The following is a 72,089-nucleotide window of genomic DNA, read 5'->3' on the forward strand; positions in this document are numbered from 1 at the left end:
ACGCCGGCCTTGCGGCTAAAATCGATGTTCCACCTGCATTGCTGCTGGGAGATCAATGCAACGTGGCTGGTGAAACGACACACAACATCCGCACTGCTGCTGTTAATGATGCAAGCCCCCACGCAGCGTGCTATCTTGACTCCGTGCGACCGGATTTCAACGCTACTTCGTTCGCCAAGGTAAATCAACACAAAGCCTGCCCGGATCCGCGGTGCCCGTCCTGAATTAACGCATTGTTCTCTTGCGGGAGAGAGGAAATGACACATGCCGACCCGACCGGAGGAGAAACGATGCACGGTCTCGCTTGTGAGTGAGAAATCGACGTATCACTGGCCTTTTCCGACGCACAGTCGCCCATGCGGCTTTATTTTGACGCCACCAAAGTACTTTTGTTCGCTAACAGCGTTCTCACTGTTTTTCAAGGATTAAGACTCTTATTCGTTTTAAAATTCATATGTTGACTTGTGTATGTTGGATTTTTGTCGTTTTGGTACTGTTTTGTTTAGATAAATATTACCTATTTTTCTAAACCTGTGTTCTGTCATTTTGTAGTGGGTTCACAGGGTTACTGTGTGGGTTGGTACAAATACTCTACACCTTCCTTCTGAAGCTTTCTCATGTCATGTTACCAAGCGGGTGATCTGGGGCTATCTCAGGGTGATTCTCCTTTACCCTGACTAGAGTGAGGGTCCTTGCTTTGAAAGGGGGTAACCTGACTGCCAATGACCCCATTTCTAACAACTTTGAAAGGTAATCTTTGATAATGATTATATATGTTTGTACACATCTTCTAAGAATTGGCCCCAAGATATCTATTTCCATTCCCAGCCATGGCATTTTGGAACTACCAATGGGATATAGTCCTGGTCTAAAGGTGACCTGTTTGTTGTCAGAATGATCACAACTAATACACTTCCTCACCTTTCTTTCAATTGCTTGTCTAAACCAGGACACCAGTATATTTTTTTATCATGCTCCTAGTCTTAACAATACTGAACCATGTGTCTTAGCAAATATCTAGTAAGTTGGTTCAGAGCCTCTCGTATTTAACAATTTTGAAATTTCTCACTAGTTTGCGATTTTCAATAGTTGACTCATGTTTCAACTCCCAGTAGATTTGTATGTTTTTGTGTAATTTCTTGCCAACTTTCAACAATCATTTTACACACTTCTGCTAGTACTAAATGATTATCTTGAACATCCCTTTATTCCTTGCTTGTGATGCCTTCTACCTCACATTCATATTCACCACACAACATTTTCCAAGCTCATCATTAAGTGCATTCCCCGGGTTTAAAGGTCAAAAGTAAGTGAATGGGCAGTCCTTCGTCTGTAACTTCCACAGGTCTGGAAGTGTTCTGATGAGTGGCTCAGGAGGTCCAATGTTTATACCAAGTGGCAGCCTTTTTGTGGAGGACTCCCTTTCCTACCCCCACATCTGGTTCTTGAAAGCTCTTCCCCTTTCCTGTCAAGGCTACAAGCTATCTGGGAGTAAAAGGTAGGGCAGGTGTGATTGAGACCAGAAAATGACAACAAAATAACCCAGATCAAGTCAAATGGAGAGACAGTCCTTGTAGCAGTGAAAAACAACTTAAGCAGTTTTTCACTGCCAGGACATGTAAAACTTATACAAGTGTCCCTCTTTTTAAATACAATGCACCCTGCCCTATGATCCTTAAGAGTCTACTTTAGGAGTAAACTATAGGTATCAAAAAGGAAGGTTTAGGCCTAGCAATAGGGTTATTTTGGCAGGTCGACATGGTAGTTTGAAACCAAAGTACAGGCTGCTGTGGCAGACCTGAGACATGTTTCAAAAGGCTACTTTAGTGGGTGGCACAAAAGTTGCTGCAGCCATTAGTAGATTTTAATTTACAAACTTTGGGTACACATGTAGTACCATTTACTAGGTACTTACATGAAAATTAAATGTACCAAACAGGTATATTCCAACGGTACCATGTTTTATGGAGAAAACACAGGCATGTCAGCTCTGGTAAGCAGTGGTAAAGTGCACAAAGTCCTAAAGCCAACAAAAACAAATTCAGCATAACAGGCGGAGTGAAGGCAAGAAGTCTGGGGGAATGCCATGCCAAGGATGTCAGGTCTAACATACTTTCCCAAAGTGCCCATTACACATCAAGAGCATCTTCGTTTGCATATTGAACATTCCTGGTCATTTGTTAGGTGGTAGTGTTGCCACATCTGTAGCATTTCCCCCTAAATACATTTGTATTTGATTTCTTCTTGTAAGTCGTTTTATCATTATTGTTGGCCATATTTTTCTTCTAAGTAATGTACTCGTTTGTAAATTTCCTTTAGTAATCTTTGTTTTAACATCATTTCTTTCTTCCTTTCTTTTTCTTCTGTCAACGCAGCGTTTGCTCACTTTCCTGCAAGTTCAGTCCATTTTACTGTATCGATAAAATCTTAAAGAGGAGATTCTCCTTTCACCCAGAGATTGTCATGAATGTTTGAATGTGCTGCATGCATGACTCTCTAATCTGGTATGAGTTCATGGTGCAGGTTGCCAAAATGACACGTTAACACTAGTTATTTCAATGAAAAGATGTATTCTTCCAATTCAATCCCTCACATTTTTGCCCTGTTTTCTGTAGCAGAACTTGTATCTGTCAAGGCCTACACAGATAGTGAGAGTGAAATACGAAACTAAGGGGCAGAATTTGATGCGTCACTTTTGTTGTGCCCCTCTGCGCCCCCTAACGGTACCATGGGTGCAGCATATTTACAATACAGTGCACCATGGTGCACAATACCACAATAGCGTAAACATTATTGGCACTATTGTGGCGCTTTGCTGCGTCGAAAGTTTTGAGTCTAGTCCAGCAAATCACAGGGGGGCCCACAGGAGTTTATGGGTGCGCCATGTTAACACCTGCCCTGAGCAGGCGTTAAAAATGATGCCAAACATGGCACAGGGAAATCTAGTAAATTTCACCGCACCATTTTTTTGGGCCTCCCTGCGTTGGAACACCCCCCTGGCATACATTATGACTGGCACAGGCATAATGTGGCGCAAGGGATTACTAAGTGGCACAATGCACTTTGTAGATATGGTGCAGAGAAATTACCTCCTTAAAGTCACAAAAGCATAAACAATCATGCTAGTGTGGTGCACAGAGGCTTAAGGGGTTTGTAAATATGCCCCAAAATCCTCTAAAGCATTAAAAAATATATTTACTTTCCCTGGTTACCTTTGTTTATTTCCAATATGTTGACAAATACTTGAACCACCTACGCTCAGACAATTTAAAAGCCTCAAATGTACACATGTAATTTAAAAAATATTCCCGCCATTCCTCCCATTTCGTTGATGATTTGCCCAAGTAAGTGAGGAATGCTCTGGGAGGTGTGAGGTTCCATGTGTTACCCATGACCATACTGAGTTAGTAATACAGCACAAGCAGACAAGCATTCGCATGATGACGGATAAAGTCTTGTTGATTTCTTGTGAAGCACACTTATTTTCGTCATTATTCAAAGCAATATGCTGTTCTGCATAAGAATTTTGAAATTAGTGTTTAAAACGGAGTGTATATAAAGTAGAATGTTAATAATATTTGTTATATGCACATTTCCCTTGTGTTTTGCATCAAAACAGGTTTTCAACAGTAATCTTTCGAGAGCAACCATCCTAAAGTGGGAAAGAAGTGCCTACAAATAGCATCCCGTTATGTATGTTGTGTGATACTGTCCATGAACTTTGTGCGTTCCGTAGCAGATGATGGTAGAAGCATGACGTTGTAGAAGGTAAGTCCGGTTCAGTTCGAAGATGAGGCAAGATTACTTTTTCCCGCTAACGTCAAGGTTAGTTTGAATTACTTAGCGCGGTTGAAGACAACTGATGCACATACTCACAGTGTTGGATGTCAATGCATGTACTCACCGTTCAGATATCTAAGTTCTCAGTATTATGTTGGTTCCTTAGTAAATATGATATTATACAAAACATGTACGTCACTGCTGATTTCCTCAAAAGGAAACTCATGAAATACCTTCTTAATAGTTATAAATCATCAAACGCCTAGATGATGGGTGCGGGTATCACGGATACTCATCGCCAATTTTTTGAAGATGAGTATTTCAGGAATTGATGATGTGAAGTCATTTATTGGATAACACAACTCTGGTACATCAGCAGGTGGAGAGGCAATTGGCACCCACTGCTCCTAGTTCAAATGTCCCTCATAGAATCATCACACCATCATATTCCATATTACATCAGAAGGTTACCATTATTTTATATTGTCCTCTATGGTACAAGATTAGGGCTCGATTTTGAGTTTGGCGGACGGAAAACTTCATCTGTCAAACTCCTGAAAGGGTGGACGCAAAACCTTTCGGCCAGAGTTATTAAGAGTTTACTGCTAGGTCAGTGGGTGAAAACCTGGATTTCCACCCACTGACCTAGCGGGAAACAGGCTATAGCATTGTTTCCGGCTCGTAATCATAAGCACCCTCCCAATTGCACCATTGCAAAGTTCACTGTCTGCACAGAAGACAGTGAACATTGTGATGTTGCTGGCCACAGGGGCCCCTGCACTCATTCTCCACCAACCTTTTCATGATGGTGCTAATGCCATGAAAAGGCTGGCGGAGAATGAGGCTGTAATCCCCAGGGTAGCATTGCTTGCAGCGCAGCCCTGGCAGGTTATGACTGCCACCTACCTCCAGATCACTGGGCTCTCTAATGCTGGTGGAGCTGGTAGTTCCCTGGTGGCCCAAACGCCAGGTTTGTAATGACGCCACTGGTCCGACTGCCATCCGCGAGTCTGGCGGTCTAGTGACCGCCAGGCTCATAATGAGGCCCTAAGTGTTAATTGTACAATACCCAACACATGAGTAGGAATTCAGCTTTTGATGGATTGAGTTTTAAGTGGTGGTTAGGCATCCATTGTTGAATCCTGTCTAGGGTGCTGGAGAGTAAGAGGATGTGACTAGTGGGAAAATGTACAGGTAGATTTGTTTATTATCCGCAAATTGATCATAATTTATTCTTGCATTTCTCAGAATATCTCCAAGTTGTTCAAAACATAGATGAAACAAGTTCCAGGATAAAATTGAGTCCTATGAAACCCATAGTTTTTGGTGGATTTAGTTTAGAAATGGAGCTCCTATCTGCTAAATGTTAGCCCAATGGGAATCAACCCAGATTAAGAATGCACCATCAATACATATCCATTTTTTCAGGATGTTAAATCATGGAAATGGGGAGGGAGTAACCACAAAATTGACAGGAGTTTAGGAGAGAAGGCAATAATTCTTGCGTGCCAAAGGCACATTCTGCATTTGGAAGTTTGCACCTTTCACATTTTTGCTTGCAGATATATTTAGGCATGTGACTGATCTTGGGAATCTATGACAGTATTAGATTCCCAACAGCAATCTTGGAATCCTTTCTGAATTACAAAAATTACATAAACTTTCTCTAAATTTAGAATTAATATGAAGTCAGTACATTTCTGATTTTTGTTTAAGCCAAATTAGTGGACCGGGCCTCAACTGTTTCAGTAGCAATGCTGTTTTTTGTATTTACATATCATTTATACATGTTTAAACGAAGTATCTACAGATTAAAGCACACGATCTTATTGTTGAAATATATAGCAGTGGGCGCAGTGTACAGGAGATTCCAACCCTGCACCTTGCTAGCACCCACACGTCTGTCAGCATCATTGTACAGGAGGATGCGTCAATGTGGCTGTCCCAGTTCTTATGATAAATGGCTGGCGGTTCATTGTCCCATTCAGATGTGACAAAGGATCAGAATTGAGCGCTGACGCTACACCAGGGCGAATATTTACATTATCTTCCCTTAACAATACCTACAATAGGACGAGCCTTGCCCCATTAGTGAAAGGATGCTCAGTGCCATTATCTGCTCGAGTCTATTTTATGCAGAAGAAAAACATACTGTATTTGTCTTTCTTTAGTCTTTGTCTAAAATGCACGAGTTAACAGAGCATGCAGTAGCTAGGGAACAGCCGCAAGAGAACGATATCTTCTACTGAAAAGAAGGCTTGTTTGTTGTGAACTTTCTGTTTTCATATGCAATTCCGCGTTTAGAGCATATAAGAAATGTACAAACAGGAACTGCTACAAAAACTTACAAAACTATTAGAGTGTTCAATGTTTGGTAAATTCTACCACAGCAATAACCTCAGTGCAATAAGTGATGTGATCATTAAGGGCATATCTAGGAGAACACAAGCACGCCTGTGGTAAAACTGATATCAAGAAAGAGTGGAAGACAGGAGAGGAGTTTACAACTTACGAAAACAGTTTTTGTGCAGGTGCGCGCATCATACACCCAGGCCTGTGCACAGCTCGAATAATACGCGGCACACCACTGTACATTTGGGGCTGGACTGACCCAGACCACCAGTCTCCCTTTATAGCCATCTGGCCTCCCGGCCAGAGGAAGTCCATTCCCGGCATCTGGGTCACGGTCACAACCCAAAACGGGTGTAACACTAGACCGCAGTCTGCCATTACATCCCTATCCAACTGTATTCAAAAACTTAATTATGGAATCAACATACAAAGTCTTTTAGTCTCTGGCAAGACGGCGGATTGGGACGTAAGCAGTGTTCTTCTGCTTGGGTCCCAGACTGTTCATCCTCTCGAGAGCGTGGTGTATCCAATCTGCTTGTGGACTGGCTGAGCTGTGGGCTCGGGGGTGCCGGACTATCTGACGCAGGCCTTTGATAATGGTGAATCAGCTCTGGTTCTTCAGTTTGACGTTTCGGGATACTGTCTCACCTCCTTTTTGTGCTGTCACCATGGTGCCTGGTGACAATCCATACACCTGGCTCACATGGTGTGCGGAATTTCCCGCCGGGCTATCGGCCTTTGATGATTACTGGTTTGCCAATTTGCAGGTACCTGGTATTGCACGCCTCTTACTACATGCCCAGTCATTCATCTCTCGTCGTCTCGTATGGGCCTGCTCAGGATGAAATTGAGGTGGTTGCCATCCGGGATGGGTGGGTACAATGTCTCCCCTTGCCCTTTCAGCATAAGGGACCATGGTGCTTGTGTTGCATTAAAATGGGGCATTTCCTCTGTATTCTCTTAGGAAATGGTGCAGGTTGAGTTCTGGGTCGCTTCCTTCCCACGTGGTAATATGGAGGGTCTTGTTGAGCATGTGCATGAAGCGCTCAACATCACTGTTTGCTTGAGGCCACTGCACGCAATTCTGTGGTGTTTGATCCCCAGGTTGTTAAGAAATTCCTGGAATTCGGCCCCTTGAAACGGGGGCCCGTTGTCTGTCTTGATTTCAACGGGTAGCCCAAACATGTCAAAGGTTTTGTTGAGGACTGGGGCCACGTTACAGAAAGCGGTGGACGTGATGACTTCTACAATAGGGTATTTGGAATAACTGTCTATCAGTCCATCTGGGAAACTTCAAAAGTCAAGCTGACTCTGGACCACGGCTTGGTGCACGGCTCTTCGGTTATGATTGGTGCCGGTGTTTCTGGGGTGCTGGTTAGCTGGCAGGCTGGACATTGCTTCACCATGTAGTCCACTTCCACTTCTAAATGCGGGAACCACACCTTCTCCCTCATGCGCGCCCTCATTTTGGCAGTTCCTTGGTGTCCTCCGTGTGCAAGTGTGGTGGCTTGTTGTTGTAGACTTGCTGGGATGACCAGGCAATGCCCTCGCATCAGCGTGAGGCCATCTGGGTTCAGACTAAGTTCGTACCGGACTCTCCACAGTTTCATCAACCTGTCTCTCTATCTGCTTGCCCACCCATGGGTGTCCTTGAGAAAGTCTCTCCATGAGCCACCACCAGGGCCTGCTTTGCTCTAAGACAGTGTCCTCCGTGGTGGCCGTGGATATTTCTTTTAGGTTGATGGTCTTCTGGCAGCTGGTACTTGCGAGGGCTCACACATGGGCTTCCGTCTCCTCCGTATCTTCCGTGGGTCCTTCCGCTTGCTCGGCTGGGTGCTGAGAGAGGAAATCGGCTGGGTTCTTCGCTCTGGGCTGGTACACCACTTCCATGCCATAATGTTGAGGCTGGATGGCCCACCTCTCTATCCACAGGTGTGGGTGCGGGGCTGTCTCCTTGAATAAAGGTACTAACGGTTGATGGTCTGTGATTATTCTGAATGGACTTCCATAGAGGTACAAGTGGAAGTGTCAGCAAGCCCAATTGATTGCCAGGGCTTCCCTTTCTATTTGAGCATAGCTTTGTTTTGTGGGGGTCAGAGCTCTGCTGGTGTATGCAACGGGGGACCACTGACCAGGTTCAACCTCTTAGGTTAGGACGGCTCCCAGGACTACAGGGCTGGCGTCAACTGTTAGTTCAGTTCTCTATTGTGGGTCGAAGTAGGCCATGCTGGTTTCGCAAAGAGGTGCTTTTTTGAGTGTCTGGAAAGCTTTGTCTTTGCGGTCACCCCACACCCATGGATTGTCAGCTTTTGTTAGGGCTTGCAATGGCTCGGATAGAGTGGTGAGGTTGGGGATAAACCTGCCATAGAATGTGGTCATGCCCAGGAAGCTGTGTACCTCCGTCACTGTCTTTGGAGTGGGTGCTTGCTTGATGGCCTCGGACTTCCATGAGCCAACTTGGATTCCTTGTTGGTTGAATATGTATCATAAGAACTCTATTGATGTCTGAAAAAAGGAGCACTTCTCTTTGTGCAAGGTGAGGCTGTGGTCTTACAATCGCTTGAGGGTGGCTTTTAAGTGTTGATGGTGTTCTTCGGCTGTGGTTGAGTGTATTAAGAAGTCATTGCTGACATTCATTACTCCCTGTAACCCTGACAGTGTCTTGTGAATGGGATCTTGGTATACTTCTGCAGCTGACGAGATGCCAAAGTTCAGCCATTTGTAGTGGTGATGTACCTACTCTCCTCTGCCAGGTTTAGTTGGTGGTATCCCGCATTGAGATAGAGCTTTGAGAACCACTTGGAGCCATTCAGGTCGGTGATGATGTCGTTGATGGTGGTCTTTATGTGCCTCACCCTTCTGATGGCTCTGTTTGGGAGGTGTATGTCGATGCACAGACAGATTTTTCTGGGCTGTTTGGGTTTCTCTGTTATTACCATGGGTGATACCATGGGGTGGGTCCGGACTCTCTCTCAATCAGTCCTTGATTTTCGAGCTTGGTCAGCTCCTGTTCTACTAGCGGGCGGAGGTAGAATGGTATCTGTCAATGCCAAAGGGCAACAGGTGTAACAGCCTTGTCAGTGTGTATCCAGATTGGTGGCACTTTTAGGGACCTTAGGCTGGTGAACAGCTCAGGGAATTGTCCTAGCAGCTCATCCACTTGGAATGATCGTACACTTCTGGCAAAAGATGCCAGGCCTAGTTCCTTTGCAGAGTGGCTGCCAATGAGGGTGTCTGCTTTTTGACTGACCACGTTGAATACGGTTTGTATTTCTCTATCGTTGGATCTGACATTCACAATCATACGCTCCTTGAGCAGTAGTGGTGAGTTGCTTCCGTAGGTGAAAATTCGGGTGGTCCACGGTTTTAGTACGGGGCAGGGCCGAATGCGCATGTATTGTTGTAAGCCCATTACGTTCATGGACGCACCAGTGTCTATTAGGGCTTTCGCTGACCCAGCTATCTCAACTATGCACGTTGGTTGGGGCCTCTGGTGCCTCTTCAAGTCTTTCGTGAACAATATCAGGAACAGCTTTTCCTCTTCAGGAGATGAATCATCTGTGACACCCTGTGCGGTCCAATAGCACGCAGAGTGTGTTGTTGGGTCTTGTAGCGACAGTTGTTTAATGGTTTTCGGGGTGGCACTCCTTCTTCTTGTGCTATTCCCCCTTGCGCTGCTCTTGCAAACTGCTGCAAAATTATTTAATTTCCCACAGGAGGCGCATGTCTTTCCTTGGGCTGGAATCTTTTGAGTTGTGTTCATCTCTCTCAAAGTAGACGCAGAGGCTCCCTTGTTTGGTTGGGGTGGCTGCTTTGAACCTTCTACTGGGCTGTTGCGCTAGGATTGCATCAGTGTGTTCCACTTTTACTACTGGGGTTTTCTTGCGGGTTTGTGTTAGGGCTAAGTCCATTTCAGTCGCTTGGGCCACTGAGAGGTGGTGCGAGCGTGCCATGATTAGTATGTCATCCAGGCTGATGTTGGATTGCCTCAGGATCAGGCCCCTTAGTTTCTTGTTCCTTCACCCCTGGATAATTTGTGCCCAGATTTCTTTCGATTGATCATCCTCAGGGAAGGTGCTCGCTAGCTCCCTGAGGTGTGCGTAGAATTGGTTGATGGGCTCCTCTTCTCTCTGGCATGCTTGGCGGAGTTTGAAACATTTGAAGACTGGGTTCAGTTGTGCGTCAAAATGCGTGTTCAGCGCTTTAGCTGCTGCATCATAATCGACGACAGCTCCGGTGTTTGGGAGGTGTCTGAACAGTTTATATATCTCATCCCACCCGAAGTGCAGAAGGAGCGACCCCTTGACTGCTCCGTCGTGTTCCAGGATGGCCATGAAGTAGTTTTCCAGTCTGCAAACCCAAATTCTCCAATGAGGGGATGCCATTGCAGGGTCTACAAGCTCACTGAATGGTGGGAGAGCACCGACCATGGTGTGCTGTTGTAGAGGATGTGGTGGGGTGGGGGCTGGCATGTGGTTGTCAGCCATGGCACACGTTAGGCAGTCTTCAGTGCAATGGAACAATGGGTGTGGCGTGGCATTCGCCTTTATAAGGGTATGCAGCTTTGTCTGGGGCGCCGCTGAGCTGGTGGCATGCAAATGGGTAAGTGTCACAGTACCTGGTAATGATGTCACCTGGTGATAGGATTATGAGCCATGTGCACCCAGGCTCTTCCAGGGCTGGTGCTGCACACCGCAGTGTAGAAGATGAAAAGAAGGTACTCCGATCTGGGCAACCTAGGCTCGCAGTGGAATATGGATGGTGCAGGTGTCAAGCAGGCATAACGTTTCTGGTGCCTAGAACGAGCGTGTGGCTCGGTAGGCCACTGGAGTCTTTTTGGGTGTGGCCAATGGGTGAGGCTCTTGTGCGGCACCTCGCACATGCCATTACAGGCCTCCGACAACGAAGGCGGGAGTACCTCTAGGCAGGGGCTACACACTGCCAGCATACAAGGACAGCCTTGTGCCTCCTAGGCTGCCGCAGGAGGTGGGTTGACCCGCATTGTGTTCGGGTGGCGTCGGCATGATGCCGGGGGCAGGCAGCTGGAGCGTGTGACAGGCGCAGAGAGTCAGGCATCTGGCCATGCCAGAAGGGGTGGGGAGAAGGGCCCACCCTCGTCACCAGTGTCATGGCGTGCAAAGCATACAGCCAGGCCTGTGCACGGCTTGAATAATACACAGCACACCACTGCTCATCAGGGGGTGGACTGACCCAGACCACCAGTCTCCCTTTTTATTTATAGCCCTCTGGCCTTCTGGCCAGAGGAAGTCCATTCCCGGCATCCGGGTCACGGTCATGACCCCTCACGGACGTGACCCTAGACCGCGTGGGCTATTACAGTTTTGTCCTCATTTTAGTACTAGTCTATGATGTAAATACAAAATACCAAATCATCTGAGGCCAACTAGAACAGGCCTTCATGTCCTCACAGCACTGTAAAAGTGATGGAAATTGAGCATACGTCACAGGGTGACCACTGCTGCTATGCATATTGCTTCCAAGCCAAAAAAAAGCAACCGAAAAAAACAATTGTTTGCTTCTGATTATCAGGTGGCCAAGAGGTTAAATTACATCTGACACAAGCCAAGTGAGGTGGGGAGAAGAGGGCCATGAAGGTGTAACCCAGTGCTTAATTTGCAAATACAAATGTGCCAGTGCCCAAAGCTCTTCTTTGAAGCATGCAGCTGCTGCAGAGCTTAATTTGTGCTTGTTGTTTCCGGTGCTGAGCACTGGCACTTATTTTTGGGGGCCGAGGCTTGCTCTTCTGCCTCAAGCATTTGCTGCGAGCATAAGACACACATGGGAAAGACGGAGAAAGAGAAAAACGAAAAAGTGTCACAAGGGGAGAAAGCAGAAAGCTGCAAGAGTGAGCTGAAGGGGCAGGGCGTGGCTGTAAATGGATTGAAGAGGCCCGAGATGGCTTCAGGATTACTGCCTCAGTATTCCGAGTTCACACATTTAATTGCAGCAGCCGCATGTTTAAGTGGAGGGCTTTGGGCACCGGCACCGGCACCTTTTTATTTACAAATTAAGCTCTGAGCTGCTGCAATCAAATGTGCGAGCATTGAATACCGAGGCAGCGTAATCCTGACAGCATCTCAGGCCTCTTTAATCAATTTACAAACACTCCTGCCCCTTCACCTCACTCTTGCAGCTTTGTGACACTTTTTCGTTTTTACTCTTCCTCTGTCTTTCTAATCTGTGGCAGTAAATGCTTGAGGCGGAAAAATAAGTGCCAGCCCTCAAAAATAAGTGCCTGTGATCTGCACCAGAAACCAGTGGCTCAAATTAAGCACTGGTGTAACCATAGAGGAATAAATATGCACATCAAGAGGGCAGTACCCAAGCTCTCGGCAGGCAAATGTGACATGAACGGCATCATGTCTCAACTGCCTCTAAGGAGAGCTTTGAGGCCAATAAAAGCAAACAGCCACCGGGAGATGTCCATGTGCCAACAGTCCTTCATTTCTGTATGGTTTGTGCATGTCCAGCCTTCTCAGGAGTACCACTGACTTTGCTGAGATGAAGCTGGTGCCATTTAAGGTCAGAAGGGAGATGGCGTGAATACAATAAATAGATGTTCAATAAATGTGAGCTTGATTTTATATGATGTTCTAATATTTACTTGTGTGCCTGATTGGCGCAAAAACGCATTATACAGAGAGGAAGTGTCTATTTGATACATAAGTCTGAAGTTGCTGTGTATATATATATATATCACTCTTTCTCTCTCACACACCCTCTCTTTTTTCATTCACCTAAACATCACATTACAACATCAAATATATAGAACTGTAGGACACGTCTCCCCTTTTTCACCATCACCACATGTATCAACCTATTTTTCTGCACACATGTTGTGCTGAGACATGAGCCCATGTCACTAAGTGATTGTTGCATCCTCATAGTGACGCTGGTTACCCTTTATATACAAGCCTGCTTAACCCCACAGGAGATCGTTCAGTTCCTCAAGAGGAAAGCTACAATAATACCAAAATATACATACACCTGGAACACAATGGAGCCTTCCTTTGGTGTTTTAAATGTTCTACGCTTGCAAGGCATTGATAGAACATTTTTGTACCCATCAGAAAGGATGCAGCATAATGGTTATTTGTTGTACCCTGTACATCGCATTTAGGAGTAATATGCATAAACAGATGGAGAAATTCACTTCACCTGGAGGAAGTGTAATGACACAATGGATGTCAACATGGGATGATGTAATTGCTAAACTATCTTAATATGAAAACTCTTTCACTCATAAGGCAAATCCTTTCCCCTCTATTACCCCAAAGTAACCCCTACACACACCTAATCACCTGTGTCAAAAATCTACCCATAAACATATCCACTTAGCAACCACAGGTGACCCTATTAGTAGTGATCCTACGAAGATATCCAATCTCTGTTACTTGCACTGATGTCCAGGTGAATTGGGTAGTATTACTTGTTGATTTCTATCCACTTTCTGGTAGCGAGTGGGTCAAGGGAGTATGCAGAGCTTGAGGCTGGTGGACGAGTTCCCTCTGGGAGAGAGGGTCCTGTTTGATGGAGACTGCCAGACACTTTGGCCAGAGTTCAGAGGAGTTAAGTAGTCAGATGTGGTACTACTTAAGATTGTACATTAATTGATCTTACAATGGGAGAGATATGTCACTATCACATGATCTATTGCTACCAGCCTGACTACTGCTGGGTTCTCCCTGTTTTGGAACACTCTGGGAGGATTCCTGGAACCTGAAGCGTAGTGTTGGTAATGCATCTCCTCTTCATACCTAAGGTCAGCTGTTGGACATGTGCCTGCTTTTGTGACTGACAACAGAGTGTGTGCCTGCACTTTGGATGCCAGATGGCTTCTTAGTTCCCAATAAGCTTCAGCCAAACTACATTCTGGATGATGGTCATGTTGCAGGCTGTAAATTCTTTTGCTGGGTGGAAGGTAATTTCATGTGACATTTCTGAGGACGCCCAGTTTTCAAATGTGTTGTGCTTGTGATAACCCTGCTGTAGGTGTTATTGTTCCAAATTTGTGTATGGGTGCAGGACAGTCCTCTGGGTCCTCCTCCAGTATCTCACCAACTTCATCCTCTCCATTCTCCGTGTCTGTCTCCTGGAGAATTTACGGGAGCCCCTGCACACTTCATGCAAAAAAACACATCTAAGGGACATGCCCTGACAAGGCATAGAATAAAGAAGGAATCTCCACATTTTTCCTCTAGCCTGAGTGATACAGAGACAAGTCACATGAGATTTCAAACTGATCATGTCCCCATCACTAGGGTGGTGTGCAATGTGCATAGCAAAAAGCGATTCCTAGTCAAATCAAAAAATATATAATCATTAAATTTCTTAAGACAAAAATAATTAATTGCATTATTATCAAGTAGCTCAAAGTTTAGATAAATCAATTTAATTTCTTAGTAAATAATATCACAAATCAGTTTAGTCACTTAATGGAACAAGAGAAGTAGTTGTTCTGTCACACATTTTTGTCACAATAGTGCATAGTGCTCCAGTGATCACACAGCGCTACTAAAGGAGAAGAGACTATTGAAATGTAAGTAGCACTATAGAGAAAATCTATTTCTTTGGAAACAGCAATAGATGCTTCAAGGTAAGAAAGACAGCAATTTTCAGATGCGGGCTAGAATTGGTTACGTTTTACAGGTGTTCCAATCAGGGACGGCTTTAGGACAGTGCGAGCGGTGCGGCCGCACCGGGTGTTGACCTGGATTGGGGGGGCGCTGACCTCAGGGGTGCGCTGTGTTTAGCAATGCGATTTAAAAGCACCCGCTGAAAAGTTCCTTGTGCGTCCAGCCTTCAGGAAGCAATTAATGTCAAGATACCTCTTGTGATTAATGTTCCAGCTAGGAAGAGAGATGGAAGTTTTGTCTCGTGACAACTTTGACTCACCATAAAGTAACGTAGAGGGTTAATATGCCTGCTGCAAAGAATAAAACTATATTTTATGTGGATAGCTGAGTGGTTCAGTAAAGCAAATGAATGTATGTGAAAAGGGGGCTATGGAGAGATATGGGGCACATTTCTGTGGTGGGTGGTAGTGAGGGAATCAGGGGAGGTGGTCATGGGGTGGGGGGTGTCGAAACAGACAGTCGCACAGGGCGCCACCAGCGCTACAGCCGGCCCTAGTTCCAATAAGTAAATGCATGTCATTTCAATGAACTGCTGCGCAGGTCCAAAGAAACATATAAACCACTAAAATAAGTTCAAGCGTCTGCAAGTTGCAAAGACTTTCATAAACGTCATGATATTCACACGCTTCTTAACATTGAGTAAGGTTGAAACGGTAAAAAATCGGGAAATTCATCTTCAAAATTTGGTTTCATTGAAAAGCCGCCTGTCATCTCTGCAAAAATCCACTTCTAGTCGGATAAATATTTTTGTGGATGACTTTCATAAAAACTGTCATGCAGGAATTTTCCTCAGCGTGCAAAGTTTAGCGACAGAACTTCGCGTGAAAGTTCAACATCATGGAATGCCTAAAAAACATGCAAATTCTCAGTTAGAAACTGATTCAAGGAACATATCCCACTGGCTGTGGCTTTAATGTTTCTGTAACGCTATTCTGTTAGAATCAGTCTCCTGGAGAAAGAAAAAAAAAGTCACAAAAAGGTTCGCATGTGCGAAACTTTGTGAAATTCGAATACGTTTGCAAATTTTATCAGATTTTTCCAGCATGACAAAAATCAGCCGTTCCCTACTTACAGACAATCAACCATATTCTGCACAATGCTATGTGTTACTGTCAGTGGCATAGCGTGGGTTGTCAGCACCCGGGGCAAGGCAAGTAATTTGCGCCCCCTAACCCGTGGATTTTAGCACTCGCGAGTGCGCGCGCGCCCCCCCCCCAGATGTTGCGCCCGGTGCAGCCGGCCCCCCCTGCACCCCCGCGCTACGCCACTGGTTACTGTGGATCCCGGTGGTAGGGAGATCGGAGAGAGGCCTAGAAAGCATCCACTGGTTCGTATGCTCGTGTTATTGACATGTAGTAAGCGAGGAACATTTGTGCTTGTACCTTCATGTCCCTTCCGGCTGCAGTTTGGCTCCATAACTCACCTGAACGGCTGTAACTATTCGCTAGGCCACGGAATTTTGGTGGCAGAGGAGGACCAAATGATGAGGCAGCGTTGACTAAGGGCCTGATTTACATGTTAGCAGAAAGAGTTCTCCATCATAACGGTGACGGAGAACCTTTTCTGTCCAACCTAATGATTGTGTGCACTATTTCAATGCAGGTGGACCTTTGGTGTGCCATTACTCTGTCGTGGATACATCCCTTTGATGTCCTGATGAAGTAAGGATTGTTGGAGGTAGACCTCCATGTCCACCCATCCAATTTAGAAGGGCAGATGTACAGGTCAGTTTTCATTGCCGTCATCGCTAGGAAAACCCTGGCAGTAAGGGTCAGTGAAAACTGTAAAATGCCCCCCCTCCCCCATCACAGGCGATAACTCCCATGCGAAGGGGGACATTGTTTTTCATTTTATTTAAAAAAAATCCCACTTTGGGATTGTTTTTTGTAAATAACGAAAAAACTAAAGTTCATTTGATTTCTCTGTCATGTTTGATGTAGCCATAAGGCAAATTTATAATCCAATGTCAGGAACCGCCTTGACAGCAGTTGCTTTTATTAGTTGAAATGTACGCTGGCCCCAAAGATATTTCAATGTTTGACAGTCAGGACCTCCACCAGGGCAACAGAGTAATTTACTCTGTTGCCCTGGTGGAGGACAGCCCAACCGCCAAATATTAAATTGGGCCCTAAATTATGTGACAAGAAAAGGCAAATTGTGAGGCATAGCGTAGCACATTTAGGTCCATATTTAAGAAAACAGTGGTGCATCAGAGTTGATGCGCCACTTTTTCTGCAACTCCTTACCGGCACCAAACGACACCATGGTTGAGCTGTATTTATAATACGGTGCACAATGGCGGTAGTTAGTACAATAGCGTCAAAACGTTTGACGCTATTGTGGCACTTTGCTACACTAGTGTCAAAAATGTTATTGCTAGTGTAGCAAAGTGCAAGGAGGCTCATAGATTTCTATGGGAGCGTCATTTTAACCCCTGCTCTGAGAAGGCATTAAAAATTACGCCAAAAATGGCGCAGTGAAATCTGTTAAGTTTCACTGCGCCATTTTTGTGGGCCTCCTAGCGCCGGAACGCCCACCATGCCTGGAGCAGGTATAATGTTGTGTAAGGGTTTAAATAGTGGCGCAATGCACGCATTTCATCACTTTGTAAATATGACGCAGGGAAAAAGCCACTTTCGCGCCGCCTTAGCGTAAAAATAAATGACACTATGGCAGCGCTAAGGTGGTGCTAGGGGCTCTTAAATATGCCCCTTACTGTTACTATTACCTCATTATTTAGAAATGTTGTCACGTTTGTCTGGGCAATGGCGTTAAAGTGTTAGTACCACTTTGACACCCAAATACAGAAATAAGCAAGAGAATGGAGACCAGTCATCATCTGTGAACGACCTTCCACTGACTGTCAGCACATGTTGCTATGCTTTTAGTAACTTTTAATCCATGTGAGCTAGAAGCAATTTTTTTTGTTGAATCTGCAGATTATGGCCAAACATAGAGTATTTGGCAAATTAGGCAATCTCATTATTATGAGGAAAACGCAGCAGTCTGTGGCTTTGACTATGCAGAAGTTAGTGACCGATGATCGTAGTTTAGTGCTTGGATGACATATATTCTTTTCTACTTCTCCAATATTCTAGTCATCCATCTCCACTGTCCACCTTCTCCCATGATCTACAAATGCCAGCTCTGGTCTTAGATCTCCAGCCTGCTTTCCCCTCCTAGAGCCTGTCATCCAGTGCAAATCTCTTCGCTGCGGTTTGTATATCCTGCTCATATGGTCTGGTGTGTGCCGTGACCGTAATCACGTCAATAAAACATGAATACATTTAAACGCCTTGTTTTTATAAAGCTGTTCATGAACTTTATTAGACTGTTAATACTTGTCCAACACTTTGGGCAGAAAGGTTACAGGGATATTCATGAAGTGGGATTCTACTCCTATTAGTTTAATTCCGTATTTTGAGCAGACTTCCCTTTTGTCATTTTTTTCATTTTAGTTGTCTGTAGAGTGCTGGGCTCAACTGAGAGCTGTCAGAGGGTTCTTTGTAGTTGAAGATGGTTTTACAGAGAACATAACTGGAACAGCAGCAAGGTGTAAAGGTGTCATTCTTCCAGTGATGTGGAAAGGAATCAGGATGGACGGGCCACTGGGTGAAGGGTTTGTGGTGGTGGAGTCAGAGGGAACTCTGCTTGCATAAACCCAGCTATTCCCTGGCCTCTAAATGAAAACCAACATCAGGGAAAGAAAGGAAAGGACCCTTCAGTGAAAAGACACTTCATAGAAATATGCTCCTCCCGAAGGGCAACTGGGTCTGAGACAAAGCAAGAAGGAACATTCCCACAAACTCAGGAAAACTTTCAGTCTTTTCATTTCAGCTATTGTGATGTCTTCTTCGTGTCATTAGCAGAGCTGGCCACTTTTCAGGCACCCCACTTATTGGCAGGAGCTGCTAGGAAGTTAAGCAAGCTTTGAGATGGGCGAGTGACTGATAGACCACATGAAGAATGCTAAATAACCCTGCTGTCACGGACTGTCTGCCAGCCAGTGGGCATATTACAGAATGCGTGGCATTTAACTTGTTTGCGCCGGGCGCACCTTTCAAAGTTCCGTATTTCACTGTGCAGGTGGCAACCCCGCCTGCACTTTTAAGGGGGATAAGTGATCCCCTTGCAGGTGGGTGCAGTGAGTGACTGAACCTTCCTGCAACGGGTACCCCTTTCAGAGGGCTACCATCAGGGGGCACAATGACAGTGTGCCATGTTTTAAGTGGTGCACCTCCTGACAGCTTCTTTGCCTCTGTGCCTGTGTCTGTAATACGGCGCATGCGCAGAGGCAAAGGGATTCCCTTATTTGCATGGGAACACTTCCCCATTCAAATGAGGGAGCACCCTCTAGTGATAGTGCTGGCGCTATATGTGCACTGTGTAAAGTGTGCAAAAATGCCTGTTGAGCCCCCTGGGCACTTCTATTACACTGCCCCAGGTGTCCTGCAAATCGCAGGTTCAAATCCCTGCAGAAATAACTCAAACTGTTGTCCTTCTATGGTTGATCACATTAAGACCAATTAGATGCCTAATGACACCTCTTATTTCAGTGTGAATAGTGCATTTACTTTGCCACACGTGCAAAATAAGTAGTCACTATTAAAATGTACAAATGGACCCTTTAATAAACCACTGCTATCAAGGGAAAGGCCTGCAGCACAAATGTTCTCAGTTTCCTCTTATCAACCCCACTCATTTGGACTCAGATGTAACCATTCACTCTGCTAATGCTGCAATTTCCTTAAGTATAGACTACTTGACAAGACTTGTACACATAGATTACAGTCCAATTGTACAAATACAATGTATAATTACACGTGGCCTTTTCTGCCTTGATTTCCCCATCCATCCGGCATCTTAGCGGGGGATGACAGGTTTCCCCACCACCCACACTCCTCTAGGGAAAATTGAAAAGAATTTAAGAGCGCTGTTATTTTGCCATTTTGTGGCATAATGCGCGGAACAAGAGTGAGCGGTGAAGTGTTTGTCGACACCGAGCAAAACAGATCTTCAAATGTGTTGAAGGGCTGTTTAACACAGTAATTGACATTGGTAAATTTGAACACATGCGAAGACGCAGATCCACCTAAATGCCAGGGATGGCGGAAGTCATGTCATGCATCTTTTGACCCCGAATAACATCACGTGGTTGACCCCTTCATCTAGTATTAGCTCCCAGGCCGAAGGCAGTGTGTGGAATCTACTGAAGATAGTTGTGCTCCTAGAAGGCTGTTCCCTATATCTTTATGGCCCCTTCTTCACTGCGCCTGCGGCCCCCGACATCAAGAGTAGTCCTAGGGGTACCAAAGGCCTGGCAGGCGTTGCAGCTGGTAACCCTTGCAACCCATAACTGGCGTCCATAAAAAATGCTGTCATGGTCACTTCGGATAGGGCATAACCTTGCACGTGTCATCATCTATGCAGAACATGGCAGCCCATTGGTAGCAGGATAAAGCCAATGAGCTGCCTTCAGAAGAAACAGACCATTGTGTCTTTCTTTTCTTCATATTGCTCTGGGAAATATTTTTCAGCATTGGAGTTATTGTTTCTAATGATGTTTAGATATAGGTTTACCCCAAAGGGAATTGTAGATCATTTATTCAAGTAAACTAATGTATCTTTTTCTTCTAGGGAGAAGGAACAGCATCTACTCTTCTTTGGCTGTGCATTATTCATTCTGAGAAGTGCTCGTATCCACTGCCGAAAACTTATGAAGTTCATCTTTTCAAAGTTTAGCTGTTATTTCCCCTTCAAGGAAATAGATGCAATTGTAGTAGTGCATTTAAAGTTGTACTTCTTTATTTACCTATTTTGTGACTTACGAGCTTGTGATAATTGCCACTTCATAGCACTGTTATTATTTTTGAGCAGACCCTCTGACGACACAACGTCATTGCATGGAGGGAAACTGTGACTGAGAGGACACAAGGGAACTGTGACTGAGAGGACACAAGGGAACTGTGACTGAGAGAACACAAGGGAACTGTGACTGAGAGGACACAAGGGAACTGTGACTGAGAGGACACAAGGGAACTGTGACTGAGAGGACACAAGGGAACTGTGACTGAGAGGACACAAGGGAACTGTGACTGAGAGGACACAAGGAAACTGTGACTGAGAGGACACAAGGGAACTGTGACTGAGAGGACACAAGGGAACTGTGACTGAGAGGACACAAGGGAACTGTGACTGAGAGGACACAAGGGAACTGTGACTGAGAGGACACAAGGGAACTGTGACTGAGAGGACACAAGGGAACTGTGACTGAGAGGACACAAGGGAACTGTGACTGAGAGGACACAAGGATCTTATACAGGTTGAGGAATCTGCGGCAATCGAGTAGGCCTGGGTGGAACTCTGAATTTCACTCCATAGAATTCCTCTGAGTTCCCAAAAACTCAGTGAGATTCCACCGAACTCTGCATTCCACGCTGAAAAATCAGCACAAACGACACCACGCAGTTCACATGGGAGCCGCTATTTTGTTTTATCTGCTTTCTGTTCTGTGCATGGTGCTGGGACTGCTTTTTGAATCTCTTCCAGGCCTCCTCCTATCTCACCCATCCCCCCCATTTACCCCTTTTTTTAAATCACTGTGTCTTTCTTTTTGTATATTTTATGTTTTTGTCTTTTTTTACTTTTTCCATCAGTTAATCTTCTCTGCTTGGCTATTTTCTTTTTTTAACTTTTTTTTAATATACATCCCAGCGCCATGTTTGAACAAGCAGCAACATTGCGGTCATCAATGCTGCCAAGTGATGCAGCTCCCCCATTTTTTCAGAGAGGGAGGTTCTCACACTTTTTTTTGTGTAACACACCTCCTCTCCATCCTGGCAGCAGACGGCAGGCCTGGATCAGCTGCTGTGGGGGAGGGTGCGCCAGTGCATGCGATGTAGCTCTGGGGTGCAGCACATGACACAGTAGTCGAAGCACCACTAGGTGGACCTGCTAGACCATGAACAGGACCTGCTCGGCCTGCTGGGTGTCAAGGTTGTGGGGCTCGGTGAGTAATTATTTATTTTTGTTTTCTAAAAATGCTAATATTTTTTCAAATAGCGCGCTGCTTACACTCAGATGTAAGTTAAGTTCACATTACAAATAACATCTGGTCCAGCTTGAATTAGCCAGGTGCTCGGCACTACCTACTCATACTCATCGGTGTCATGCAGGCTCCTCTATCCTGTCACTAAGATAGTGGTAGTATATCAGTAAGTTAGCATTCTCTGTGCCTTCCTTTATGTAACTCATACAGTTTCAATCTCCACTGGCATAACAAAACTTTAGAGGGCCCCCTGGAAAGTACCTGGAGGGGGCACCACCCCCTGGACCTAGAAAGGGGCCTGCCGCCCTTGCACAATGTACTGTGCTGAGGGGGCCCCCTGAAGCTCAGGGGCCCTCCTGCACCGCTGGGGCTGCAGGGGCCTGTGTTACGCCACTGGCAGTCTCCAAGCAGTTTGTAGTATCTATGCATTGAAATGGGAGACTGAGTTAGCCCATCAAAGGGGGGTAAGAAGCAAACATCATTCATAGCTAATTATGTATTAGTAGTTCAAAATGTAGTTTAGGAAATTAGGAATAGGTTTTAGGTTTAGGAAATTAGGAATGAGTAAGCTCAATACTAGCACTATAGGTGATCTGATTTAGAAAAGTGCAATGCTATTGCATCTGTCTATCAAAATATTTTGGGAGATTAACTGTATCACTAATCTATTTTTTATCTTCTTCATTTCTTACATCAGCCCCCAAGGGCAAGAGGGCATCACAGGTTGGTGAAGCGGCTGCCACCACCAGTGCTGTGGTGGGTGGAATCACCACCAGTTCCGTGGCCGCAGTTGATGGTTCTGCTGGTCCCAGTAATTCCTGTTATTATTATTATTTTCTTAATCTTTACCTCTCTCCACTATTAGAATAATTTTGCCTGGTTTATTTTTTCTATTGTCTCTTTTTTCAACTCCTATACATTTAATGTTTGCTAAATTCTTTTTATCCCTGCATTATCCTTTTTACTATATTTCATTTGTCTATAAATGTCTTCTTCTTGCCTGTACTTTGTAGCTGTATTCTGCTTTGTTAGTAAGCATTCTATCTCCCCGTATATATCTTGTGCTACTGTAAGACTGAGAGAACAGATTTTCAGTACAGTGAAGATTGCAGGCCTAAGTAAGCTATTTTTCACCATGCATGTTTGTTGAGAAAGCTTTCTTGCTCATGCTCAAACTGTCACAATGAGAGAGTGCCCTTGGTCATGGATTCCCCAAAAGTTGTGTTATCAATTCATTTGTACAGTGTACCAGCAGTTTCCATGAAAGTGCAGCATGGCAGGAAAATATGAGATCCCAATACGTTTGCCAACCAAGATCATATGTCCTTCATTGGCCATTCCATCCCTTCATTGCACTCCAATGTTTCAGAGTCATCATAGCTCTTCCCCTTCATTACAGAAAGATTTTGTTTGGGTTGACTACCTTGCTTTTTTAACATCGTCAACCAACAAACCTCCTAAAGTGATAGTTTCGATAGAAGATACTAGTAACCGAACTCTAGTGAGCTCTTGCTGTTGTACTTGGTTCAAAAACAATATTAATAATTATTTAGGAGGTGAATCTGACATCTAAAATGTGTATTTTTTTAAGCCACACAGACCACCAGTGCTAGGGCCGGCAGCATCAGCAGCACCAGTGAAACGGAGGCAGCTGGAGGCGGAGCATCAGCGGTGGCAGGGACAGTTGGTGGTAAGTCATATTGCCTGCTTATTGACAATTTAAGGATACTGTATTTGTTAAGCAAGGCATGTATCCCACCCATCATCATTCATCGCCTCCCGGCCCACGGCATTTCACCACCCGTGACCTAATTGCAGCATGGTTCAATATAATCACAGCAGTGTTGGCTGTGCAATGTGCGTCTGCTTCAGTTAATGCAGCATAACAACATTTTCAATGCATTACAAACTGAAAACAAGGTGTGTTTCCAAGTGCCCTCTCAGCCACCTCCTACTAGTACTTCACTCCACTATTCTTTCCTGAGCTCTGCCCAGCCTACAAAAAAAATGAAAAAGCTATTCTTGGCATGTGCCACATTTTTCTGTCTAAGTGATTTATGCATATATATTTCATGGCTTCCATAATGGACTTATGCCGGTTCAAACGTTTCCTTTTTGACATTCATCAACTACTTTGACTGACTAAGCCAAAGCTTAGCACGTGATGATCAGTGACACCCCATTATTCTCTAGCAAAACATTTACCTATCCTAATCCCTCTAACGTACCCTGCAGTAGACTAACTTTCCTTACTGGCAAGAAAATATTTGTTTTAAATAAATTGTGGTGGAGGGTGAGGTCTGGGAGTAAAGTGGGACTAAGTGCCTGATTTGAAGTTTGGCAGAAGGGATACTCTGTGAAGAACTTGCCAAATAAAATCTATATCCAGTTCCTGTCCCTGTACTGCAGTGCATCATTTTATCACTCTCTTATTAAGGCAGACAGGCTATCCGCATTTTTTACGTGACATGTGTGACATAGTATTAATATTCTTCACCTGCCTCTTTGGAGTCAGTGTAGAATCAAAAGGCAGTCAGAGAAGAGCAGGGCCATTGTAATTAAAGTAAAATAAGAAAGTGTTCATTACAGCTGCCCCAGCTGCAGACTGCATCGAGTAGCAAAGTACCCGCCGCTAGCATGCTCTTTTAATGTAGCGCGACAAGAATACTGTAAATCGCGCAGCATAATGCCTTGCTCATTAATGAGCGGTAGTTTATTTTTATTTTTACACACAAAGTGTCTGTTTAGTTTGTTTATTAGGAACTCCTTTACAAGAAAAAAATCACTTAGGCCCAATTTTATACTTTCTTAGCGCTGCATTTGCGCCCTTTTGTGATGCAATAGCAGCGCAAACGTACAAAATACAATTGTAAAAAACGACGCAAATGCGGTGCAAAAAAAGTATAAATATGGGCCTTAGTTTTAATCTGGTGGTATCTGGCTTAATTTCTTGCAGCCAGTCAGAGCTTTTATGTGATGCATGTGTGGGCAAAACTTGGCCCTGTGACTAATCACTACAAAATTCCAATGGCCCTAGGGGACCAGCAATGTACTGCTACTGCACCACTATATAAACACGTATTTGCACTGAATGTTATTTACAATTTGTATTTTTTTATTTGCTTTTCCTTCTTGTTATAGCTACTCCCGTTGGCCCATCAGGAGATAACAGCCCAACTGCAGAGGCAACGCATGGAAGCCATCCAAACCGAATATCGCTGCCTAAAGGCTGTGGAGGAGGAGGAAGCGGAGCCATCTGCCACTGCCCTGGGCCTCAGTACCTCCAGCCAGCTGCCAGCATCTCCGTCCCGGCCACAACATTGTCAGTGCTGCTGACAGCTGGGATCCATCACTGCATCCCTCCTCCTCATCATTATACCCAGACCACTTTCACTGCTGAGTCCTAAGTGAGCTGGCAATAGTTTGCTGAGAGGTGCCATGCCTACACGCCTGGATTGAAGATGCCCTGTAATGCCCTTTTTTATTATTTGCTTTGGTTAGAGGGACTTTTGTTGTAGGTGGAGAGGGTGGGAATTGGGAAGTGCAGTTGGACTTTGGACTTCGGTTTCTATTCTCTTTGGACACTGGTTGAGGTCACTTATGTATTTGTTTTGGGGAGAGGGGTGGGACTGTTATGGATGGTGAGGGTGGGTTTTTATTTGGTAAAAATTATTAAAGGGAAATTGATTATGTCGGAAATCATGTTGTGGCTTACTTTGCACTGCTGTCTTTTTGATCATCAAGTTTTTTGAATCCACTTATCAACGTGTACACCAGTTTGTTGTTCCCTTTTCCTACTAACCTCTGTGACTATATTGACCACTGGGGGTATACCTATGCCTTTATTTCCTTGTGACATGTTACATACATAAAAACCTAATCTTCATTAGAAGTTTCTATTTACTGATGAAACAAAAACACCTCACTTCTTAGTTCTCTTAACTAAATAGATGAAGCAATGGCTGCTACCTCCCCCAATCTTCCAAAACCTTTGCAGGGTTACCCAAGGTGCCTTCTTAATGGTGATGGTAGTAGTAGCAGGCTAGCGCACTAACAGGGAATACAAGGCATCACAAGTGAGGTCCCACTCCCAGCTAGATGAACTTCAACTGTAGGATTAATCATAAGGATTGTCCATCACAGGCAGCTAGAAAACACTGAGTTAGCGGGTTATTTATATCATAAGTTATCAAAGACTGAGACCAGATCACCACCATGACACAAAAAAGACCTTTTAAAAAACTAGCAGTAGTAACTTCTGAGCAACAAGGAGCTATTCAATTGATTTCTGAAACAATTAAAACTAAAATTATGAAATTCTTGATTCAGGAGAAGTGGGCTCAGGAAAGGAGAAGTTTAAACATATAAGCAACACAAGGCCTAAGTGATGAGGTTACCAAATGGTATTTTTTATATTTCAATAATGCCTGGGTGGGTGAGTGGGGCTGGTGTGGTCTATTACTCAGGTAAGAGAGACCCCAGAGTGAGTTGGTATTGCTTTCACCACATCCACCCCATCAAGCATGTGATCCATTTTTGGTATAAATACATAAGTCACACCTCAATTTATCACACAGCCTGGAGGAAGAGTGTTAGGGGTTTGATGAATGGATGGGAAGAGGAAGTTGAGCAAAGGTGTGACAAAGACAAATACTACAAAAAACAATATTCATCACGGCGAAGAGCTGCATATCATCATCAAATCTGTTGTGGATGGAAATTAAGTAATGAAACAGTTCGGTTAAATGCATTGCAAACAGTTCTTCTGCCCCAGAGACCCAAGTTATATCAAAATTTTCTGCCATCTAGGTTTCAAAAATACGAATTGTGGAGGAGTGAAACAAGACACTTCTGAAAATTATCATTGTTAAAAGAACAACGTTACTGAATATAAGTGCTAGATTGGGCGCTGCATCTGCATTCTTCTCAGAATGTCTGCCTTTGGTACCTGGCTGAACCAGTCCAGTAAGGTAAGCAGGTGTGTTATGGACCTTTTGTCTTTCATGCAGGAGAAGAGAAGGCCTGGGGATTGTAAAACAGTAGTGATATTGTAGAGTCAAGGAGAAGGACAGGAGATAAACTTCAACCTGGCTCATCAATCTCACAACTGTCATAACATCTAGCCGAGTGCATCGATCATGTGATGATGTGACATCCACATGTCTGTCTCCAGTTATAGCCCACCCAACCACAACCACATAATAGAGGAGTCTGGCATGTGACCCAGCACACTACTCTGCATTTCCCAAATTAACACACCTCTCTCCAGTCTACAAGGCTGAGTAGGTCTCTTAGCGTCATCATCATTTTGGTTACCCTTTGAAATAGATAATTTCCTTCTTCTGACGGCTGAGATAGTCCTGTCCTGAGTCCTGACTCAAAGTAACAAATCAGTCCGACCCCGACACAAATTAGATTGAGAGAGATAGACCTGTAGTGCACTGCTGTTGATGAACAAGAATAGAATAAGAATTTGGGCATTTTGTGTAGATTTGTATTTGTTAACTAAACTGATTGGGCTGGAATCTGAAGACCAGAAAAAAAGGTGGGAAAAGAGTAGACCATGTAAATAAATTTAGCTAAGGGTGAAAGGGCCAATCACCTTAAGGCAAAATTATCCATCATCTCCCAATCAGTGCACATGATCAAAATCAAGTTTATAAATTAGTTGGACATCCTCCCTCACTGTCTACCACCACATGAATCATCAATCATCATCACTCACACCCACTCAATAATACATCAGTCATTGGTGCAAAAGTTACCTGTTGCAGTCCAATTACGTTGGTACACAATTGTTGTGTATCTTGTTTTTTTCCCATGAAAGCAACACATTGGCAGTCTTGTAAATTATATGACATTTACTGGAACGAAGGATAGGCATGGGATGGGGACACGCATTATTTCCAATGTCCTTAAAGGGAATGGGGAGGCTTCTTCACTGAATACTGATCCAACTCTAGTCTGGCCATACATATCAATAAATGGTTGGGTTGTATAAGTCAGACACAAAATATTGTTCCTCTAGCTATATCCATTTTGTTTTTTGGCAAAGCAGTTTAATGCAACAATCTGAAAGTTCTATGGTGGGCTACTTAGTCAGGAAAGTAGAGACGGTCCTCAAACTCAGTGGATTTATCCAGATACCCAGAGGTTGGCCAGCTAACGCACTTGAGTCTGACCAATCGCCTCATCCTCCTACTGTGGTGTTTCAGGAACAGTGTATTTGTGTGGTATGAAGTGTTGGTTCATTTTGGTCATGGTCAATCTCTCCATGTTTTGAGGAGAGAGAGACTGGTCCTTCCAACTGTGATAACTGTGCCAGCTGCACTGAACACACGTCAACAGACACACTGGCTACTGTACAGGCCAGATACTTTATTGACAGCCTGGTGAGCACCGACCATTGGTGCATCTTCCCATACCAATAGACCAACGAGTTGTGGTACACATAGACCTCTTTTAGGTCATCCAGATAGTCTTGGACCATCCTCTGAATGGTCATTGGTGCTGCCACTTGATTGGCCTCTGATGCCTTCGCCTCTACACTCAACTTAGCTCTTCCACTTAAAACCACACAATTGCCAAGGTTAGGTCTGATTCTTCTGTTGCTGGTGTTTTTGTTGGTGCTGTTGTTGGCTGCTGTGAGACAACAGTCCTGCTTTTTCTGGAGGTTGAAGGCCGCAGACCAGAACTTCCTCCCTGGGCTCTAACTCCCAGCCGGTCCTCTTCGGGGTCTCTCGACTGCTCAACAATCCACATCTTGTATAGTGAAACTTCCCCTTCTGAAAAAGGAATGAAAGTGGCCACTATTTTTTGTACACGGATCAAGTATTGTGGCATAGATGTACACTTCGGAGGACATGATCTCTCTTAGCAGCCTTGGAATAGTACCCAAGTCAAGGATTATGCTCTCAACCAACTCATACACGTCTCTGTTGCTATTCTCTTCGGTGACTCTTTTTGACACCTTTTTTAACTGGTCCTGTAGCAGATAGCTTGGCTCCTTTTACTGTCCTCCTTGCTGACTTCCCATGTGAAAACCTTAAAAGGAAGTAGCATATGTCAGGCATTTGACTAGGGTCCGTTTTTCTATTTCAGTGGTCATGCTTTTCCCAGTTGCATCCCCTCCTCTTTCAAGGACATAGTCGGTGATCTGTACTGCTCAAATAGATTCTGCAACACGTAGTAGGTCAAGTTCCAACGTGTTGGCATCACCTCTATGAGGGCTTTATCCGATACTCTATTAGTACGTGGAATGATCCTCAACTGCTTACAGGCTTTAAAAGAATGACTGAAATTAGTTCATATTCTTCTGCAGATGGTCACTATGTTGATGATTGTGTCTTCTTTTTTGCGAAAGTCCTGCACAATCAGGTTGAGGTAACACACTAGAACCCAGGACCATGAAATATCCACTATCTCCCTTGGCCTTGCCTTTTTACTGCCATTGTCATGGAAACAAATCCAAATCTGAGATCGCTGGGTCACAACCATTCAAACACCTTGCTGTTAAAGTCTTCCAAGATGTTTGCAGTTGTAGGGGATTTATCCATGACAAACATCACTACTGTTGCATGCTGCGGAACACCCTTAAAAGTTTGTTCAGTGCTGAGACCTGCAGATAGCTGTTGCCTAAACCCCCATAAAAAAGATACAGTGTGCAGTGATACACATGTAATCAGTTGCTTGACAACTGGTCCACATGTCTGTCACCAGGTGGATAGTATGAACAGCACTCTGTTGCAAAGCTTGTCCAACCAATTGCAGTACATCATGATTGAGCACTGGAACATAATCTCTGGCTAAATTGGTCAGGCTGGAAATCTTCCACCTCTGACAGATGACTGCCACAAATTCTAAAAATCTCACTTATCCCACACAAAAAAGGGGAGGAGGTCCAGCTCTAACGTTTTAGCCAGCTTCCCATTATACAAACTGTGTGGCTGCGTTCATAGGGCCCCTTCTGCCTAAACACGGCCATAATAGTATCTTATATTTTTATCTTTTATGGTACCACTGACACAGTTGGCTTCTGGAGAGGACCAAGAGGTGGATGACTCAATGTGCATCTTGGGGTAGTCATCACTGTATGCGGTGATGCCTCCATTTGAGTTTTGCACTATATTGAGGTTGCTGATGTGGATGATTTTGCTTGTGCACTGCTGGGGACAGAGTTGATTTGTGTAAAGTTGTCACCCTCTTCTTCCTTCAACAGATTCCCCTCTCTCATCACGACCACCTGCAGCAATTTATTAAGGTGCTGCTCCCACAAGAATGTGTGATGTTTAGTCATATGGGTCGTTTGGCCTCCAGCACCACAGTGTGAACCAGGCTTGCCTTAACGAACACTTGTGAGGCAAATGGAGCATATTGCATTGTTATCCACCTGCTTGCTGATTGTAAAGAAGTCCCAAACTGAGGAGGAGAACTTTTTTTAGTGTGCCACTAGTGCTGGTGCCACTGCCCGCCTCTCTGCAGTGCATATTTCAATTGAGGTAGTGGTGGATGCAGGTCTCAGCAAGGCCCTTACAAATATGGAAGCTTGCAGTGGTGGTGGAACTAGTGGCACATGCCTCTTAGAAGGTCGAATAGGAGGAGCAATGTCGGTGACCTCTGAGCCAGCTTTCACAACAATGACTGTCTCATCCTCCTCACCCCCTTCTATAATTTTAAGGCTTTCAGTAATTTTCCTTTTCCCTTGTCTCTCGTGGCAGGTCTCTGACTCAGCCGGCGTCCAATCCATTTCCAGGTCATGGTTCAAAAAGAGGTACATCTTGCTCTGCAGGACGCTCAACCTCCTGTTCTACTCCTACTTCAGGAAGAACAGTTGTTGGCTCCGGCTGCGGCTCCTGTGTTTGTCTACTTTACTCAGTTTCCTTAGACAACTGGCTACTGATTTGCGGCTGAGACATCTCCAATTCAGACTCACTGCTCATCGCCTGATTGCAGTGGCTGCCTTGCTCAGAGATGTGGGCTTGGGCTTAGGTTGGGGTGGTGCCGTTGTTGATGCAGGAGTGCTGCTCCTAGCTTCCTGCCCAGAAGATGGTGCTAGAGGCACATGAAGTTTCCTGAAAAAGGAGGAGGGGGGCAAGCCAGTGACGGCAATCTCCTTCTTCTGCTCCTCCTCACTGGCCACTTTCCTGGCAGCACCTTTCTTTGGGGCCATCTTCAAGCTCTCACAGTTTGCACTTAGCTGCACAAGCTAAAGCAGAGGTGTCACATGCTGGGGTCACAACTCTTTGTGCCAACCTTTTGTTTGGCACTACTGTGGGTGATGCCTCTTGCTCACCTAAAAGCAAGTAAACAAGAAAAGCATTTAGTGAAACATGGCACTTTTGCAGTTTGAATTATTCAAAGTACAGACAATATAATTTAGTGAGGTTATCCCACAGAATTAAATAACAACGATAGTGCATTGATTCCAATCCACACAATAATATAATATTTCAGTCAGGATAACAACTTACAGAACTGTTTTCTTTATGTTCATCTAAGGGGTGTGTGCGTGTGTCCTATGGCAGGCAGGGGGCGCAGGAAAAATTGAATATTCCTTAGAAAATAAATGCTGGTGTGTGCCTATGGTAGGCGGGTGGTGCAGAGAAAATGGAATAATCCTTAAAAATGAATGCTGGTTTGCATCTATGGCAGGCAGGGGGTTTGGGGAAAACGGAATAATCCTTAAAAAAATAATGTTGGTGTGTGCTGATGGCAGGCAAGAGGTGCAGGGAAAATAGAATAATCCTCAAAATGAATGCTGGTGTGTACTTTTGGCAGGCAGGTGGTGCGGGGAAAATTGAATAATCCTTAAAACATGAATGCTGGTGTGCACCTGTATAAGCAGGGACTGCAGAGAAAATGGAATAATCCTTAAAAATGAATGCTGGGGTACATCTATGGCCCAAGAGAAGAAGATCTATGACAGGTAGGGGTGGAGGGAAAATGTAAAAAAAAAATAGTGTATCACTACGGACTATGAGAAATCCATTGGGAGGCAAAGCATTGAGGTACAGGAAACAATGTAAAAATGTGCACAGTAATAAAAACAATGTTCATGCATATGCTACAGTGATCCTCCAGTGCATTAAATGCATATCAGGGAAAAAAACTAATTAAAATGAAAACGGTACAGACCCTGGAAGACCCTAGAAGAGTGGAACAAAAGGGTTAATAGTACACTGAGTGGCAAGCTTAAAAAGGTCGCTGGCCACATGGTCAGACAAAGCAACAGTAAGCAAGAAGATATGGAGAACAAAGAACACATGCAGGCCTATGGCAAAAGCACACTTACTGCGTACACAAATTGGCCACCGGCCACATAGTCAAACAACAACAGCAGGCAAGGAGGCATGGAGAGCAAAGAGTACATTCAGGCCTATGGCAAAAGCACACTGACTGGCTACACAAACTCTGCACTGGCCACATAGTCAAACAACAACAGCAAGCAAGGAGGCATGGACAACAAAGAACACATGAAGACCTATGGATGGACACTGACTACACAAACTGGCCGCTGGCCACATGGCATGGAGAACAAACACACTCACACACACACACACACACACACACTAGCAGACAAAGGGGGGCATGGTAAACAATAAAGAAAACACTGTCATTATTTCAGCAATGTCAAAAACGGGCAACAACCAGGCATGATATATTACTCCACTAAAATACACTTTTTGCGAAAAACAAATGTGGAATATATAAATATATATAAATATATATAATACAATGTCAGGCCTGGGCTAAGCAATCAAAGATACAATATGTATCCCAGAAAATGTGGTTTTATATACCCAATGAAAAGTACTGTCTGGATGGCCTATTGGCCTATGGGTAGACTAGGCTACATGGTAAAATAAATGAATAGTGCAAATTTGACAAACATGGAGAAAATGTACTTAACTGTGCAACTTTTTTCCCTTATAAAGAATAAATAATTCAATACAAAATACTAGGCCCCTACCGCAAATCCAGGCTACACACAACAACCAAAATCAACTTTAAAAATGTAATAAAAGTACAAATAAAATACTGGTGCCTGCTCTCTATCAAACAACACCCTTCTACAAAAGTTTTTGATGTTGTTGTTACTGTTGACTTGCTGTTCTTATGTCACAAAAACAAAGTGCTTAAAAATCCAAAAGTATATGCAGCAGACAAAATAGTGATTTGTTCGCTTGGAAATCCAAATGAAAACTGAACAGCAGAAGGACAAATCACTGGGAGGAGTCTTCTGAACAGGAAGAGTAGGTTGTATCTCTGGGGTACTTCCTTCCTGTTGGAAAAAAGTAAAATAAAAAATGGTTTTTGCACTAGAACCCAACCTGAACTTTCCAGTGGAGAAGAATTTTAACACTAAAGAGCATTTTCAAGTTCAGTTACCTGCTTCTCAAGTTGCAAAGCTAATCTATGAGAAGCAGAGATGTGACCACTTGTGGTCGCCAGCGTCACAAAACAGCCCCACTCTAAAAAACTTGCTTTCAGTTTTTTATTGAAGATATCCAGGTGTTCGTGGACCTTACAGTCAATTTCAGAGCTGTGATCTTCTCACTCAGTAGGATTTATCACCAGGTGATTTCTGATTGAACCTGCCCAGGGTGATAAGGTTTGAGCTGCTGGTTCATCTTGATCTTCAGGTTGGAAAAAGTGACTGTAAATATTTTGGTCCAAGGTCCTCCAGTGCTCTGACAACAGTGCAGAGAGTTTGCACCTTTTTTTCTCTCAGTCACGAGTAGGCAATGGATTAATTTTGAAGCAAAGCCTCAGTACATAGTATTGCAGCAATCCTGTACAGGCATTACTTTAGCTCTAATACATTTGCGGAGAGGTGGTAAATGAAACAGGAGGGGATCTTTCTCACCAGCCGGGCGTAAAAGTTTTTACATCGAACGGAAATGTGATTGAGCATATATTATTTGCGCCTAGAGGCACCATGGCTATTGGAAGCCATGCTAACAGATTTAAACAGTGTAGCACAAAGGAACATGAAATGTTTGATATTTGGCATGTTGATAGTCTAGCATCCAAGTGAGGCTCGGCAATGCTTTACAGGTTTCTGTTATTGTCACCATGACCTAGATGACTTGAAATGATTGCTTCTTTCAGGCACTGCTTGATTGTTTCCTTTGTTTGTTATATTTCCAGAGTTTGTTGATTTTTCAACTACCTCAGAATAATGGAACTGCACTATCACTAGACGTGTGGGTACAGCCATTGTTTTCACATCTCTAGCACCCTCTTTCTGTGATGTGTGGCACTGACTGGCACGTGTGTCTCAAAACAGAAGAAGCGACCATGTGCTGTGGTACTTTGAAGAGTGTGAAGTGCACATGTTGGTGTTCTCTCCGTGCTCCCTCGTAACACTGCCTCTGATTGCTAGGTAGCACACTATAATGTGTTGTCTGTACATTCAATAGGTGGTATCCAGGTCAGCAACACTGTTTGCTGCTCAAAATAAAGACATTGCAGTTCAGTTCCCAGGCCAAGTGAAAAACTCTTGCAGCAGGGTCAGTTACAAACAGTTTGGACAAAAATTCATAACAATATGTCCAGGTACTTGTGTCTGGTCCGATGACAGTACTCCACACCCACTGCAGCGCACACAAAATAAGCATCTAAACCAAAAGGGTGGAGTATGTCAGACAGATGAACATACGCGCCCATCACAGCACTCTCACGCCAGATTGTACCTTCAGATCCACCATCTATAGTTCCTCAAATCTTTTTCAGATTCATGTGAAGTATTTTAGTTACCACACAGTCTCCCCAGAACCCCATTCACAAAAAACACCATAAAACAAAGAGCCAGAAGAATATATTCATGGCAATTGGAAAGGTTATATTATGCATTTTAGCAGGTTTGAACTTGTTTTGTTATGGACAGATACTGGCCCACACGTGGGGCAATAACTGTGTCTAAAAGTGAAAAGGCAAACAGTGTTCAAAGGTGCTTGTCAATGGAAGGACAATCTGTAGAAAACCAAGGCACTCGTTAGGAAAGGCCGCTGCAACTGTGACATTTTACATGGGTTTCAGCAGTCTCCATGAAACAAAGACAATTCATGCCATGAGTCAGCCTGCACCCACTCAGATGTAAAGCCCTGAGCACAAATGATATAGCTCCAGTGAGCCGACTCTTAGTCCATCCTCTTATCAATCGTTCCATTGATGAGATACTGTGCATGATGTTCGTCCTTTGTGAAATCAGTGGTGTGGGAGCTGGCCCTTCTTCATGTATCCAGAATGATGGCCATCACCTCCTCTCTGTAGAGAACTTGCTTCATCATGGGTACCATTTCATCTGACTGTCTAGCTTATTGGTGGAAAGGCCACCAATGGCATCGCTTTCTTCACAGAGCAGATAGTATCTCTTCAAAGTCTCAAATGAGAATGTTGATTGAAAAGGTCATTCTGGGTGACTGGAGGCATTTTACTGACTTCTAACATCTTCTGGCAGCTCTTCAATATGTTTCGTCTTTGGTGATGGTGGCAGCCTTTTGTTGGTCAGAGGCCTCACTGTCAGGTGTGTACAATGTTGCAAAGTCATTTGACTTGCAACTTCTTGCGTGCACTTTGCAATCTACGCAAAAGTGTTGCAATATTTTCAACTGAGGACAACTTCAGCAGACCTTTGCAGCAGAAGAAAACCATTCCTAATGCAGTGAACAGGTTCTTAAGGTAGTGGGTGAACTCTCACCGCATGGCAGCAGACCCACATCCCTGCTCAAAGCCCCCACCTGTGGGTAAACTCTAACTCACTTCCTCAATCTGATAGACTGGCCCATTCACCCCTTTGTGTCTATCTCTTCTGCTAACCTATACCATAGCTGTAACATTCAATGGGCAATCTTCTGCCATAATCTGTCCTCGTGATGGTCCCACCACCGCCTTACTCGTTGCTCACCATTCCCTTCAATGTGCTTCATGCTTGTGTGCAGAGGGACAGCACCTGCCTCCTAGAGAAGGGTGTCCTGCTAGCAGGACATCTTGGGCCAGGACATCCCTGGGCCAGGACACTAGGTAGCCTCATAGGTTTAACCTTGGAAAACATAATCCACCTTCACTAAGGTCACATTTCCATCTTACTTCCTAACTTTCCCTGTGTTGCTTGCTCTCCAGGAAAAGGAGACAAGGGGTGATTTAAATCATTGCCAGAGAAAAGAGGACCCTAAATTACTGGCAGTTCCAGCTGCAGGCTTCAAAGATTTAGAATTTGCAAGTAATCTCGAATTCCCTTTTCAGCCTTACTGTTTCAGACGGATAAGAGGAAAGAAAATAGGTGGAAAAAACCCTTAAGTATTTCTGAGTGAAAAGATGTAACAAGACAAAAAGCAGCATCTTGCTGATGCCGCCCCATCTCCGCTGTCAAGAATATCAATGAGATCTCTGTGCAGTAGAGCTGAGAAAAGGTTAGGAGTGTAAGAGATGGATGTTTGAAGGTAGAACAAGAGGACGAGAGGGCACAACAGCAGGATGAACAGACGCTCCATCCGCAAGCAAGGTTTGGTTTGACACACGTCATTTACAACAATGTTACGGTCCAAAGTTTACAGAACTATGTGAATGAGTAAACACTGGTGGTGGGTGGAAAATTCTGCTCCGTTGCTGGAGTTCGCAGAGTTTTGGCCTTTCCACATTATTTATGTAACACAGAGTTCTGTCCAAATTCTGCACTCCGCCGCGTGTCAGAATTTTCTCATGCGTGGCTCGCCAATGATAACTTGGTGAGTGCGAGCGAGAAATAGCATCCCCTAGCAGGTGCTAGGAGGGCACCCAGTGACATCTTCCCAACATGACCAGTCATGGGTGTTCGCACTCTTCGCTTTGGTAAAGCTGCTGCTTGAGTAGAAAATCTACTCGAGCAGCAGCAAAACCAACTCAAGCAGCACCCGCTGGCACTGATTTCTTACTGCAAAACAAGTTCCTGGCACTAAATATCAGCACAAGCAACAAAACATACCAATTTCATCCTGCTTTCGGAACTCCGCACAATCTTGCAGATTTTTATGTAACTCTGCAGAATTCTGGGGAGTGAAACTCTGCAAGCTCTGCCCACCTCTAGTTAACAGAGTCTTTATAGTCAACCAATGGTTCTGTTGGCAACGTTCCGGGTGGAGCTTCTTTGATTTGGATCTTTGGTGCACAGCCCTCACAGGTAGGACATGCTCCTGCTAGAGCTTCTTTGCTTTGGTGCCTTGTGTACATTGCCCACAGGTAGTATACCAACAGATAGAGCTTCTTTGCTTTGGAGCCTTGGTGCACAGTGCCCACAGATAGGGCACTTCATTGCTACAGCATCTTTGCATTCAATAAATGCACATTTAGCCCCTGGGAGGGGGTGGCCACCCGTGGCATTTCAAAGCCCAGAAGGGCAGTCCATCCGGCCGCACTCGATATTATTTTGAAAGCCCCAGGAAGGTGGGTCTACACGGCTCCCCTCCAAGATTTAAAAAAAAGTCCCGGGTATGTTGTGGTCCCCGGGACTCAAAAGAGCCCTGGAGGGGGTCCTGTTCCTCCTCCTTTTTTATATAACCACATGCCCCTGGGACCTGGCCCACTGGGGTGCCTTGATAAAAAAAAGCACTGGAGACCACCTTGTTTTTTTGTTTTAATTTTCACCAACTTTGCAAATTTGCTGTCATTTTTGGCAAAAAAAAATTTTTTTTTTTTTTTTTTGCCCTGGCATAGTCCGCGGGGCCCCAGTACCAAGGCTAGGCGGTCATGCTATTCCTACCCACTCACCCTTTCTTTTTTTTCTCTTTTTGCTTGGGACTTGGCCGAGTCCGAAAATAGCTGCCAACACTTCTTGGTTGAATTGTTGATAGCCAATCATATCTCTGCACAAGATCGGGAGTATTGGTGATGCATTTGCACTTTTAGATATACAAATTTGGTTTTCATTTAATATCTCAAAACTACTGAATGAATTTAAACCAAATAACAAAAGTTTGCTTTCTGGACCAAGCGCTAACTTCCTGCCAAATTTAGTGTAATTCCGTAACGTGTTTCGGGCTGTAGTCATGTTCAAAATCCCTATGGGAAACTGCATGGGGAAAAAGCGTTTTGGGATCTACCCTCTTTCTCGGCCTCAGCTTGACAGATCACCCTGAAACTTTCAATACAGAAGTGAAACTGACTATTGTACTAAGTTTTTAAATTTTGTAATGATTTGTCAAACAGTGTGAGTGGGTGTGTGAGTGCTTGTGTGGGTATGTAACTGGGTGTGTGAGTGGGTGTGTGGCTCTGCGAGTGGGTGTGTGAGTGGTTTTGAGGGTCTGTGATTGGGTTTGTGAGTGGCTATAAGTGTGTGTGAGTGGGCGTGCAAGTGGTTGTGTGGGTGTGTGAAAGCTGTGTCGGTCTATGAGTGGGTGTGTGAGTGGTGTTGTGGGTCTGTGAGTGGATGTGTGAGTGGGTGCATGGGTGTGCAAGTGGGCGTTTGAGTGTGTGAGTAGGTATGTGGATCTGTGAGTGAGTGTATGTTTTTTTTATTTAATTGGGGTCAGGATCCCTGAATCCTCCCTGAATCCACCTGAATCTGTGAGGATCCAGGTGGCAACCGGCAGTAGGCTAAATATCTACATATTTAGTCTGCTGCTGGTCGCCAGTAGGTAATTATAGTTAGGACTAGTTTCCATAGAAAAAGGTTTTTTGACTTGCCTATATCTTTGGAATAGCCTCTTTAGACATGCCTGAAGCCCGAACCGCTGGACGGAATTACACCAAATTTGACAAAAATGTAGCTTTTGGTCCAAATATCACCCCTGTTTTAAATTTGGTGTAAATCTGTTCAGTAGCTTTAGATAATAAAGGGAAAAGAAATTTGGATACTTAGGGCTGCGGATTTAGGGGGATCACCTGGTGAGATCTGATTGGCTGTCAACATTTCAAACAAGAAATGTTGGCAGCCGTTTTGGGACTCACAACAAACATTAAAAAAGAAATGGGGCAGGGTGTGTATACCCTAACACCTTAGCCCTGGTCCAGGGATTCCCCCAGGGTTAAAAGCATTTTTTTCAAATCTCAGCAAAATTTGCGGCTGGATCCTGAGATTTTGCTGGCATAAAAAAAAAAGCTTCTGAGTTAATCAGTAATTGTCCCTGGGTGGGCCTGGTCCCGGGGGCATTATGGGCTCAAAAAAGGAGGGGGCATACGGGGTCACCTTTCTAAGGTTTTTACAAGTCCATGGTGCCCCCATCTCTCCAGAGCAATGTTTAATAAATATGCAATGGGGTCGCGCGGACCTCCTGCGCTTTGGGGACCATCAGCTACCCGGGGCTATGTTTACAAGGTATGCGGGGGGCTGTGCAGCCCCTCGCGTCCCAGGGACTACCACCTTCCCTGGGCAATCCACTATATAATTATTAGGGGAGGACATGTGGACTCCCCCCAAGCCCTGGGCATTGCCACTTACCCAGGGCTATGTATAGAACGTATGCAGGTGGGCTGCATGGCCCCTCACACCCGAGGGTCACCACCTCCCCAGGGCAACATATTTAAGAAATAATAGGGGGTCCTGCAGACCGCCACAGGCCCCAGGGACTGTCACCTCCACGGGGTTACAAAATGATTTTAAGTGTTGTTTTAGTTTTGGCGTAATCCAAAAGTTTTTATTTTACTAAAATTATATGACCTTTTGATATTCCTGAATTATGTGTGAAAGATAGATACTTCCTTTTAGAGTCTTTTATCCAGCTCTCTTTATCCATTGGTCTGTTATTGTGTCATTCACATTTTTCTTTGACCCACTAAAGCATACAGCTTGGGGCAGGGAATCAGCCTCTTGCAACCATTGGCTAACTTCACTGTGAATGACTCCATTCAGCTCTCTTACAAAGAGTACATCCATACAAAGTAGTTCCTATTCATTATCAAGGACTAATATGGTAATATGTGCATTTTAAGATCAACAAATATTATTACTTTTAGAGTAAGTGAGGGCCTGCAGCTTTCCTAACAGAAAGTGTTTGGAAAAACCATGCAAAAATAAAACAAGCGCTGACAAAGCCAAAAGGCTATCAGTTGAGAGTCACACCAGACGCACTGGCTTTGCAAATGCTTGTTTGTAAATTGTTCTAGAGAAATAAAATGTCATGTCTCACTCAAGTCCTAAAACTAAAATAAAATGACTGGATGACAATCTCTCAGGGTAGGGTGCAGTCACCTTTAATAGGGAACCATCAATGTGGGGAATTGTAGTGGCTGATTGGAGATATTAGGTCTCCAGTAATGCAATTCTGATATCGGCTTTTGGTCCAAGAAAGCAGCGCCACCAAAAGCCAGTTGCATCTGTAGTGCAGAGAGTGAGATACGTGCACCTTTGAATTGCAAGCTTGATTTGCAAGTAAAGGTAAGATAATATGCACCTAGCACTTTTATGTTAAATACTATGAGTTTCATGTTCAAACACTGTAGGCAATCTGAAAGGATTCACTGCATTGAAAATTGCATACTTTGTATATCAGTACCTCGCTAAATTTTTTAAATAAGTTTTGGCAAAGCCAATAGGTCTTGATATTTTTTAAAGAAGCAATGGCATTTACGTTTTCATGCCCTTCGAACACTAAAAGCAGCACTTTACTGATGCAAGCTGCCTTACCTTAAGCTGTTATTACAGGTCCCTAGAGTTATACACAAGGGCTTTCTGTAGCAGGCTGCAGTACCATGAGCCTTAACCAGAGACCCAACAGGTGTAACTTGCATCTTTTTCACAAAAAGGCCACCTCATGACAGGTGTAAGTTATATGAACTGCAGAGGTGGAGGTAGGTATAGCAGTTTAGGTACGATGGTATGGTTGGTAGGTTTGGTAAGGTATGTATGGCATGTTGGGTATGTTCAGTATGGTAGGTTAGGTATGGTAGGTCGGTTGTAACATCTATGCTAGGTAAGGTATTAAAGCTATGGTAGGTGTAAATAAATGCCTCCTTCTAGACTGATTTTGCTAGATTTGCATCTCTGAGGGTGCACTGAGTCCTTCTAACTACACCTCAGTGTTCTAACCCCTTACAAAATGCATGTTGAATTGGCTATCCCCAATTGGCATAAGCTGACTTACTTAGAAGTCCCTATTATATGGTACCCAAGGAACCAAGAGAAATGTAAGACAGAGTGCCCCCCCCCCCACAGGGCTGCAGCACTGGTTGTGCTACCCTGTGTGTGACAAAGTACAAAATGGCTCCCAGCCTGCCACTGCAGCCTGGAAGAGCAGTTTTAGAACAGCTAGTTCAACTATGGCATTTAAACTAATGGCAGAGCCCCTCCCCCCATGTCCCTTAACAATATATGTCCCTTAAGGAAGGCCTGCTGAGCCCTAAGGCAGGGAGGTGTATATTGTTAAGTAAGACATATATTTTTAATATGTCCTACCAGCAGAACTTCCAAATTGTATTTTTTGCTGTAAAACTTAGTAGCCCCATTGGCTAACACAGAGTTACCGGCTGACCCCCTCAGCCCCACTAATTTCTGAATGGGACTACTAAAATGGGTAATTCAAGGTATCAAATTAATCATTGCATAAACCCGACCTGATGCATATGTCCAGTTTAATGTCACTTTTCAGGAAAGGCAACTTTTAGAAAGTTGCTACTTTGTTGCCCAGTTTGTTTAGTGGCCTCATACAGCTTTTGGTCTTCTGCCCGCCTGAGGAGTCATGTGAAGGACTCCCAAGCCAAGAACAATAGAGGCCTGATACAGGGAGAGGAGTTACCTGCACCCCCCTTGTGAGAAGTTACTCAGGGTGTTGGTCCAAAAGGAAAGCTTCAAAGGCAAAGCCAACTTTGGTGGGCAAGGGGGTCAGCAGGGCTGGTTTGTCCAGATGCCAAGTTAAAAGCTAATTAGCGAAGAGTTGTAGTCTGGGCAGTTTATTCAGTGGATTCCAGCAGCTTGCCTATGTAAACCTTTGGGCACTGTTGTGCAAATTTGCAAAGTTTTGGTAGGTAGTGATAAGTTGGATGTGAAATTGATTCCTGTCAGACAAAGATATGCAAAGGCAGCGGGGAATAAACAAGGCTCGGGGCTAGTCTATCCAGGTGCCAAATTAAAGGCTTAGTAGCAGCGAGAAGTTGTCTGGGCAATTTGTTCATTGGATGCCATCTCCTTGCCTGTGTAATCCTTTGGATGCAGTTGTGCAAATTCACAAAGATTGGCAGGTTGTGGTAAGTTGGATGTTCAATTGTTGCCTGTCAGATGAGATGGGCAAAAGAGACGAGGCGCAAACTAAGTTCTACTGGGCATGTTCCAATCTTGGAGGCAGATAGCAACTATATTTAAATTAATTAATTAAGTGCTGGTCGCGAGCAATCACCTATGGGTCAATGGGGCCTAAGAGTGTCGGGACACCCAAGTGGTGCTGGTAGTGCTGCCATTTTCCTTTCCATCCTTCTGAGAAACTTCACTAAACTACAGTTCAGTTGAGGATCTCCTGAGGCAAAGCAGGCAAACATTTCCTGTCTTCCTGTGCGGAATCAACTGTGATTAAAAGATGCTTTTAAAAGTGGTCTTCTGTCCCATATGAGATCTTTGCAGGTGTATATTAAGTGAGACAAATCCTCTACTCCTTCATTGCATATTCAGCACCTGCTTGGTCCTGTGTTTCTGTGCCATGTAGGTAAGTGCAACTGTGATGGGAGTAGTCTGGAGTGATATTTTAGGAATTTGTGTTTAACACTGTTAATGTACCCTACATGAATATATAGGATGAGGCTTGGGGGGTCTGTAATTATTCCGAACTAGCCAAGCAGGGCTTCTTTTGGATAAAGCAGCCTTGTCCTATAGCATAGAGAATGACTTAATGGTTTTTCTCACCATGTTTTTGAAGCACAGCTCACTGGTGGGAATCTCCCAAAGTTGGCTTAATCCGATTTTAGTTACAGACCCCATGAAATATTCTCTGGCTGTGCAGGAGTCTCTACTCTTTAGTTCTTTCCATAGGTGAAAGTTCAAGGTGTTGGAGGCAGCCTTCCTAATTCTATTCCAACAGTTAATATAGGCTCCACTCCTTGTTAAGGTTTGCCTTTGGAGACCAAATTCCAGCCTTATCTGTGCCGGTGAGGCGGGAAGGTTGAAAAGCATTCTGTATGTTTTGGTTAGGATGTTATCCAAGTTCTTCACATCCCTCCCTATCATATCTTCACTCCCATAAGCTATGGTATGCATCAGTGTTGCTCTGATTATACAAAGGATGGTTGGCTCAGATAGTTTTTTTACTTTTCTAAATGCAACATCTAGTGAGATACATTTCCATTGCATTGCCTCCTTCCGTGAGGGGAGGGATCCAGTTTTGTCGATAATGACTCCCAGGTGTTTGTCTTCTTCCACTATGTCAAGCTGCTTCTAATCCAGGAACCAATGTAGGGGCTTTCTCCTTGCACCACTGATTGTCTTAGTTTTTGTTTTTTTCAAAACTGATGGCTAACCCATTTTCTCTAGAATATTTCTGCACAATGTTAGTAGTTGTATCGTGACAAATGAGTAATCTATTGTGAAGCTAGCAGAGTTGGAATGATACGAAGCGGCCCACGGGTTGTCCCCTGGGAAACGTTTGTTCAAGTGCAGATAGATTTAAATGTTCTAAGTTGCCCAAGAGTGATTTGCCAGTTTTGCTTAGTTTGCCATTACCACTCCTCCCTTGAGTTGGTATGGTCCAGTGTGAAAACTTTACTGATGTAAAATTGTCTCCAGAGCACGAGCCCAGAAGATGAAGATTAAAATCTCCTCACACCACAAACTCAGTAGTCTGTTCTTCTCTCTGGAACCATAGAATTTCCTCCACTGGTGCGCTGGAGTCCCTTATCTTGCCTTTGGGATGTATGTAGACATTGATGACTGCGACCTGAGTTTTGATCTGTGGCAGTCAATTGGAATTCTGATTTATGGCCAAAGAGTTGGAATGTAGTGCCCTGCTTGTGCCTATCCTTGTTGTGGAGCTGTATATCACTAGGCCACCTTTCAGACACCCGTATGTTGCTTTTTTGGTGGCAGCACAGAAACAGTTGTAAACCCCTGTAGGTGGAAAGGGTCTTCAAGCCATGTCTCCTGTAGGAGGATGATATTGAAGGATTGTAGAGATGTTAAGACTTCTAAATCCGATACTTTGCTTGCGAGGTCATTTTTGTTCCTCAGGCACAGGGGACGGGACTGAGGTGTTGTCTTGATTTTTGTGCTGTTATCCAGATTTTGTCACGGATTGCACAGGGTGTTGTTTATTGCTCAGGAGAGCCATCACCAGTCTCAATCAAAGGGCCCTAGTCTGTGTGTTTGCAGCCCTGTCAGGTCGCTAGGAGCAACTCTTGGTGATTTGCCCAGGGATCCCTTAAGGACTGAATATGTAGCAGTGGGTTAACAAGTGTTATCCTCTGTTGGGCCCTCGGGCAGTAAAGGGAATGGGTACCCTGGTTCAAAGAATGGCCTCGGCCTTATTCCCCATTCCCCTAGAGAGTTGGGCTCTTGTTTAATACTTTCTGAGCAATGTTGACTGATCTCCAAGTTGTTCTAGTTGCTTTGCTCTCTGCAGGGATTTCTGTCACGACAAATTCTAATGAGGTCAAGTCATCTGACTTTAAGGATGCCAGGTTGGGAATCAAGGCTAAGAGATGTAAGATGTTACTTCTGTTAGGATGTCATGTTTCCCTTTGGATTTGTAGATAGGTGAGCTGTTACAATATTTGTGGTTGGTTGGCCAGTTTGCTCACTCTGCAGGTCACCTTGTGTTGTTCTGGGTCCTTTTTCTCTCAGAGGGGCAGTATCTCACAAATCAAAACAAGTGATCCGGTATGGTAGTTGTTTTTCTGACAGGGGATTAACTTTGAGGGCTTCTGTGTGGATTTGCTTGTGTTTTTTGTGGGGCTCTTCACTTCTTGTGTCTTCCCATGCCAGTAATTGCATGCTTCCTTCAGGTACACTTCCCAGTAAGGTTCCTGGCGTTCTTTTAGTTTCCATAGTGGTCATTCTCGTGGTACTCTTCGTGCCACCAGGCTGTGGGACCTCTCCTCTTGACAATGAACTAGTCCCAACTCCTGAGCTCTGAAAAGTCTCTCTCAGACAGTCAAAGTTGTTTGCCTCCTTTACGTTGGGACTACTTAAGCTCTGCGCGTTCGATAGTTCTCTATTTTTTCTGGCTTGACCTTTCACGTCCGCTTCCTTCTAATCTCTTGCTGACCAGATTGTCAGCTTTTGTTGGTACTTGCGGATTGGGAGATGTGACTTAATCCCTGTCCCTGATGATGGGATATTTTGCAAGATGGTTAGTTGCGTTAAGTTTTTTATTCCAACCTTTTCTATGCTGTTTTGCCAAGGTTGTGTTTTGTTATTTTGTTCTGCACCCTCAGTAGTGTTTAGCAGGAGTGTGTTTGTACTAGCTGGAGTGTCCTGCTTATTTAGGGAATTTGAGTCGGTTTTGCAACATCGAGCATTTTGAGTAATTGCCGCCTGAACTTTTTGGACCTCCCACAGCTAGCACCTTACGCAGAGCAAAAATTGTTCTCCCTTGAGATTGCAGTCGGGAGCCAAAGCTCATATTGTTGGATTAATAGTTATCTGATTAGTAGTTTGTTTTATGTCCTTGAGAAGAACGATCAACATGAGGTGCAGAGAAGATAGCTTATCTCGAACAGGAACAATTTTGTTATAATAAGTGTGCTTCGAACTGTGCACGTTTGATGAATTTGTTGATGTCATCCAGTTTCCCATCAATGCCCACAACATATGTTGCAAGTGTATTGAGAAGTGAGAGCTGAATTCCTATTTTATTCTACTGATATTTTAGGGAATCCACAGTTAGCTGCAGGCTAGTTAATTAGAATGACCAGACAGTGCTTGTATCCGTGTCCACCTCTCTCCTGTTTTAGGTTTGATTCCTTATGTACTGCTTATGGGGGAGATCCCCTATGCATGTGAGGCTACCATCTCCTCCCATTCTTGAGTCGTGAGGCAGGAGATGTCATTTGATGTCACCTGAGCTTCCTCTGCTTTTTGGTGATCATGGTGCTCCTGCTTGGGAAAGGCTCCAGGGCAGCGTGGACTCTGTTACAGTTGTTGATGTGATGGACTGGGTTTGTGTCATTAAGCTTAGTTCTTCCTGCTGTTTCAACTGATTTGGTAGTAATGCTCCACCGGGCGAGGTCATGCCTAAGGCATTGGGACAATAAGGTTCCTGTAATGACTTTGCAGTTCTCATTGTACCAGATTTTGAGAGTCAGGCATTTTTTCCCCAGGGTCAGTAGGGTGGTTTGTGTCCTTGCCTCTTGTAGGCTCGCTTGTGATGCAACCTATGAGGGAAAGCCTGGAGTTGGAGTTGCCTTCCGATTCTTATGGTAGAGAGATCTGAGTAAGAGGACTGGAGCTTAAGAATCTTGTTTGCATTAGACTGATTCTGTCTTCGTACCCTTCTATGTTTTGTCCTTCCTTTAACTCAAACGCTCTCCCTCCATTAGGGCAGTAGAAGAGTTGGGTATTGCCCTCTTCGCATACTTTCTGTCCTGAGCTGAGATTCTAGTTAAAGGTAGATTAGCCGACTGGGGTAGGCCTGGTTCTTCGGAATAGGTCATGATTTCTGGTAGTAGCGGGGTCTGTAGCCCTGTTAGGTTCTAGTTTCTAGAGTAGAGTGCAGCTCTTCCATCCTTCAAAAAGCTAAATTGGGTGTAAATGTTTGGCTGGAAGCTGTGAAATGGATGAGATGGGGTAGAGCGAATGTCCTGCAAATTGTAGGTTTCTTCTAGGAAGCCTCCTAAAGGCTGCTCACTTGACCCATTTCCCATAGTGGCCAGAGAGTCCTCAGTAGTGCAGGCTGAGCACATTGGTCTAAGAGATTGTACAATGTGTTTCTTTCCAGCAGGCCTGCTGGGAATGGACACCCTGACCTTCTCTGACCTCATTAGATTGGAGGTCAATGGGGCCCGTACTCGAACCTTAGGGTGCCCTGAAGAGGGGGTAGTTAGCAAGAAGGATTATATCTCGAAAGGCTGCCCTTGCAGGTATAACAACCAGCTCTTGGATGTAAAATCTTGCTGCCGGGTGCTGCACCTTTAATAAGATGAAGCCATAATCCCTGGTTGCAGGTATGGTTGTGGCTTCCAGTTAAGTGGCGGTAAAGCAGCACTGGAAAGGTGGTGCGGCAGTGACCCCAGAGAGGAAAAAGGTCTGAAGCAGCACTGGGACCTGGCAAAGTCACTTCCACAGCTCCCGCTCCTCTCCCCTAGTGCGGTTCCCTGAATGGTGTCCATGCCTCTCGGGTGTGCTCACCTAGAGACCAACAGGTGACTTCTTGAGCACTTGATGCTTAGGGGGGCATAAGGCGGGGTGCTCTTTTGCTACAGTTGTCTTTGGTGCAACTGTGGATACCATGGCTGCTGAGGCAGGAAGATATGCTGTCAAAGGGGGCCCTACAAGGCAGCCCAGGCAGTCCTCGGCGGTCCACACCCACCTCAGCCTGAAGGTCGCCTGGTGTCTGCCTTAATTGTTGGTTGCCGCCGGTTTCCTGCCACACCCTCTCCGCTGTTGTGCTCTGCTAGCACTCTCTCTGTAGTGCACAGTGCTGTATTGCTATATCGCCGCTGGCGGCTCCTTGGAGCGCCTGCCCCCTGGCTAAGCCAGGAGCTGAAAGATAAAACAATATTTTTGGAGGTGGGAGGAGAGAGTGCACCTAAGTTTGCATGTGTGTTTGGCTGGGCTGGAGAAACTGCACAGACCTCCAGGGTTGTGTCTGAGCAGCAGTCCAAGCTTCTCAGACCAATCGTGACACTGCTTTCATGCTAGCTACAGCATGAAAGCAGTGCCAGGATTGCTGGGGAGCCTGTGTTGGTGTTTCAGTGAATGCTGGGAAACCAGAAGAGGATTGAGGCGGCAGGTGGGAGCGGCGGCTTTTTATTATTTTTTATTCCCCCGTCCCTTACCCAGCTCACCCCTCCCCTTGGAATTTGTAGCTGCCGCTTCTGTAAATCACTCCCCCGCGTGCTGCGCTCCATGTGGAAGCAGGAATCAGGGAGCGAAGTGAGCCGGGCGGCAGCCAATGGCGATAGGTAGGGACAGGTGGGGCATGGGTGTTATCCCTAGAAGGCAGCAGCACTAAGACCAGGTAGGTGGGCGGGTTCTTCTGACACAAGCCGCACCCTCAATCCTAGGCGAGCAGCTTCCACACCCAAAAGGCACTGCCGGCTATGCCTAAGGCACACTGCTCACATCAGCGGCCAGGTAGGCCCCCTCGTCTCATCTTGCCTCTGCTTCTCCCACTCTGCCTCAACTGGTCTGCTGCTTCTTGACCCACTCACAACTCACCGCTTCTTGCCCCCAGCCTCCGTTGCAAGCTCAAGCAGGTTCCTGCAGGCGTCAGCCTTGCAACCCGCTTGTTCGCACCTTCGCTTCCAGACCAGTATTCACAGTCCTTCTGGGTCCTATAGCGACTAGAGGAAAGTCAGAAGAGGTGAAACCAAAGTGTGATGGCTTTGATCAACAGCCCATCAAAGCAATGAATGGCAAATCATGAAAGGACATGAAAGCCAACAGCTCAAGAGGACTGACCAAAAGCCCACTCTCTCTGAATGTCCTTATAATTATTTTGATGTGTTGATGACAGAAGCTCATTAACCGGACAGCCAAAGCTGCCTGCAGTAAGATCTAAAAAGTAAAAGAAATAGAGATCTATACAGTTTGCTGCATCGATCTAAAAGCTCTGTAAAAAATATGGTCAAAAGGTGAAATCTATATCTTCGAGAAAGCCTGTATCATATACACTCACCAACAGTTTTCAGAACCCCAAGGTCAGTGGAGACCAGTAACACTAAAGGTTAGTTTAGTGACCCAGTGTAGCTTTTTAAAATTCAAAGGCAAATGTATTATTGCCAGAGGACTCTATGTCAATAGGACTAAAAGTGTCAAGTCCTGGACATTTCTTTTACAAGTTGTTTACCCCTGTTATGGCTTCCCAAGGGTTTAATCGAATACATGTCCCCTAAATGCAACACTTCGCTACATAAAGAACTTAGATTGGCAATATGGCTTTAGAAAGAGGATTTATATGTTAACCCTATTTCTGCTGCGTTGGGCATATTCTATTTGCTTTTTAATAAATTACGATCTGATGTAAACAAGGAGAAAGGTGTGTTAAGTTTGAAACTCACGGCATTTTATTACTAAATTAGGCCACACAGCAAATAATTACATCTATTGTAAACATGAAGCTCCTTAAACTATTAGATGTTAGAATGTGTCCTCCACGCCCAGCATCACACCGCATTAGGGCATGTGGACGCTTTAGCTCTTATTAGAGCACAGACGACTTTTAACACACCTCTGAAACTAACTTCTGCAGAAAACCATACCTTCAGTCTAAATCCTCAGGGCCTAAAGGTATCTGTCTGCAGTAGCTGATAGTAGGAGCGGCCCTTTAATTACATTTTCCGTTGACCCCTCGGGCAAGTGTTGCTGTGAAAACCAAGAGCTCATTGTCCTGCCAGCCTTTAATATTCAGCAAAAATACGCAGAGCTGAAAGTGAACGGGCTTCTGTCTACCTAAAGCTGTGTTCTGCTTGACAGGGGCGAAATCATCTTAAAGTGCCCTGTTTGATGTGACAAGGTGGGGCAGGGCGGGGTTCTTAGTCAAAATCTTCAAAGGCCTGTCATGCCTGCGCGGTGTATATTAAATACAAAGCAGTGAGCTTTTTGCACTCTGCTAGAGGCACATAGGGCCTGATTCAGACCTTGGCGGACGGCGGAGGCCGTCCGCCAAGGTCCCGCCGACAAATGACCGCACTGCGGTCAAAAGACCGCGGCGGCCATTCAAACATTTCCGCTGGGCCGGCGGGCGCTCTCCAAAAGAGCGCCCGCCGGCCCAGCGGAAATGCCCCTGCAACGTGGACGCCGGCTCAGAATTGAGCCGGCGTAGTTGCAGGGGTGCGACGGGTGCAGTTGCACCCGTCGCGTATTTCAGTGTCTGCAAAGCAGACACTGAAATACTTTGCGGGGCCCTCTTACGGGGGCCCCTGCAGTGCCCATGCCATTGCACTGCAGGGGCCCCCAGGGGCCCCGCGGCACCCCCTACCGCCATCCTGTTCATGGCGGGTTTCCCGCCATGAACAGGATGGCGGTAGGGGGTGTCTGAATCCCCATGGCGGCGGAGCGTGCTCCGCCGCCATGGAGGATTCAATCGGGCAGCGGTAAACCGGCGGGAGACCGCCAGTTTACCCTTTCTGACCGCGGCTGAACCGCCGCGGTCAGAATGCCCTTGGGAGCACCGCCAGCCTGTTGGCGGTGCTCCCGTGGTCGGTGACCCTGGCGGTCACCGGCCGCCAGGGTCAGAATGACCCCCATAATCCCCTCAAGGACTAGAGGATGGAAGACACGACTTCGGGTTCCTTTTAAAGACCTGCTGAATTTTGTTTTAAAATAAGGCGGGATTCTTCAGGCGAAGTAACTTCATCGCGATTTAGGGCCAGATGTATCATTTAATCCAATAGCGATTACCAAATTGTGATTCTTTGCGAATCGCAATTAAGTAATCGCTATTGGAATATATGAAACTCCAGGAGTTTAATACTGCGATTGGCAAGGACTCGCAAATGGACCTACCTCATTAATCTCCATGAGGTAGGTCGCAATATGCGAGCCATTGCGAATGGATACAATCACAGGGACGGGGGCCTGCTGGGCTTAGCAGACCACCATGTCTGTGATCGCCTTTCAATAAAGCAATCTTTTTTTAGTTTGTTTTAAATGCAGCCCGTTTTCCTTGAAGGAAAACGAGATGGGTTTAAAAATGAAAAATGAAAAGTTCTCTTTTTATTTTTTAAGAGTAGGCAGGTAAAAAAAGTTTTTGCATGCATTCACAAAGGGGAAAGGGTCCCAAATTGTGAATGGGTTACCACCAATTTGAAATTATTGGTAACTGCATTTGTTTTGCGACCACGTTCACAATCACAAAACAATCATACATACCTCTGCGATTCAGTATTTTGAATGTATGCCCTTGACACGCCCCTTCCTAATACCCAATCAGTATGTAGTCGCAAATCCAATTTGAGATTCGATAACAAGTTAATGAATCGCAAATTGGACTTGTTACATACCAAAATGCATTTTTGCGTTTGAAATCGCAAAAATGTTTGATACATCTGGCCCTTAATGTTTTGCAAAACTGCCTTTTGGTGGACACCGCTGTCAGTTACTTTCGTGATCTGACGCTGGTCTAACATGAACAGACATTTGATATGACCCCCACAAAAAGAGGAGCACAGGCATTCAGGAAATGGGCACCTTGCCTTCCTTCCTCCTCATCTGAACTCCGCCAGAAGCTATTTCTTTAGATTATCTTACCAGTACCATTAAAGGTTCACAACCACCTTTAAGAAACCAGGGCATGAATGGTAGAATGGGGAATAACGTGCCGAAATCATCCTGGAATCACAGATTCTCGCATGTTACACCCCATTCTAGATGCAAAACTTATAAAAGTTGTTTCAAGTACAGGTTGCAAAATTATGGAAAACCATCAGAAAGGCATCGAACGACATACTGCTCTTCAGGAAGTTCTCATTAAAACTTCACCAAATACAGAACTTCTGAATAAAGTTTACATTTTTATTTTATGAGGGAAAATGCCCACAAAAACACTTGCAAGAATTCTCCGGCAAAAAAAGTGTTAGCAGGAAAATTCTCCTTCTAGTCCTTTGCTGGAAAAAAACAAAAATGTCACAAATTTACAAAGTTTTGAAGTTGTCGTCTCTGAACAACTCCAATGGCAAAATTTCAATTCTGGTCAGCCTATTTCTCTGGAGCTCCAAATAGCCCACAAAATTCCCACAGTATGAACACAGAGGCACGTTCGGGAAGCTATAAAACAGTGTCTTGTGGAGCTCACTCATTTCCAAGCTAAGAGCCTTGCAAATCTGCTGTCCTTCAAGAAGAGGTGAAACACCACCTTCTTCAGTAAGTATTTCATCCCCTGACATTACACCATCAGCACTCTACAGCAAGTATTAGGAACCCTCCGGGATAGGCAATTTAGAGGACCTCTCCTTTGTGATGAATTATCTTATCCAGGCAGTTAGTCAGTCCATCTTTATTTGATTAATTAAAACCACACAGATAAAATGCATAATTAAAACCAGTATACATTAAATAGAGCATAGGTAATAATTTAATTTGATCCAGCCAAGTAGACCTAATATAACAAGTTCAATATTCAAGATATATAAACTTACATTAAAGCATCATATTCTTTCTTCCTTTGCCTAACTGCTCAATAAAAAAGCACACTATGGTTGAACAAACAATCTGATTGGGCAGCATCTTAAAATATGTTAGAGCAGATCTAGATTGAACAAAATGCCGTGATTTAAAGAGAGGGAGCAACTATCATGCTTAAGCGGGCCAATTTAAATCTCGACTGGGCTTTAGATCCCAACAAAGATAGGGCTGTAAGATAGGTATAGTCTTGGCAAGCACATAAAAACTAACATTTGAAAGTTGAATATTCTCCCTCATCACACAGCAGTGTCCAAAATGATTTTAACCTAAGTTTTAAAATGTTTCACAATTAATTTGGGATTAAAGGACAGGTCGGGCCCCCAAAATTCCTGATAAATGGATCTGATGTAATTGCTCTGCAGAAGTTTCTGGGAGCCGTATTATGATAGGCTCTCTAAAATTATTTATCTATTAAATCTCTAGCTTAATCCAGATTTAAATCCAAAGGGTCAAAGAACAATGCTTGATGGCATAAAATAAATAAGACAATTCCTCTTCTTCATGTTAGATATAAATGGTGCATTTAGATGGTAAAGCTAGCAAACAACTGAAAAACCTATTCTCTTCAGTTTGAGATTGACTGCATCGGCATCTCCTCATGTTCTAGCTTCATATCTTACAATAGGCAGGTTTTTACTTTTATATACGTCAAGCATTAGTGTTAGAAGTTTAGATCACAGTCTAGATGCAAAATCAAATTCATCTTCCACATATCTAATGATTTTTTGCCTCATAAAGGACAATTAATGAGACCAAAATCCAGAGTGATCAAAGGGCACCCCAAGATATGAACAGGTTTGGGTCTCATTTATTATTTTATCCTTTATCATGTACAACCACAACTTAGTGGGATTGGGGCCAATCATCATTATAAATGACTTTCAATATTTGTACTGAGACCATGTAAGTCTATGAGTGACACAAAAGAATCAAGCAATTTTCTTAGAGCTTGATGGACTGGGCCATGCGTATGCCAGTGTTGTTCGACAATAAATCTGGGATAGGATGGGAGCCTATATGTGGTATGTTCTGGTCTTAGACCACCAAATGTTTCTCCAATTGATTTATATACAAAATAAATAAAAATGGAGCTAGGACGCTGCCCTGATAAACTCCTCTGCCTAATTTAAAAGGGTTGCTGAATTTATCAATGGATATCATACCTTACTTGTGTTTTGTACAATATCCTATCAAAGGACTGAACAAATATCCTTTAAAAACTTATTTCCCTTCAGGGTACCTCATATCAAGGACCTGGCTCTCCAAAGTGATTGCAAACCAACATCCTGCAGCTGTGCACAAAATTTAAAAAAAAACATGAGAAAGAGTAAATATTCAATGAAAAACATAATGCAAGAAGACACCTGATAGTGATTGAGGCATGCAGCATTGAGAATTTATAATGCCATCGTGAAAGCAATGTATACATAATTACAACCAGAAACCTTCTCCCCCCTAGTCATCCCATAGGTAAAATATAGCAGCATCTTCTCAGAATTCATCCTCTAACCATGTGTCTAATCACTGGATAGGAAAATTGAGATCCTGTTATCTAGCAAATAGGTGCCAGGAGCCACGGGTGAGCCTCCTTAACAGGAAGAGCTGCAGTTCATGTGAGGGTCTTAAAGCAGCAGTCACATGAGACAATCCCAGAAATCCACTGCACCTACTCAACCAACTAATTACTAAAATATATTTACATAACCCCAACAAAAAAACACAAATGTGATTAATACATTTAAAAGAAAAGTAAATTTATGTTTATTATGAAACTCCCCAAATTATATCTGGAGCGTTGTGGCTGCTATGAAATCCACATCCAAATCGACCCCAGGATGAGAGCCTTTTGTTCGGTGAGATGAATCGATGTCCACGTCCCTCACCTGTTGCCCTTGTAGCTCACACAGGGACATAGTCACAAGAATGTTTGTGTCCATTTGGGGCCAGTGAAGCCACAAGCAAAAGTGCACTTGTCCACCACTAGGCCAAACAATTCAATTTGGGAAGACCTTACACTTTGCCAAACCATGTCGCAATTATTTAGACAAAAACGAGTAGAAGTTCAACGTTTGTGTTTGTAGTAGAGTAGGGTGGAGGCTTGTTTTGAAAAATGGACAAGGTCCTTCTGGCTCTCCCAAGATAATCCACCAACCAGTATGAGGGACCTGGATTAGTAGTCCCAGCTCCAGTTTGGGTCTTAACAGGATCAAGCACTACAAATTCCATTGCAGATATTACTTTTTAAAGATTTTCAGGATTGTGTTATATAAGCAAACAGGCTTATCTTGACTCATAAACCAAATATAAATTGCATGTCATTGAAAGGTTAAATGTAGTGTGTTGTTGCAATGTGTTCTTCACCCACAGTATACTATATCACACTTCGCACACAGTATACAAGTCTAGCAGGAGAGATGTCTAAGGGTCCTGTTAGAAATGGGGTTTCTGGTTGGTCAGGGTATGCACCTCAGCCAGGCAGAACCCACCCACTCTAGTCAGGGCAAGGGAGTTACACATCCTAATAATGAAATGCACTGTTCCTAAATACTAATAGAAGGAAGGAAAACACACAGGGAGAGTGTAAGGTTAACCTATTAAATAGAGAATCCTATTCAATAGGAGCAAGAGTCCTCACACACCCAAATGGGTGTCATGCTTCATCATCGGACAAGCTCCTCGTCAGACTGGTGCTGCAATGTCTGACGGGCACCACCCTTTCGGGGGGCTCTTTGCCGGAGTTCTTTTATGATGATGCCTCACTATCCCATAGGTAAGTAAGGAGAGGAAGGAGAGCAAGAAAAATAATAAACCAAGCTAAAATTGGCTCATGACCTATTTGCAAGAATTTCTTTAATTGGTGCAGATAGCAGGCCAAGATTAAAAACAATAATCTGGAGAACAATGTCGAAATGATGTCCGACTTTTCTCACATAAATGGGTAGTCAAAAACTATAAGACCCCCCTAAGAAATTGGGTCGACATGTTTCGCGTCTATTTGTCCACATAGGATCCACTGACGCTTCCTCAGGACCTAAATATGATGATGCTTCTCCACATACAAATATAAAGAATGATCTTGCCTATAACAACTACTAAGTGAAAGCAAAAAATCAGTCAGTCACTTACATCAGTCCATTATGACCCGCAGTGTCAAACCTCTTCGTCGCCCTGGAAATGTGTAAACATCATCTCAATGAATAATGCTCAAGTTCAAGTGACAAGAGACCCGTATAATCAGGTGTAAAGTTAATGTGGCACACGGTAATGGTGAAAGAAGTTAACACATCAAGCCAATTTGCAAATAACAAATGATGCTTACCCTCCCAATTCGGGATAAGGCTTCATGGGATCACGCAGACCTTAGGCCTGGTCCAAGTGACAAGCTGCATGTCATAAACAAAAAACATGGTAACATAGCAAGAATAACGGCGAGAGTTAAGAGAATATATGTTAAAGCCTCCTGGGAATTGTCACTCTAAATAAAGTGTCCATTTGCTCTATACACTACAATATAAGAGGGCATAGTCCCATTTTACTGTCCACTCATTCATACATTACAGTGGAGTCATTATCTGTAAACCAATAAAGTGGCTGTAATCGGTCCCGCTGCCATCCACGGTTCTTTTTTAAAAAAATATTATATATAAGGGATAGCCATTCAGAAGAACCCTAGATTCACAATTTGGCAGGTATCAAGGTTACCCCTCTCAAGTCGATACACTCGCTCAGTGCTAAACACTTGCTGTAGTTAGTTAGTTATTATGAGAGCACCCGGGTGCCCTCCGGGTTAAAAATATATATAAACGGTCTCCTGGTTAACACTCAGACTCATTGAACAGTCCCCCAGCGTACTCACTAGTTGATGGCCGGCCGTCGGTGGTTGCTCCTACCCCTGGTCGCGCTCCCGAATTGACGGGGGAGACGCGTAACCGGAGGGTTGAAAAGGAGTTGAAACCGGAAGGAAGCGGACTCGCGCGTTGCTAGGCAACGTGCGCGAGTCTGCGGGTTAGTGTCATCGACAAAGGACTCCAGTCGAGTTCTTCGTGGTTCATTTGGTAGCCATGATTGAGTGTTTTATTAAAGAACAAATCACCAGGAAATGCTTATCGTGGGTGTGCAAATTGGGCATAGCATCGTAATAATCAATGTTCCGCATATTGTCTGATACTGTGCGGTACCCCCGTGATTTATCATTATCAATGCTCTTTCATTTTTAGTTATTATGTGGTTCATACCACAAAAAAGAAAGAAAAAAGAAGTCTTTGTAGTCAAAGGAGGAACCATCTCACAAAGTGATCACAAATATCCAACCTCTAGGAAGGAAGAGGTGGGGAAGGCAATAATTGTATTGTGCCTCAAAAAATGTGGAAGAATCTTTTTGTTGAGGTTTGACAATATTGTTGTCAGTTTAAGTGAAAAAATTAAGTGAAAAAGTTAACCCAGGGGATATCATCGTTTAAGCCTTTACGGTGGGTCCCGAGTTTAAAAACCCAACGTTGTTCTAGCTCAAAAAGAGACTGAGAGTTTTTCTGTGGGCATGTTTGTAATACAACCCACCACATGTCATCTGGACTATGCTTTGTTTCGATGTAGTGGATGCTTAATTTAGTCGAAGTGCGTCCGCACCGAATGTTACTGCGGTGTTCATTAATTCTGAGTTTCACCGCTCTAGTGGTCATCCCTACGTACTGTAAGCCGCAGGGGCACGTAATCAAATATACACAATTCCGGGTGTTACAGTTAGTGTGTTTAAGTAGACGCCAATGTGCAATCGGGTTCAGCTCCAAAGAATCAGTACGTTTAGTCAAGGAGCATACATTACAATTTCCACATGGGAAATGACCCACAACTGGTGGTAACTCCCACAGGGTACTTTGTTTATTGGGTGTCACTCTAGATTTAGGTCTAGTGTGAATCAATGTATCTCTCAGATTGGTGGTTCTACGAAAGGCGAAAAGAGGTTTCTGAATTTTTTCACCTCCACTTTGAAGGATCTCCCATCTTTTATTGATAATTTTCTTGACTGAATTCGACAGAGGTGTAAAAGTCGTAACACATGTCAATTTTTTATCCGCACATCTGGGTGCCATCTGTAGGAGTTGATCCCTATCACTATATTTAGCTCTCTTATAAGCTGTGTTTACCACTTTAGATGGGTAGTGGCGGTCATATCGTTTATGTTTCAATTCTGTTGCTTGAATGTCAAAGGAACGAGTATTACTACAATTACGGCGCAGTTGTAAAAATTGGCCAAAAGGTAAGTTATCTCTGAGTGCTCTAGGGTGATAACTGTCGTAGAGCAACAGACTGTTACGGTCTGTTGTTTTTTGATGTGTGCGGGTCATGAGAACGCCCCTATCAATGCTGATCTCCAGATCCAAGAATGTGATTGTAGTGGTGGAGACTGAGGCGGTAAAATTCAAAAATGGATCAAGGTTGTTGACCCACGTGGTGAAAGATGTTACCTCCTCAAGGGGACCTTTCCAGATGACCAAAATGTCGTCGATATATCTGCGCCACAACTTGATGTACTCAAAATGCGGGTTGGAGGTAGGTAGTATGAATCGTTTTTCAAAGTCATACATATAGAGACATGCTCAGCTGGGCGCAAAGGGGCTTCCCATTGATGTGCCTCGAATCTGGTGGAACAACAGGTCTTCGAACTGGAAGAAATTCTCTGTCATTGCTAAGTGCGCACTAACAGTTAGTTACACTTCCAAGATAACCCCTGCTCACCCCCTTGGCAGCTTGGCACGAGCAGTCAGGCTTAACACGGAGGCAATGTGTAAAGCGTTTGCACAACACACACAAAACACGTGACGCAATATCCTCACCACAAAGGAAACACAACACCAGATTATATGAAAATATAGTGTATTGTACACAACGCAATTATTAGATCAAACATCACATATCAGTACTATCCTGCTAACTTAGCAGTTGTCAGAACGTTGCACATTAGTTACTCTGCAAACTAGCAGTAGTCACACATAACACACAGGTTACTTAGTATTCTGCAACATAAGCAGTAGTCAGGAAACACGTTATTACACTAAAGCACTTGTCATAGGAATATCATGAAACGCCCATAGTAGGAACATTGGAAAACATATGGCAAGTTAGAAAAACATATTAGCATGTCATGCCCATAACAAGAACATTTGCATACACATATGTAAAAAAAACATCAAACGCAGGTAGGTAATATATGAATCAATAAAAGTCTGTAGAAAGAACTTTGGATAGCAACTATATTGGTCCTTTAAACAGTACCTGGTTGGATGAAGGCACCTCCAGTGCCTAGAAGGCGAACAATGGGGCCCCCAGCGCTCCTATGCGCCAAACGGGGGCCTCCCTTATCCTCTGGGGTCAGAAGAGGGCGACATGCACCTCCTCTCTCTTATAGATGGGCCCCTCTGGGGACCGTGACTACTGGGGGCCCCCTTGGCATCAACCGGCCCTCACAAGGGGGCCTAAAGCCAGCAAAAACAACTTAGGGCAGGAGGGGGGCGCCACGCACCCCCTTCGGTTTAATGACGGGCCCCTCTGGGGACCCGCGATCTCTGAGGGCCCCCCGGGCCTCCACTGTCCCTTCCACCTAGGGGGGGGCTCACAATAATGCCCGTTTTAATTAGTAGACGGAAAGGAGTGTCCTGCTCCTAATGCAGAGGCCAGGGGGAAGGGGGCACTCCCCGCGCCTTCCCCTGGTCCTGCCTGAAGACACAAGAAGATCGGACCCCTCTTGGGGCCCGAGCAGACACTCGCCCGGACCCGATGCGGTGAGCGAGTGTTCTTCCAGCTTCCCGGGCCGCCGCAGTGATCTTCTCAAAGATCGGAGGTGGCTGTTGCCCCGGCGGCGCTCCAGGGACCGGATGGTACCCCGGGGGCACTGAAGAGTGCGCGAGGCTCACACTCTGTAAACATCGGACGCCCGGGCTGCGGCGGTGATTCGGGACATCAAAAAGAGTGCTTTTCAAAGCGCCAAAGACACTCTTGAAGCCCGGGCTGCAGCGATGATTATTTTTAAAGGGGCACAATTCAGCAAGGAGCCTACAAGCTCCCAGGGCTCCAGAAGCGCGCTGCAATCAGCGCTATGGCAGCCGCAACCACGGAGAAGTACCCCTTGTGAAGAAATGGAGGCAGGGGTCAGGGGCCACAGCACCCTGCTCCTGGGGAGCAGAGTCTTAAGAAAAGGTCCTCGGGTGGAGGGCCTAGCAACAGGCCAGCACAAGGGAAAGGCAGCAAGTGGCAAGTCCTTCAAAGTGACCAGGCAGGTCACAGGTCAGCACAGCAGCAGCAGTCCATGGTGGTTCCTGGTGAATCCTTTCAGCCTTTGGGGTTCAGTTCCAAGATGATTCTAAGAGTCTCCAAATTGTGGGGAAAATTCCCCTATACTTGTACTCAGTCCTTACAATGTTTTACAATGGTAGGGAGAGGAGGTTCCAGCCAGTTACAACTAGTTCTGGGAGTGCCCCCTCTCTCCTTTCAGCACAGGCTCCAAACATCAGTGGGGGGTTAACGACCCTATTGTGTGAGGCCAGGGCACAGCCTTTACAAATGTAGGTGTGCCCCGCCTCTCCCTTCTCTCAGCCCAGGAAGACTATTCAGTATGCAGATGCACCTGTGACACCTCCACCCTCCCTGTGTACAGGCCGTCTGAAAAGTATGCACAAAGCCCCAACTGTCACTCTGCCCAGACGTGGATTGGAGACAAGCTGCAAAACACCAAAGTCATAAGCACAGATAAATGCGCACTTTCTAGAAGTGGCATTTCTGTGATAGTAATAACAAATACACCCACACTAGTAAGCAGCAGTTATAATCACCATCACAACCATACCAATAACGCCTACGCTACCCCTCATAATTCAGACAATACCCTTTACACATAAAGCAGGGCGTTTCTAGTGCAATCCTATGAGAAGGCAGCACTCACAGCAGTGAGACACCAAGTTAGGCTGTTTGTCACTACCAGGACAGGCCACGCAACCTGGCACATGTCCTGCCTTTCTACACACATGGCACCCTGCCCATAGGGCTAGCTAGGGTGTACCTTAGAGGTGACTTACATGTAGTAAAAGGGGAGTTCTGGGCCTGGCAAGTAAATTTAGATGCCAGGTCCCTGTGGCAGAAACTGTGCATACAGGCCCTGCGCTAGCAGGCCTGAGACAGGTTTGAACGGCTACTTCAGTGGGTGGCGCAAGCAGCGCTGCAGGCCCACTAGTAGCATTTAATTTACAGGCCCTGGGTACAGAGATACCACTGTACAAGGGACTTACAGGTAAATTAAATATGCCAATTAGGTATAAGCCAATCATACCAACTTCAGATGGGAGAGCACCTGCACTTTTGCACTGGTCAGCAGTGATAAAGTGCTCAGAGTCCTAGAGCCAACAGCGAGAGGTCAGAAAAAAATAGGAGGAAGGAGGCAAAAAGACTAGGGCTGACCCTGCAAAAGCAAAAAGTCCAACAGGTCCGATTCAGAAAACATTTTTGTGATTAAGAAATCTATTCATCCTTGGTAGAAGAATCCTTTCATTTGTTTGTTATTCACATTCAACACACATACAACTGTACCAGCCTTTTTTGGCACTGGGGAGGTGGAAAATATGGCGTGAAAAATCATTGAAAATCCATTGAAACGTTCTGTCAATTAGGGTAAATAGGTAAATGACTTTACTAAGAGTTTGGTAAACAAGGAACTCTGCTACAAACATGTCTGTCAAACTCGCCATCCACCTGCTCTAGTTAGATTTTGGCAAACATCTGCTTACAATGTTGGAAACCATTGAGTGATAGCCCTACTAAACAGAGGCTGTCAGTCAACGTACCTGAGGCTGTCCTTCTGTTCTGATGTAATTTTCTCTATTCAGGACAACTAGAGAAAGCCTGTTAAGTATATTTACTTTTTTGTTTTACAAACAACAAACTCCAAGTCTGGGAGTCTTGTTTTGAACAACAAAATGCTTTCCTAAGCAGTGGCATTAAACATGGGAGTCACTCAGCAAACGTTCAGTGCCCTCAATGAAGCCGCCACCTTTGCTGAAGGCACAGAGATGAATAATTAGACCATTAGACACATTTACATTTTTTTCTCCATTGGGGAAATATTTTCTCCTGTTTCCTTTTGTTGGACAAATCAGTTTTGCGTGTGTTTTCATGGAAAGAAGCAATGACATTTTCGGTGGCGGCTGCCTCCAATCAAGGGTGGTGAGGTGGGGTGTTTACTGTCATGGGGGGTTTAAAAATAATTAAAACAAACCTTATCTGTCTGCTTCTCGTGGCCGCCTCCAGCACTCCTCGTCTTCCTGGCAGCCACAGGATCCCAATCCAGACTCTGCTCTCATGCTACTGTAAGCATGAGGGCAGCACTGGGATTGGCCTGAGTGGGCTGATTTGATGCTTGCTCAGGCACCTGGAGCCCGTGCCATTTCTCCAACCTGGTTGTGTAACACAGCTGGGTTGGAGAAATGTAAGTGCGCATGCTGGTTTGACCGGCCTAAGACAGCCAGCTAAACTGACATCAGCACTTTACAGTGCCCACCACTCCTCCTCCTTATTGCCCGGCCCGCACCATCCTAGACACGCTGTCAGACAGTGACAAATACAATGATAATAAAATTATTGTATTATCATATTATTTGTCACTGCCTGACTGACCAGGAGGCGACGCTTCTCGGACATTAAGGAGGAGCTGCCCAAGGAAAAATTTGTGAATACCAGAATATTGAAAACTACTCCTGTCAAGAACATGATAAAGTGGGTAATCGTGGGTGGAGGTGTTGGGGGTGGAGGGCAAGTACCAAACACCATCCACCTCCATATTGAAAGAGGCTGCAGGAGAAACAAATATGAATTTAAATGTGCAAATACATATTTGCGTTCGGATTGTACTTGCATATATTTCCTGGAGTACTGCTGGAATTCTTCAAGAATTACATACAAGTCAGAAAAGTATTGCAAACACAAGACTAGGGGCCAGATGTAGGAAGACGGCAAATTGCAACTCGCAATTTGCTATGCAGAACGGTGTCTCAGACACCGTCTGCGAGTCGCTATGGGGTCGCAAAGACCCACCTCATTAATATCAATGAGGTGGGTCGCAATTTGCACCCCCATAGCGACTATGGGCACTCACGGGGATGGAGGCCTGCTGGGAACAGCAGACCTCCATGTCCGTGACTGCTTTTAAATAAAGCATTTTTTTTTTTCAAAGTGTAGCCCGTTTTCCTTAAAGGAAAACGAGCTGCACTTAGAAAAAAAAAACTAAACGTTTAGTTTCGGATTTTTTCAGGGCAGGTAGTGGTCCCTTGGACCACTGCCTGCTCTGAAAAAATATTTTTGGGTCCACTCACAAAGGGGAAGGGGTCCCGTGGGGACCCCTTCCAGTTTGCGAGTGGGTTACCATCCACTTCAAGTGGATGGTAACTGCGACTCCATTTGCGACCGCGTACGCGGTCACAAATGGAATTGCATACCACTGCGAGTCGCAAATAGGAAGGGGACACCCCTTCCTATTTGCGAGTCGGAAATGCATTTTGCGAGTCGGTTCCAACTCGCAAAATGCATTTCTGCATAGCAAACACACGTTTGTGACTCGCAAACGGCGATTTTCGCCGTTTGCGACTCGCAAACTGTTTGCTACATCTGGCCCTAAGTCGCTGGTATGAATATCCAAGTTTTTCTCTTATAAATGTGACCTTCGGTTGTAAGGTGGAATGTCAAGAGCCACAGGAGACATTTACATTCATAATATGCTTAGTGGGCTCAGTAATTCCTATTGAATGAACTATAAGCTGTGCTTCCTGAAATTCGAGATATTACGTCATCTGCTGCATATATTGAGGCCCAGTTTTATACAGTCTATGTCAGGTTTGTGCTAATTTTCTAACACAAACCAGACACAAACTTTTTAGGTAGGATTTACTATCCAATGCAAATCGTGATTTGTATTGGATAGTATTTCAAAGTAATCAGAAGTAATGCAAAGTTGCATAGTGCGCTACCTTCTGAAACTTTGCAACAATGGGACATTCCACGGGTGGTCCTACTCCTTCTCAAGGCAGGCGCAACAATAAAAAATGTTTTAATTTCTCCTTATTTTTCCCAGTTTGCGAGTGTGCTACATAGTAGAGCATACAAAGTGGGAAAGCTTTAAATTTGAGATTTTGTTCTCGAAGGGACCCCTTCCAATATCAAACTGATGGGCAGATTTACAAGAAAGTGGCCCTTCGGTCCCAATGCGCTACTTTTCTTGCATCCCCCTAATGACACCATGGTTGCGCCATATTAACAATACGACGCACCATGTCGGTCGTTACCACAACAGCGTCAACATTTTCGGCTTTGCAGCACTAGCACCAAAGGTTATTATGGGTGCGTCACTTTAACGCCTGCCCTGACCAGGCATTAAAAATTACAGAAAAAATGGTGCAGTGAAATCTTGTAAGTTTCACTGCACCATTTTTTGGGGCCTCCCTGCGGGGGAACGCCCCCTTGCATACATTATGCCTAGTGAAGGCATAACGTGGCGGAAGGGGTTGCAAAGTGGCGCACCTCATACATTTTGCCACTGTGCAAATAGGCCATAGGGGAATCGCCTCCTTTACGCCACCTTAGCGTCAAAAGAATGACCCTAGGACCGTGCACGGGGTTTGTAAATATGCCCCTGAATCTTCCAAGTAATTCAGGCTTCCAACTTCCAAGTTATGGCACAAGGGAGCCCACTTTGGCGCATGGCAGCCTAGAGTGTGCCAGTGTAGAGATAGGGCAGAACAGTGCCACATCTTAGTGGATATGATGGGTTCTGCTCTGTCCCTTAACATAGAGGGACACATTAACGTGCTGAACTGCATTGCCTGACTTCTTGATAAATCTTGGCCTGACTTCTGATTAGGAAGGCATGGTTTGTTCTTTCATCCACAAAAAAGAAATGCGTGTTTGCTTGGTTTCCTCCCACACGCCAATTAAAGTCACCTGCTGGGTTTGCAGCGCGCTGTGTTTTTTGCAGTTCATTGGATCCTTTGTAGAAGTCAGAGTCTGACGCAGTCAAGTGCATGACAAGAACACCCAGAGAGATATCTTTGTTCTACGGGAAAGAAATGTGACGCTTCTTGAGCAAAAATGAGAGCAGGTGACTTTAAAGAGGTGCTGTCCATCAAAGAACTTTAGATTCAGAGAAACTAGTGCATATCCAAAAATAGCCCATGCTGTGCACTGTTTTAGCTGCAGAAACCTCAGATCTACTTACAAACATTTATGTCTATGTAGACTGCACATCTAAGCATGTCAGGATGTGGGAGATCAATGCTCGCGCTCCAAACAAGGCAGCATCGCGCCGGAGACCCTGCGCCTCGGAGTAGCAAAGCCACGTCTCAGCACGAGGCACTTCTTCCTAATTGGCTTAGCTCCAGGAATGAAGAGGCCACATCGATAAAAGATTAATAGCACTGTTGAGTTTTAGATGATTTTACTCTTAGCAAAAAAAACTGTCAAACCCACTTAAATAAATATAAAGAGGTTGCAAAGTATTGCTTGTTGTGAAACATTGCAAGCATTTGTATGCAGTGATTAATTTGAGCCGGTGGTTGCAGGTGGGGCCACCTGATACTCGTGTTTGGGATCCTGTACTTATTTGTTCTCAAAAGACTTTGATTCAAAGAAAGAGAAAAAAACCTAAATGGGAAAAATAATGCAGAAGAGAAAGACCGCACAACAGTGACAAAGGGAGATTGCACAGATGAAAAAGAGCCTTTAAGAGTGACGTAAAGAGGCAAGGAGTGGCTAGTGGGGTATTAAATTGGTGTGCCACACTCCCTCCCTTTTTGCCCAACAAGAAGAGTGCCTATCAGGCTGAGCAGAGGTCAGCCCGACACTCTTCATTTTCAGGTCAGGCAGCCAGGAGCTTTACATGCAGTAAATGTGCAGGCTCCTGGCGGCCTGAGCTGAACTTTGCTACGCTGAAGATGTCACAGCCCTGTGGCCATGACCTCCTCAGATTGGCAAAGCACCTCAAGGCCTTCCCACTTGTGGGAAATGGGGCATCACTGACTGCCACAGACCTGTGTGCTTCAGGTTTAAGCGCACAGGGCTCAGTGTTAATCACTCACATCTCATCGCAGAGTGGAGCGGGCCAGCAACTCTAACTGACGGCGTCCCACTCTGTGATGAGGTAGGGACTACTGCCTCCTCTGATTGACAGAACCGCGCAGGTAATTGTGATTTTTTTAAATGTTTGGTGCATGTATGTATGAATGTTTGTGAGTGAGTGTTATGAATTGATGTGTGTGCGCGTTACTACAAATACATGGGTGTGAGTGAGTGTGTATGTGTGTTGTGTCCACCCCTTTCTGCTAAAGTTACCGCCCACCACTGCTACACTGGCTTGATATTTCAATAGCATTGGCCGCAGTCTTCTGAGCAAATCTTTGAGGCCTGGTACTTAGGGCCTGATTTAGATCTTGGTGGATGGGTAACTTGGTCATTAATGTAATGGGTATTCTGTCTGCCGGATTACAATTTCCATACGATATAATGCAATTGTAATACAGCAAACAGGATATTCGTCACGCTTGTTACTGACTAACCCCGTCAACCAAGATGTAAATCAGGCCCTTATTCTTTTACAAATTTAAGTGCTGTTTTTACTTCGGAACATTAAATTTTATATCTCTTGCTCCAAAAATATTGTAGCTATCAAACTATTGTGAAGGTAAGAATACATAAGTAGGAAAGGTGCATTTGTGTTGTATTCTTAACTCCACATCTATGTATTTTAGTTTTGGTTTGTCGCTCTTCAAGTGGGATAATTATCCAAGCAGGGCTGCAAGTGGATATTATATATATTCACTGAAAAAAGCAAAGGTTAAAAGGATGTTATAGTTAGGCAACAATGTCAGTGATAACGTAACAATTTAAACCTGAAAAAACACAGAAATTGCCAGTTACAGCTCAGTGCGCTAAATATAATTTGCACCCTCGCCATGCACTGCTTATGATCTCACATATTGCATCACACATGATATGTTCAATGACATGAGGCAAAATGCCCCAGGGTACGATGGCTGATCGTGAAGTATGAACATATTTCATGAGCTTGTCTTTTTTCCTTTAAAATGTTTACTAAATATTAGACATATCCATACAATGTACCTCAAAGCACATATTTCATAATCATATATATAGTAATCATTTAATGACCATGTTCGCATGAACTTGATCTTCCTACTCTGTGTGTTCCTACTTAAGCCGCCTATGTCTCTTCACACCCACATTTACTAAGAGAAACAGTGGAACTGCACTTGAAAGTTCTGGGTTTTAGACCATATCTTTTAAAACTCGTGTTTAAAACTAGGTGCTTGAATCTTTAAAACAAATTGTTAGGGCAGATTCCCCCTAAATCTTTGAGGATAATGAAAGATTTAAGATCTTATTTCGGCCTTTTCGGACTGTACTCCATTTTTCCAGGGCAGGGAAAGGATGTACTCTGTTGCCTGGATTTCACGCCCCGTGATATTTACAGATCTCTCCATGGCAGAGATCTGTGTGGTATCAGAGAAGCCACCTCCATGATAACCTCTGAAGGCACTGAGGCTTTGCTGTGTGGGCACCATGTTCAATGTGTATTTGTTTTCAAAAGAATTTCCAAACTGGAGTTTGTTTTTGAAAAACACAAAATAAATGTCCCTTGTGCGCAGGGAGTTTTCTTCCCGTGTGTGGGGGTTGTTTGTTTGTTTTCCTGAAAATGAAATACATCAGTGCATCTGCTCCATATAGGGTGACAAGCCTGAGGTACTTCAACTCAGTCGACCTGTCAACAAAAGGTTTTCACTGGTTGTATTCTGAAACATGGAAAATACTCCGACTCTAATTAGCAGGAGAGTCAAAAGTTTGGTGGACGAAACAATAGCTATTTGTTGGTGGATGTCTACAGCTGCCAAACTTCAAGTACATCATAGGTGTGACAAATATCAACGAAGCTATGCCAAATCCTATCAAACTTCCCATTTTTATTCATACCCTTGTGTGTCGCTTTCTCTAGGATTAACACACACAAAAGGCTCTCTAACTGTGTCTCCATAAATGGATTATAAAGGTCTTCCAGTGACAGAGAATCTGCTTCCACAAACACAACATGGCTGTCAAATGTCCATATCTTCTGATCTGCAAAGAGCATATGGAAGTTATAAGCTCACCCGAGTAAACATAGCTTTACTGTACGCTGTAGTCTAGGATAGTTAATACTAAACATATGTAAGACAGGAGGCATGTTTACAGAAACATCCTTTTTTGTATTTCTATGAAGAAATACCAGCAAGTAACCTGTTTTTTCTGGCCTTCATCTCATCTGCCAAGGTTTATTAGTAACACCTCATTCTTGTAATAGCCACCTTTGTAGTCAATATACTTCTCAGAAGTTCAACAACTGAAAAAGTCAAGTAACTAAGGGGTTATTTAGTGTTTGACAAGCTGCACTTCTGCCCACCAGGGCAGTGGGGGCATATGCCAGCTGCTCTGGCAGACTACAGCCCAGCAGAGCTAGAGACCTCTGCCTCCCTGACTGAGATCTCTCTGACCTCAGAGGTACCACTTCCATGGTGGCTCCTCTTAAAGCACTCTATATTTGCTGAGTGGTCACCGTGTTCAATACATCCCCTGAGCAAACTTTTTTCCAAGAACAAACTCTACGTTTTTCCAAGTTTTTTTCTAATATATATGTTAAGATAATTGAAAAAAAGACAAGCAATATAAATATAATTTGCAGTGGTGATCGCCACTGGGTATTTAAAATTAGGACCTCGGTCTGTAGGAAATTGATTTCTTGGCTCGCTAATAACTTTGGGGTGGTTTAGAAACTTCACAAAACTTTCGAAACAAGATCACATCCACCTCAGCTTCTTCCTGGAAAGGTTCAGGGTAATCCATCAAGAGAAGCCGAGAAAAAATGGTATCCTAAATCGCGTTTTTCCCTTTCAATTTCCCATGAGAAACGTAGACGCAGTTACAGCTAAAATGGCTGAACGGAATACACCATATTTGGCAGCAGGGTAGATCTTTATCTCCTTCTCACCCTTCCGGTATCCCCATATATCTTGACTTTCTTTCGGACGGCTCTCCTTATATCTCATGCCCTCAACTCTCTTACCAGACTTTCTCAGCTGTACTGTCTACTTTTCAACTCTCTTTCACCTGTCTTCTACTTCCCTTACTCCCTTGTCCATCTCTTTCCCACCTGTCTCCATCTCAATATCACCTCTATATCTTCTGCATTCGTTGTTTTTTTTCTAACTTTTCTTTGTCTTTTTAGCACCACTTTCTCTCTATCTCTCTCTGGTTCCCTTTAGCGATCATTTGTCTACCACTAGCTGTCCCCTCCCTCTCTTTCTGTCTATAGTCACTATCTCTTTCCCTACCTATATCACACCCCTCTATCAGTAGCAGTAAATCATGTATGGGTTTATAAAAAAAATATGCACTATTGTGTCAGTGCTGCATTCTTCTGGCATAAATGGACCAGAAACAAGCCTCCGGGGGCCATAGTATATATCGGGCGTACTACTCTCATCTGTGGTACACTGTACCCTTAAGATGGTGCGCTGCGTTCAGACGCTGTCATTAAATAATGCGCTGCCCACACAACTGCTGTGAACATGCGCCTGCCATGGGAGCAGCACGTTAGTGAAGACAGTCCAGCAGTTTGAAACAGTCTATCCATCTTTTGTCGTACAGGCATCACTAGCCTGTTTTTGAAGGAGGGTGTGCAGTGAGTGACGGCACCAGCCTGAAGAGGGTTGCTTGGACTCATTTTTGGGCATCCATGCTTATGTTTCATCATCAGAATATGACCCAGAGCAAGAGAGAGAAAAGCAGTCCAAGGAGAACTAAGAAGTAAGAAAAAGAAGGAAAGCAGTAACAGAGCGAGGAAGGAGTGATGACGAAGAACCTGCAGAAGTGAGAGAAAGAGACAGGAAGTGCAGGGTGTTTGAAGAAAGAGGCATGAGGTGGGATGGTGATAATGTAGAGTTGGGATACAGCAAACTTGCAATCAGCACAGACGGCAAAAGGCTTACAGGAAATATTTCCAGTCCTATACATTATTTATTCATTTTTATAATAAAGCACTGTCTGGGGTAAGCGTTATGTATTTATCTTGCGATAATAGTTTCAAAGAGAAGCAGGTGTAGGTTCAAGCACATTGATGCAGATTGCTTTTCATGACAACATCTGGGTTACAGAATGTCAGTGGTGGATTTTGATTGTATGAGTGCCAGGGGCAGTGAGAGGTGAGGTGGCTACATGTGAATTGTCTTTTTAACATACTGTGGGCCCTTCATTCTAAAGAACCGCAGGAGCAGCCTCAGAGAGCCAGTTGGGTGAAATTATGCACTAAGGATTTGTAACATGACATAGTGTAGCCATGAAATGATGCAAAATGTCCCGAAAATTATGTGAATTTGCATGTAAATTATACAAAATGTACTTTGGTGTTTCTCCAGTGAAGTTGAATGCGAGGACATTCCCTATGTTCAAAAAGCACTTGAGATGCCACCAACGAAACTGGTTCACAGAAAAACATGTCTGTCGTGTGATGCATTTTGTGCTCAAACCTATCTCCCGTGAGACATTTTCTGCTCATGTCACTTTTTTTAATCGGATAATTGGGCAGCATTGTACACTGGCATCATTGCTAACATGTTTCATAGGTTGCGTCATGACAAATTGTGGAAATTAAATAACTTGTGTGAGCAGAATCTTTCACACAGTCTTCATAGGTTCCAGACTGTCCTATTTGTGCACGTTGAGCTAAGGGTCCTCTTACTACCCGTAGGTGTAGATAGAGTTATGTCAGTTTTTCAACATAACGACTAAAGTCATGATTACAAGCTTCATGGTAAGGAAATGGTAAAAAGTGCATCCATAAACACCGTTACTGTGCCGAAACGACCTACCAATGCTGTGCCTTTTTGCAAGTCAGTTCCCACAGAATGGGGTAGTACCCAATAGGAACTATATTTTTCCGGGGATGATATTACACACAGAATTCCCAATTCTGTTTAGGTTAAAACTCTCATTGATCACGTGCTGCCAGCAAGCAGTAAAAGGGAGTGCGGGGCAGGTGTGTGTGTGTGTGTGTGTGTGGGGGGGGGGTTGTTAGGGCATCTGCTGGGATGATGGGGGGGGTGGGGTCCTTCCATGCTCTCTATGTGCTCTACAAGAGGGGTCAGAGGTCGGGCCGGGCTATACTTGTGCTTGCACTCCGATCCATATCCCAGCACCTTGAGATTCTCACAGGTGAGTAGCCACGCTTTAAAAAAACTGATTGATTGATTGGACTAGATTGATTTTCCAGCTGGTAAAATCTATCCTAATGTTCCTGTACCTGGTAATTCCAGGTGTACGTATACCGGATGCTTTCTAACCAGGAAGAATGGTATCGCACAAGGTTATGGCTCCATTCGACTCATAATTTGGTCCCTTACAGTCGATATTATTCCAATCTACATTAATTGTATGCCAGAGTATCTAAAGTGTATATCCTGAATTCCTGGTATGGATCCAGTGTTCTAATCTTTACATCCCGCGATCTGAAATAAGGCTAAAGGGCACATTTACAAGCCCCTACTGCCGGCTTGTGCCACCCTAACGCCATTTTTTTAAATTCTAAGGTGGCGTTCAGTAGGCCATTCTAGCGCACCATATTTACAAAGTGGTGCAATGCTGCATTGTGCCACTTTTTAACCCCTTGTGCCACATTATGCCTGTGCCAGGCATAATCTATGCAAGGGGGCGTTTTGACGCAGGAGGGCTGAAAAAAAGGCGCAAAGAAATTTACTAGATTTCACTGCACTATTTTTTCTGTCATTTGTAACGCCTGCTCAAGGCACTTGTTAAAACGACGCACCCATTAAAATCAATGGGCCTCACTGTGCTTTGCTGCACCGGCGTCCACATTTTTGTTGGTAATGCAGCAAAGCACCACAATAGCATCAAAAAGTCTGACGCTACTGTGGTAACCACCACGTTGGTGCACCGTTTTGTAAATCTAGCACAACCATGGTGTTGTTAGGTGGGGCAAGGGCGACACGAGAGAAGTGGCACATCTGGACCGATGTGCCAAGTTCTCATAAACATGCCCCTAAATAACTCCTGTCCATGAAGAGCCGATGAAGTGATTTTTTGTGGAGCCTTGTTACAGGGAAGGTAAAAATAATGATGCTCATGGGAGGGCTTTTTATATGTATATAATTTTACATGCAATACAGCCCTGATAGCATGTAATGCATACTAATTTAACTGTGATTTGCATTCAAATTTTGTTCGTGCAAGCTGAAAGTGAAAGGCCTGGAAGGCAAAAACGTTTTGCTATTTTATTCTTGTAGGTTATACGTGTGTGCTTGCATTACCATGTATCTTTCTAACCCATGATAACAAAACCAAGAAGAAAAATGTCCATTCTTTGATTCACACATTGTTTATGAATGAGACAGTCAAACAAATAGATGTGAAGGAGATGCACCTGTGTGTGCTATTCTGTAAGAAGAAGGAGGGAGAGTATACTTTTTTGGTACTGCATACTTTTTTAGACCTGGGAATTTTTCAAATATCACATTGTTCTACAATCCGGGGAAAAATAAGGATGCCAAGCAAGAGCCGAGTCCTCCTCACACCATTGAACACCATGGTGGGAAAAGATTACAAGGTACTGTTAAATGAGCGTGGTTAGACAACCATGGAGCAGTTGCTGGAGGGAGTTGCTGGAGGGAGGATTGAACCATGGAGTGTCAACTAGGCCTGGGCGGAGTTCACGGAGTCCGACTCTGTTGAATTCTGTGGAGTTGATTAAAAACTCAGTGGAATTCCACAGAGGTGGAGTTCCGTGACCTACGGAGGCCTGGATGCGCAGATCTCAGAAGCGTTAAGCAGGCCCGGCCCTGCTTAGTGTTTCCAAGATCGGGCACATTTAGGAGAGTTCCATAGGCAAAGCTGCCATTTCAGGTCACTTGTGCACTGAATT

This window comes from Pleurodeles waltl, chromosome 6 (genome assembly GCF_031143425.1).
Source record: "Pleurodeles waltl isolate 20211129_DDA chromosome 6, aPleWal1.hap1.20221129, whole genome shotgun sequence".
Lineage (NCBI taxonomy): Eukaryota > Metazoa > Chordata > Amphibia > Caudata > Salamandridae > Pleurodeles > Pleurodeles waltl.